Source organism: Anguilla rostrata, unplaced genomic scaffold, assembly GCF_018555375.3.
Source record: "Anguilla rostrata isolate EN2019 unplaced genomic scaffold, ASM1855537v3 scaf1092, whole genome shotgun sequence".
In the NCBI taxonomy this organism is placed as follows: domain Eukaryota; kingdom Metazoa; phylum Chordata; class Actinopteri; order Anguilliformes; family Anguillidae; genus Anguilla; species Anguilla rostrata.
Genome location: NW_026986431.1, coordinates 1 through 51,902, shown reverse-complemented (window position 1 = coordinate 51,902; position 51,902 = coordinate 1). Strand labels below are relative to the sequence as shown.

Sequence of the window (51,902 nt, the reverse complement as noted above, 5' to 3'; positions counted from 1 at the left end):
GTCTCTTTGCACCCGTAGGCCCCCTCTTCAGCTCTTTGTGTTTGTGCAGATGCAGGGCCCAGCATCTTTTGGTCCACTCTGTTATTCCACTGAGCTATGGCTGCTGTAAGCCATTGGGAAAATGACCTCCCTGCTCCGTTTGATACAGTTGATCCTGGATGGTTACCCTGCTCACAAACCAGTATCTTGGGAATTCCAAAGGGATGTACTTTTCCTAACTTATCTGCTTGCATCAGTAACATGGCAGGGTTGTATCATGAAACCCACTGCCTTAGCACTTAGTACAGACTTCCCAGGGCTCCATCTCAGAGTCCCACTTTTGTAAGTCCCTCTGGATGTTTGCTAAATGTAAATGTATTATTATTATTTTATTCTTATTATTATTTTTATTATTATTGTTGTTATTAATATTATTATTGAAGTATTCCTGCCTGATTATTACCTGCTCTGCTCTATTTCTCCTAAATTAGTCCCTCCTTCTCTCTTAGCCCCTCCTCTCTCTACTGGAGCAGTGGCTGGGATAGTGCTGGGAGTGCTGGTGGTGGTGCTGCTGGTGTTGGGGCCCTTTGCTTTCTGGAAGTACCGCAAAGAACAAAAGCGAGCAGAGCCTGTAGTTCGTACCAAGCAGTCGGTGCTGAAGATCAGAACATATCCAGCAGCAGAGCAGCAGACCCTTCTCCCCCCAAATCCCCATCTCCTCGTGTCCGAATCGGATCCTTCTCCCACCAATCCCCAACTCCTCATGTCCGAATCGGATCCTTCTGCCAATGAACAGAGTGGTCAGACCTGATTGAAATGCATGAGAAAAAGTCTTAGAGTGTGGAACTGCTATGACAATGTGCTGTACCTGTAGGGGAATCTGCTGGTATGAATTTTATTGGATCTGACCAAACACGGAGAGGACAGAGTGGAAGGGACAGACGCCCTTCACCAAAATTTCTATTGGTATTGAGTTTGTAGTGAGCATACACAATACCTCAGACACACAGACACAGGCCCCTCAGTACTGTGGTGGAAATTTCCTTCATTTCCCCGGTTGGTAAGAAGAGTCCAACAGACGTACACACAATATTCAGTTCAGATACCTTTATTCGGGCGAATAGGAGAATCCACACAGCGCCACAACACGTCTGTATGAAAGCTCTCAGAACAGGTGAAAGCCATTCATTTTATACAATTAAAGTAGGTGAAAGGCGGGTTCTGGAATTTCGCAAAACCTGTCTGTCTCAAACTGTTTTGCAGCTTGTCTATGATTGGTTAAAAACATTGGATTTCTGAGATACAGACTTGTTTAGACATTCTGACTTCTTCAAGGCTATCATGTCACAGTGACTAAAACAATGGAGAAATACAGAGACAGTTTTTTGGGGAAAATAGGAACACGCACGGAGGGGGTATGCATTCCCAACAATTCTCAGTTAGACAGAAAATAAATTTAAAATGATTTCTTAAGGTTATATAAAAGCGAGTAAATATGTAACAGTAATTTCTTATTTTTCCCTTACAGTACGCTCACTAAATTCACAGACCTCCCATTTTTAATTGTGTTCCTCCACTTTAGCCTATCTAGACAAAAAAAGCAAAAAAGATACCTCGTACCAAAATAGAAATCCCAGGTGTAAAAGCCAAACTCTCCCTCTGACACACCTCCTCCAATAAACAAAAAACCAACCTGGCACAGGTTTGAGAGGAGGAGAAGGAAATTTCTAGTTCATTTTAAATATGCTTTATTTAATTGACATGATTCTCAATAAATACATGCGAAGAGTATTTCTGGAAAAAATACAACAAACTGATATAAAAATGCAATATTTTTTATATAATATATATAAAAACAAAATTAATCTCAAAACAGTGCCAAAGATCCAGTTGCCAAAGATCCATCAGAACTGCACTGTTGGGTCAATCAGTTGCCACTTTGACAAATTAGACTTTTTGTAACCAGCTCTAAACTTTAAAGTTGTTTTGAGCTTCAATCAGCACGTTTTAGTTTTCCAACCCCTTAAATAATGCTTTAGGTCTTCTTCAATCAACATGACAGTGAAGGATGGTCTCCACCATTCCACAAAAAGGACAATGACCAAAACCTTTTGGATTAATCACAGAATTAAATATTAACAGCAATAGTACCATGTAGGATTCTCCACTGGAGATCACCTGATGTTCTTCAGAGGGGCTTTATAAAAAAAACACCAAGGAACCATAAGCCAGTCATATTTCAAATTAAAATGTAAATCGGAAATTGCATTTCATTTTCATTTGATGTGCACAAAAATCAAGACATCATTCAAATTCAAATGCAACAGCCCAGTTTGCATTTTCTCTGTTAATTTAATGTAGGGATTATGCTTCCATACCACACTGATTTAACAGCACTATCTGGATATAGGTTTTCCTCTCAGTGTCACTTCAATTTAATTAACTGTTTGAAGCCTTTACACAACATCTGTACAGTGCCTTACTGTTCAGTATGTACAGTTCTGGATTTTTGACACTCTTACTTTTGAGCGCAGGTCCGTTAGACCATCTAAGTCCGAAGTAAAACCAGGTTCAGGAAAGGGCTCATCCTTAATAGTTCCTGCAGTTCAGTTCTCATCAAACGTCCTGGTTTTCGTTCCAAGGCCTCACTGAATTAAAGTGAAATTAAGAAACCTTCCAGTTTAAGCAAATGCAGTGTTACGTCTCGCTTGGTCCGGCTCGTTTATAATAAACGCTCGAACCAAACACAAAGAGAAGCAACATACAAAGTCCGAAATCCAGTATTTTAATAAACAGTAAGAAAACTGAATTTACATGACAAGAAAAAGAATGAAAAGTGGCTAAAACATTTGCCCCGGCTGGACGGAGCACGCCCAGCAGCCCCTTCACTCACCTGCAGGCCTGACCTTCTTACCTGCTTACTGAATGGGGAAAAGCCAAGGGGAGTGAGTCTTATGGGACACTAGCTCACCTGCAGGCCTGACCTTCTTACCTGCTTACTGAATGGGGAAAAGCCAAGGGGAGTGAGTCTTATGGGACACTAGCTCACCTGTGCTTATCTTCGTGTAACTAAAAAAAAGTGCTCTCGAAACGGAACAAAAGGCCATCTGCCAGATAACAATTTATACTGAAAACGATGACTGTTCCATTCCCTTGGTCTGTGGAGTCTGCGCGCATCTTAATCCTGTAGGTGGAGCTGATTGGGGCTTGATTGCTTGACGATGCGCACCTGTGTCCATCTGACAGTCAACTTGATAAAGCCTGAAGACACCTCAGGCTTTTTTTTTTTTTGAGAGAGAGAGAGATTTTGAAATTTTTCTCCAACCACATTTTGTTTTCTGTATGTTTTGGTGTCTTTTCTGTTGTATGTTGCAGGTGGTCAGGCAGTTTCCTAGTGTTAACACGTTTTTAGATGGTTAGTCCAGAGCAGGAAAAAGTTTGCCCGAAGACGCTCCTTTTACTTTGCCCCGGTAGTGAGGTTTAGATCTGTGCTTTCTTTATTTGAGGAGTAGCCTAGCACTGGTCTGTTTTCTGCCTGAACCATCCTGTTAGCCTACACATGGTAATGCGTTCTGTTTTTTGTCTTTTGTTTGTAATCTTATATTTTTGTTATTGTATGTAGATTTTGACTCCTTGTTTTGTTTGTGGCATTTGTTATGTTACTGTCCGTTGTTGTCCCTGGTTATTGGAACTCGGGTTGGCTTTTGGGACATAACGACAAACAGGAAGGCTAGCGCTGACGGGCTGATGACTGTGGGGGAAAAACACACACGCCAGAGATGCTTATCTGGGCTAGTCTGGTCTCTGTCATCTTCGCTAATTACCTACGTCATTTGGAAAAGATAGGAGAGCGCAGACATAAGAACATAGCTGCCGTCTTTCGGATGAGACTTTAAACTGAGGTCCTGACTCAATGTGGTAATTACCGCATGACACTTGTTGCAAAGAGTAGGGGGTTTCCCGGTGTCCTGGCTAAATTCCAAACCTGGCTCTCTCAAACTTTTCTGTATGTTTTGGTACTTTTCTGTTGTATGTTGCAGGTGGTCAGGCAGTTTCCTAGTTTTAACACGTTTTTAGATGGTTAGACCAGAGCAGGAAAAAGTTTGCCCGAAGACGCTCCTTTTACTTTGCCCAGGTAGTGAGGTTTAGATCTGTGTTTTCTTTTATTTGAGGAGTAGCCTAGCACTGGTCTGTTTTCTGCCTGAACCATCCTGTTAGCCTACACATGGTAATGCGTTCTGTTTTTTGTCTTATTGTTTGTAATCTTATATTTTTGTTATTGTATGTAGATTTTGACTCCTTGTTATGTTACTGTCCGTTGTTGTCCCTGGTTATTGGAACTCGGGTTGGCTTTTGGGACATAACGACAAACAGGAAGGCTAGCGCTGACGGGCTGATGACTGTGGGGGAAAAACACACACGCCAGAGATCCTTATCTGGGCTAGTCTGGTCTCTGTCATCTTCGCTAATTACCTACGTCATTTGGAAAAGATAGGAGAGCGCAGACATAAGAACATAGCTGCCGTCTTTCGGATGAGACTTTAAACTGAGGTCCTGACTCAATGTGGTAATTACCACATGACACTTGTTGCAAAGAGTAGGGGGCAAATGCCAGTCTGCAGGGATTGCAGTACCAGGAGCAGACAGGGCAGCTGCCAGTCTGCAGGGATGGCAGTACCAGGAGCAGACAGGGCAAATGCCAGTCTGCAGGGATGGCAGTACCAGGAGCAGACAGGGCAGCTACCAGTCTGCAGGGATTGCAGTACCAGGAGCAGACAGGGCAGCTGCCAGTCTGTCTTTTAAATAGTCTCCTGGCAGCTAGTCGTCGGGTTGGTAGAGATGGCTCTCATCCTCCCCCTCCTGGTCGAGCCCCTCCACATCTGACTCCACCATGTCCCCATTGCTGCTGATGCAGAGGTTGTGGAGGAAGGCACATGTGGACACGACCACCAGCACAGAGGTAGACTTCCCCTGGAATCTCAGTACAGTTTTACTTAACTGTGTGATTTAAAATTATTTTAATCCTTGTTAGTTTGAATGGTACTGTACTTTTAAATTTCGTGAATTGCTCATCTACGAATCAAGTACTGCATCTATGCATTGTGCTGTCTGTCGGCTTCACACTGGTGAAAAACATAAACATAACTGCGTATGCGCTTTCTGTAAACTATCATAAGCCTTATTTTGCAATGCTGTTTGAACAAAAAAAAAAAAAACAATTCAGGGGTGGCTGGTAGAATTTGGTTTAAAAATTTTAAATACATTTTGAAAGTTAATTTTTCACCCTGATTTAGAGGTTAGCTTCAGTAATATACCCAAGCACACCTTTATAATTCATGGATTCACTAATAATTAACTTAATGGTGATCTTTTTGTGTTTTTCATCATCTGTCATGAAGCCTATCATGTAAATAACTGAGATATGTATTGAACATTTGTAATTAAACTATCAATTGTTTCTTCAAGAACATCTCATTATTCATTAATTTTCACATATATTATCACCTCATTACAAAACTGACAATATAATAGCTTATATGAAATACCTTGAAATATAACTTGCTAACTGACTGTGTATTTACATTGTATTCATGTTCACACATCATTGCCAAGATGTTTTTTTCACGTAGCAGCCTCTTTCCTCCATGCCCCATCATATGCCCTTACCACTGAAATATAAGAAATAATAAAATTAAAATAAACATAACAAAGATGGTAGCTAACTGTGGACAATCGTCATGCTGTGGCAGTGGACATTCTGTCCTGTAATACAACATCAGATTCTCCTCTTACCAACCGCAGTAGTCCCACAGCTAATGACAAGGATAATGTGTTCGTCTCTACTGGATTCACAAACTGGAAAATGGCACTCAAACGCGACAGGGGTCTACAAAAGCATCAAGTCAGGGTCATTTGCAAGCTACTTCTGCAAGCTACTACTAGACAGCAGAGCATGATATCTGTTATGGTATCAGAAAGCAATTGGAACTTAATTAAATGTAATTTGCCTATGTACTGCATGTTCAAACTCCAGCCACATTTTCTATGACGCTTATTTGATATAAGTGACACCATATCTGAAGAGTGGAGGGTCCAAGGTATTCAAAACATCCCCATATCATTGAGACATGTCCAGGGGAGGTAGCAGAGCCTGATGTACACAATCCATTGACCTATACTAGCAGTACAGAGGAATACACTGTTTAGTTGAACCACAACATTTTCTATCAAATTTTATATCATGTTTACTTTATATCTTTATCATCATATCAATTTAGTGAAGGGCTGTATGCAGTAAATGTCCATTGTTAATTCAAGTCTTAACAGATAACTTTTGGTCTGACTCTGGAATGTGGGTCCAAACAACAAACCCATGCCACATAGCTTACTGTCATGGTCCTGTTTTCCTGTCTGTGTTTCCCCTGTTGGGCCGCCAGATGGCGGCACTTCTGTTTTGTGTCCTGCTCCCCCCCTGTTAATTGTATGATTGTTTCATTGTCTCGTTATCCCATCATTGTTCCCACCTGTGTCTTATCCCCTCCTTCTGGTTTGATTGTTTTTTGAGTTCACCTGTGTCTTGTTACCCCTGTCTATTTAAGTTCTCTGTTCCCTTGACTCGGGTGCTGGTTCCTTGTGTTTGTTCTGACTTATGTGTTTGTTCTGACTTATGTGTTTGTTTCCTGACTTTCATGTACCTGCCTTCTTGTGTTTGTTCCTGAATTCTGTTTGAAAACCGTATGTACCTGCCTGTATTTTGTTCCTGATTTGTGTTTTGTTTGACCTGCCCTTGTCCTCTACCTGCCTGTGTTCTGCCCTGCCCATGTTTGTGAGTTCCTCTTGTTTTCTGTTTTATTTAGATATTTTTTGAGTTTGTGTTTTTGCCCTTCGTGTCCTTTCTGTTCCCTGTTTGTTTGCCTTCCTTTCTGTAAGTAAAGTCTTTGTTAATTTTCTCCCTTTTGAGTTTCGTGTTTTTTTTTTTTTCCACTCTGCGCCTGGGTCCCAGCACCCGTACCGTGACAGCTTACTGGCTAATTGTTATAGGATAAACTATCATCTAGAGTTGTTAGAACACCTCAGTGGTAACATGACCTATTAATTATGAAAAATATGCTGGAATCAGTTTTATATTCTCCTAAAAAAAAAGCAAGATCATGGTATTTCATATTTAGACTTACTGCACTTCCAAGAATCAACATGGCAGAAATATTTTTTAAAAAGTTTTATAAAAATACACTGCCTTTTTAATTGGCATTATAATTATAACGAATGAGTATTTTTACACGTCAAAACGTCGCAAGTTTAGAAAATAAACTTTGAGATGCGCGTGTCTCGCTTTCGCGCAGGCAGACTTTTATTTTGAACGATTTCCTACGAATCCGAGAATCTGCCGTCTTACTGGCACTCACGAGCCACGGCTAAGAAAAGACGTCTGATTTACTGGAGACTGAGTTTCAGTCTCAGTAGCGATTCCCAGCCGTTAATAAGATTTGCAAGTTTTTGGGTCCTTTTGGGTGAGTAAGATACACATGTGCATGTGCACACGTCACACTGCTCGGGAAAGTCCTTACTGTCGCTAGCTTCACACTGCTATAATCTCTAATTCAATTTAGCTTTCAGTTTTGGGGATAGCTTCGCACTGGTGAACGCACAGCGAAGAAAATGCGTCTGATTTACTGGAGAGAGTTTAAATTAAGGAATTTTTATGTAATACTATTACTAATAGTTTTTAGTCGGATATCTCAGTAGCGATTCCCAGCCGGTAATGAGATTTGCAAGTTTTTGCGTCCTGTTGGGTAAGCTACATCTCATAAAAAAACACGTTTTCAACGTACAAAAATGCCAAGTTACTCAAAAGTATTGATATCAAAATGACGCCAAGTTACGGTACTACAAACAATATAGGCTATCTTGCCTCGCCGAAATTAAGATGTATTTCAAAGCAATGCTACCCAATATTTCGTCAATTCTTTCAAGTCACTTGGCCCTGTGTGTATATAAGCGTGCAGTACATGGACAGGCCAAACATATGTGTGGATGGCTTTCTCACAGTCAAGATTGATTGAATAGGCGTCTATATGTCCAATTTGTATTGGTATGTATGTATTTTGGTGTCAGCCTTTCTGTTGCGTGAATGATTGTATGTTTCTTGGTATAAATGTCGTAAATGTGAATATAACATGCTGCGAGGGAAATGTCCCCATGGGGATAAAGAAGTTCTCTATGTATGTATGTACAATATGTATTTTACATGTATTTATTGTACGTTGCAAATATACAATCACTTTACATTTACTCAAATTCAGTTCAGAAGCAAGTATAAACATATGTTTTCTGGAGAAATATGCTTCCTGTAGTGACTGACCAGCAGTTTTCTACATGAATTTCAATGTGTTCCATGAGGCAATATGAAATATTTGACACTTTGATCTGACACAAAATTTGCATGACATGTAATATGGTAAGATTACAAAACACAGGGCCAAGTGATTTGAAAGAATTGAGGAAATATTGGGTAGCATTGCTTTGAAATACATCTTATGTCATTTCGGTGAGGCAAGATAGCCTATATTGTTTGTAGTACCGTAACTTGGCGTCATTTTGATATCAATACTTTTGAGTAACTTGGCATATCATTTCTTTTTGCAAAGCGTTTTATTACAAGAGTGAGAAATGCGAAGTGACCCTGTAAGAAACGGTTGTGGATTATGGCTATCCTTGTGTGAATTTGTACAGTCTGATGAGCGTGTACCGTTTAGCAGGTTTTGGTTTGCTATAGCCTATATGTAAAACAGTGGCTGTGACAAAGGGTGCGGTGGCGTAAATGTAAACGCATCAGAAAAGGTGAAATATGGCCAGTGTATGTAGGCTACTCACGGATTTGACGGGCATCCAACGAGCCTTGATTGACAAAAGAATCAGCAAGCTCGTAGAATTAGAGCTGCCTAGGTCGCAACTTGTGTACCCTTCTGTCCTGCTCCGTTGTCTGTTATTTCGTGAAGATGCGCTTTTAAGTGTTTGTAAGGTTTATAAGGCATTTTGATAGGCTTATCTGCAGGTAGGAATCCTCTTTGCTGTTTTATTAAGCTAGAACCGGAGAAGTTGATAGTGGAGAATAGGAGCAGACACATATGTCCCCAGCAGGCTTTGCATATGAGAAAATAACAACAGTGTGAGATAAATTAGGCGAACTGATGAAATTGCGTAGTTGAAACAATATGTTTTTAGCAGAATGGGCATGTAGGTGAAGGTTGACATGATCACAGACTATAGTGCGAAGCAAATGAAGTGACCATGAGCGAGCTTAGTTTCCTTATCGAACAGTATATATAACAGTCTGTATAAAGTATTAGTTGTTAAAGTGGAGGGTTAAGTAACGTGTGAAGTCTATTGCATTGATGTGCTTTTCTCATGTTCAGTGCTAGTTGTTATAATTACATGAATGTAGAAACGTGGCGTTTGCTGATAAGAAGGTTTTGCACGGTAGCCAAGTGAAGAAATATAGTTAGTAGAAATGGCACAGTGGTGAACTGGTGTAACTTTTAATAAAAGGAATACATTTGCCGTCATGAAATGCATATGGGTGGCCGTGAGTGAGTTTTGGTAAAGCAAATATAAGCGTAAGAAAACGTTAGTCTAAAAGAGGAAATGATCTGCCTGAGGGTGAGGCGGGATTCAAGCCTTAAACCGGAGGTTTGCCAGTCTGTGACTTCGTTAGTGCAGCACCATGCCATAGCTATGCAATGCGTGAAATATCATTAGCAAACCTGCCGGTGTTTTTAAAGAAGAACACAGGCCAGTAAGCACAGAAGAGCTCCCGTTGAATCCATATGGCTTAGCAATATTGTAGCCGGTTAATAACTGAACATACAAATGGTACGTCATAATGCAGTGTATACGTTCGGTGAACGGCGGGTAGATATGGTGCAAAAGCAATAATTGATAAGTAGTAGACAATTATTAGTGAGGGTCGAAGCCAAGCGGAAAAAAACCAGACTTCCTTTTTGAAGCTCATTTCCTGGTCTTGTTGTTCCTGGTTGCTCACTAGCGCCACTATGGGTGGCTCCAGTATAGGTGTTTTCATATCCGGTTTCCATGTAAGTCTACGGTACAAATGCGGTCAAAATACAAAGTCAGTATTTTTTTCTCATGAGAACAAATAGTCACAATATGTGTATTTTATTTGTCTTATGACTGTCCATGGGTCGATTTCATGATTTATTGTGTCATTTGGGCACTGTTATAATATTTGTTGTGGACCAATGAGGTACAGTTTGCGTCACTTCCTGATTACTGTGGAGGACTAAGCTACAGTAAGGGCTTACAGTCTATGGTCACTGGGGTGGGAGGTTGCGCCTCAGTCTTGGCCTTGACATTGCGGCTCTGACCACGGTCCACCAGGGCGAAGTCAGAAAATGCAGGCATCCCATTTCGTAGTGATTTCATTATGGCGTGTGCTATTTACAGCTGCACTAGACGACCATAAAATAATCCTCCTCTTAAGTTTTTCAGTAGCTGAGTCATTTTTACTATTTCCTTTAGCCTACTTAACCAAATAATTAGTTGGCAGAAAGCGTAATCAGCTTGCTATATTTGGTAGTCCAGTAGCCTATGCTAAAACAGTTCGCAACTTTGGCTACCAAGCCATTTGAGCTAGCTAACCCTAAACTGCAAATATTCAATCTGTCAAACGTGTTTGACGGCTTGTCAGTCATGTACATTCCGTAAATGTCTACCTGGGCCATGCTTCACGCATGTGACAAAGCTACTGTAATCCCGATTTTGGGATAAACACTGCAAAATTTTCAGTTTCACGAAGCGAATTAAGGTTTATTTGCTGAATAGCATAAAACACACAATGGAATCACACACACAGAATTTAACTAAATTAACCATCTTTGTAAGACTGGCATTTAGAAAGGAACATGTTTTTAGCATTTAAGAGACCGACAAGATCGACAGTGGTTCTCAGAATCGGTCCTGGGGGCTCCTTGCGTATATTGGCTTTTCTCCATTGATTTTGATGATTTACAAGAAAAAAATAATAGTCTAATAATAATTAGAAATTCAATGTACATTATTTTTGTCTTCATGCACCAGGTGGAAAACTTGCTGTACAAAATGCGTTGTCATATTTACACGTCTGCAGATCGGTTATTAAAATACTTGGTAGTTAATCACCGCTGACAGTGTTAATTTTTATTCGGTAGAAAGTGACTTGCGAACGATTGGACAGTAGCTAGCGTCACCCAGCAAGTGAACACCACAAATGACGATGGAGTAGCTAGTAGCAGTTACTGGTTCATTAACTGACTGTGGCGAAAACCTACTGCGATAACTTGCTCGGTTAACAGCAGGTGTACCAGACAGTTATACAAAAATGAGCCTAGTCAAATCACCAGTAGCCTACACATCTCAGATTGATTGACCATCAGTGTAGTCGATGTTCTTCCCCTGTGGTTCATATTGCTAATGTGTGAGCTAACCACGGATAGCCTACCTAGCTCACTGGCAAGCTGATATGCTAGCTAAGCATATTCGTTTTGCTGAGAAACATAAATTGAAGATAACTGAACATAATTGTATTATTAATGCCATACATATAACGTGATTACATGACACAGTACAGTCACGGATGAAAATTAAACTCCATAAATATTTGATAATATATTTCAAAACATAATGGCAGAGAGTCAGCTAGCTTCAAATTCGTTCTGCAATCGTTCGTTCAGGTTGATGGGCTTTTCCGCACCGGACTGTCAATCAAAGACCGCATAACTCTATGGTTTTGGCTCCAAATCGACAACATAGCCGCGCCCGCCATTGAGCTTCAAAACGTGTTTTAGAGACCCACGGAGAGTCAATGGGTGACGTCACAGTAGCTTTGTCCATATTTTTACAGTCTCTGGTCGAAGCAGGTTAAAGAAACGTATTCCTAGCTGGGCTTGAACCTACGATCCCATGTTCCCAAGACTGTAACCTTACCACTAGCCACAGGCGGACTAGCTGTTTAAACTGGAAATGTTTCAGAGTAAAAAGGTATGGGTATTTTGCGTGTGTATGCGCGTTTTTGATTGGGTCGTGTAGGTGAAGATTTGGCTGGTGTCAGTGAAATGTCCAATGGGGAGACATGTTGTTAGTGGGATAGGCGGCAGGAAAAATAAGAATGAGAAGAATGAGAAGAAGAAGAAGGAGAAGAAGAAGGAGAAAAGGCAAAATCCCCTTAGTTTGGGGCTTTATTGTGTGGACATGTGAAGTTGTTTATGAATTCTGTCTGTTGAAATGAGGTGAGAATGTACAGAATTTCATGTTTTTAAGGGCTGAGTGTCTGTGGCTGTTGTGGTTATTTCTGTGGGGGAACCTGAAAAGTGCCAAACTCACGATGCTGTTGTAGGAAAATTTTGAGGCTCCCCATGATTGAGATGACATCACATGTTAAAGTTAGGGTATTCCCATCAATGTTGATCAGACTGTTTCCTCCAAACTCTCGATGCTTCATGATAAAAATATATCACATGTATAACAAAATAATAAATTATTTAAACTAAAATTATTCATTCTTTTGCGTGAATGGCCCAGTCCTGTGAGATTTCCCTCTTATGCATGAAAGGCCCAGCCCTGAGAGATTTCCCTCTCATGCATGAAAAGTCCAGCCCTGTGAGATTTCCCTCTTATGCTGACTGAACATCCAACTTCCCTCTCCTAGCCCAGCTGGCAGTATCTCCAGTCTACTCTGTCCGCATCTTTGTGAGCTTTGGCCATTCCCTCACTCTTCCCTGCCATGGAGCCCCCAGCAGGGATGTGGAGTGGCGGTTTCAGCAGTATGAGTTTCCTGACTGGCTGCATGTGGCCGAACTCTACACCGGAGCCTTTTTTTCTGGAGACGGCTTCCGGGGACGGGTGGAATCCTTCTACCTAACAGAGCCGGGAAACTACAGCCTCACCCTCAGTCCCGTGGTGTACAGTGACCTCGGCATTTACAAATGCCAGTACAAGGATGAGGCTGAGATCCCTCTCTCAGATGTGAAACTAGAAATTAGAGGTCAGCACATGTTGCCTTTTTTCCGACAGATTAAGTGAATGTTTTTAGTGCTTGTGGTTTTGATAGCCCTAAAAGCTGTTTTTTGACAAAGGATATTACTATTATTATTCTTACAATTGTTTTTTGGGGGACAGGATCATTCTAGTCTATATAAAAGCCTTGGGTGGTATGCAGTGGACAGCATATGCTGCACCAGGGCCTTCATCTACACCATCTACCCCAAGCAACTCTCTCTTTTTCTGTCTCTCTCTCTCAGTCCCATCAAATGTTTCCATAGCGATGGGAATGCCCGCCAGTCTTCCTTGCTTTGGGAAAATTAACACACAAGCACGTGCTGATGATCTGGATATCCTCTGGATGAGAGGCGGAGAGAACGTTTACCAGCTCCATAAAAACACCATCACATATGGGCCCAGGTTCGAGAACAGAACTTCACTTTCCCCAGAACAAGCCCTCTATGGAAACATGTCTTTAACCATCAGACAGGCATGGTTTTCAGATGAAGGCGACTACCATTGCTTCTACAGTAGTCCAAAAGAGAGTGGGAATCCAGATTCTGCCAGTCTCTTTGTTACAGGTAAAATTAAATCTTCAGTTTTGTAGCGAGGCCAAGCAGCTCTGGTGTGTTTATTTTTTCTTATATTACTTTTAATCAGTGCAAACATAAAAATATTTCATACAGAAATATTGCGTAATGTACCTCGGATTTGCTGAGAAATGACGCCAGTAATTTGTAGGATGCCATAATTTGCCCTGTATTGTTTTTACCTTTTTACATGATCAAGCTGACTGCTGTTGATAATGTGTTCATATCCCCTGCATGAAAATGTGAAATATGCAAATATGTAAATGAATTCCCTGTCCTCACAGGCCACCCAACCCAGAACCTTACAGTGAAGGCCGGTGGTTTGCTCTCCATACCGCTCTATGCCGCAGACCCAGTGAGGGTAACATTCAGTGCAGGCCTTGGTTCAGATGAGGTGCTGATATTCAATGCAAATAAAGGCCCAGCCAGGTATGGGGAGCGTTGTGCTCAGAGATGTGAGCTTCTGGCCCAGAACTACACCCTTTTGCTGAGGAGTGTGACACTGGAGGATGCCGGAGTCTACAAGGTGACCGATCCCGAGACTAAGAAGACTATTGGCTCAGTCTCTCTGCACGTCTCAGGTACGGTCCTCCTCTTCAGCTCTTTGTGTTTGTGCAGATGCAGGGCTCAGCATCTTATTGGTCCACTCTGTTATTCCACTGAGCTATGGCTGCTGTAAGCCATTGGGAAAATGACCTCCCTGCTCCGTTTGACACAGTTGATCCTGATGGTAACCCTGGCCCACAAACCAGTATCTCAGGAATTCCAAAGGGATGTACTTTTCCTAACTTGTCTGCTTGCATCAGGTAACATGGCAGGGTTGTATCATAGAAACCTACTGCCTTAGTGCTTAGCGCAGGAGTTCCCCAGAGCTCTATCTCAGAGTCCCAAAGCCTTAGCACTTAGTACAGGACTTCCCCAGGGGTCCATCTCAGAGTCCCACTGCCGTAGCGCTTAGCACAGGAGTTCCCCAGGGCTCCATCTCAGAGTCCCACTTTTGTAAGTCCCTCTAGATGTTTGCTAAATGTAAATGTATTATTATTATTATTGTTATTTTTATTCTTATTATTATTTTTATTATTATAGTTATTAATATTATTATTGAAGTCTTCTTGCCTAATTATTACCTGCTCTGCTCCATTTCTCCTAAATGAGTTCCTCTTTCTCTCTTAGCCCCTCCTCTCTCTACTGGAGCAGTGGCTGGGATAGTTCTGGGAGTGCTGGTGGTGGTGCTGCTGGCGTTGGGGCCTTTGCTTTCTGGAAGTACCGCAAAGAACAAAAGCGAGCAGAGCCTGTAGTCCGTTACCAAGCAGCCAGTGCTGAAGATCAGAACATATCCAGCAGCAGAGCAGCAGACCCAGCCCGAGACCCAGACCGTGGAACTGCTATGACAATGTGCTGTACCTGCAGGGGAATCCCTGGTGTAAAAGCCAAACTCTCCCTCTGACACACCTCCTCCAATAAACAAAAAACCAACCTGGCACAGTTTGAGAGGAGGAGAATGAAATTTACTAGTTCATTTTAAATATGCTTTATTGAATTGACATGATTCTCAATAAATACATACAAAGAGTGTTTCTGGAAAAAATACAATAAACTGATATAAAAATGCAATATTTCCATGTGAACAAACAAGGCTTGATTAAAGTTGATTCAAGTTTTCACCATCGTGTGCATAGTTCCAGTTTTAGTGTGTAAACATTTGAGAAAAACTGTAATCCTGCAGGTGGAACTGATTGGGGCTTGATTGCTTGACGATGCGCACCTGTGTCCATCTAACAGTCAACTGGATAAAGCCTGAAGACACCTCAGGGTTTTTTTTTTTGAGAGAGAGAGATTTTGAAAATTTTCTCTTACCACATTTTGTTTTCTGTATGTTTTGGTGTCTTTTCTGTTGTATGTTGCAGGTGGTCAGGCAGTTTCCTAGTTTTAACACGTTTTTAGATGGTTAGACCAGAGCAGGAAAAAGTTTGCCCGAAGACGCTCCTTTTACTTTGCCCCGGTAGTGAGGTTTAGATCTGTGCTTTCTTTTATTTGAGGAGTAGCCTAGCACTGGTCTGTTTTCTGCCTGAACCACCCTGTTAGCCTACACATGGTAATGCGTTCTGTTTTTTGTCTTATTGTTTGTAATCTTATATTTTTGTTATTGTATGTAGATTTTGACTCCATGTTTGGTTTGTGGCATTTGTGATGTTACTGTCCGTTGGTTGTCCCTGGTTATTGGAACTCGGGTTGGCTTTTGGGACGTAACAACAACAAACAGGAAGGCTAGTGCTGACGGGCAGATGACCGTGGGAAAAACAGCTCCCTTTTTCCCACACGCCAGAGATCATCTGGGCTAGTCTGGTCTCTGTCGTCTTCGCTAATTACCTACGTCATTTGTAAAAGATAGGAGAACGCAGTTTCAGCATAAGGACATAAGAACATAGCTGCCATCTTTCGGATGAGACGTTAAACCGAAGTCCTGACTCAATGTGGTAATTAAAAACCCCATGAAGTGTCATGGGGTTTTTAATTACCACATTGAGTCAGGACTTCCAAGAGTCCAAGAGGAGGTTGCCAAGAGTAGGGGGTTTCCCGGTGTCCTGGATAAATTCCAAACCTGACTCTCTCAAACTTGCCAACTAAACATCCCCTGATTGAATTGGCAAAAAATGTTCTCTCCCTCTCCACCTTAGCTAATGTGTGGTGAGCGTTCTGGTGCAAAATGGCTGCCGTGCATCACCCAGGTGGGAGCTACACATAGGCGGTGGGTGAGGTGAGTTCCCATTCATCACTGTAAAGCACTTCAGAAAAGTGCTATATAAACACAATGATTCATTCATTCATAAGAAGAAGTGATGATGAGAACAGCCCATTCAGCCCAACTCAGCTTGTCTTTTAAATTTTTTTTTTTTACAATAAATGTTAAGAGAAACTGGCTATATAAAAACCATAAAGAAACAAAAATTATCAAAAATAAAAACCACCAAACAATAAAAAATAAAACCATTAAAAGCAATAAAACTCATGGCAACTGTAAAATCAGTCAAAAAAGGACATAAAACTACAGCATATCCAGTGCTTTGTCAAGCATGGCCTTGAATACCAATCAGACTCATTGCCATTTAAATTATAGTAAATAGTTACTGTCATCATTATTTCTGTTTTTGATAGAGGGAGCAGCAGGTGGAAGGATGGAGTGGAGAGGATTGTTGGAAAGGAGAGAAATGAAAATAGGGAGAGGGAGAAGAGGACAGAGGGATTTGATGGAACTTTTAGATTTTAAATAGGTCCTTTTTTATTATTGTTTTTTGTAAATAATTTGTGTATCTGGCGTCTGTTTTTTCATTTACATTCAGCATTTGTAATGGGTAGTATCAAGTGATCGTGTGTTATCATGACCTAATTTGCTTATAATTAATTTGGGACAGTTAATTATGCCATACTTTAAAGTTTAAACTGTCTGATCAGTGACGTGGGATATGTAGTGTTTAGATTTTGGCCTTAGAGAGGGAAACAAGAAAATAAGAATGTGGCCTGGCCTCCCCATCACAAGCATCAAAGCAAAATGTGATTGGGACAATTTGAAATTCCGCTGATACCCTAATCTAGGCTGACAATCTATGGGTCTCACCTCCTCAGAAGAGACAAACCATATGACACAGGACACCATAACAGGGGTTGGAGACCCTGCATGCCTAACATTTCCCATTACTTTGAATGTAATGTTTGAATGTAATCTTTAGGTAGGCCAGTCCTTGCCATGAAGTAGTCCTACCCGCCTTCCCTTCTCTCCTTAACCTAGCATCACCCAATCAGGGCAAACATCCTCAAGCCATGCTGGGTAAGGTATTTAAGATTGCCACAGGAAAAAGTTGGTGTGTTGCGTTTGGTTTTGGAGCCTGGAAGAAGAAGAGTTTTCATCTTTTTATTTTGGTGGTGGTTCCTTGGTTGCGTGTTTTTAGCTGATTTGCTTGTGGCGCTTATACTGGAAGTGGGTGATACTTTGGCAAGGTCTGGCCGATCCGTTTCTCTCTCTCTCTCTCTCTCTCTTATCCGTCTCTCTCTCTATTTCCTGGTATTTCTAGATTAGTTGTTTAATGTTTTGCTGTATGTCTTCTGTTGTGTAATGTAGAAGTAATGTGCCTGCATTCAATAAAGAATGTATGTTTTCAATTCATGAATATAATTGGCTACTTCTTATTGAATTCAATTATTTAATCTGAAAACCTGATATACAGCGTGTTTTGACTTGTTGGTTGATTCCACCAGTTTTCTGCAGACTGACCCATCAAAGAATTTGGCGATTTAATTGATAATTCTAATTTTAAACAAAATTATTAAATTAAATCTAATAAAATATATTTTACATGTAGGTTAAGTGAGGGGTTCTAGCATGCAATATCACTTGGTGCTGAACATTTTAACAAGGACATTGACTGTTGGAACCGCTGGATTCAGAAAATAAACATATTTTAATTAATCCTTGTTGTCCGACAGACATTAGGCCTAATTACTGATTATGTAATGAAGTTGCTGAAGCAGCTGGACTGTAACTCTGAATGTGCTTCAGTGGATGCGTTAACACTTGATTTTGCATCTTTATACAGCCAAAGAGCAGGGCAACAAAAAAAAAAGTGTTTTAATAAGGCAGATATTCCCATTTTCAGATTACAACACAAACCCTAACCCTAACCCAAATCTCAACAAAATAATTTCTCCTGGTTCTGTGAGCCCAACAGCTTTTGATGTCTGGTATTTGTGTTGTTTATGAATCATAACTACACAGCCATTTCGTAGCATTGCGAGATTTTTAAAAAAGTGTTCAATTTGGACGAAAAGCTGAAGAAGAGATGTCTGCTCCAGCTAGTTAGTTAGAGTTAGTTTGTGAATTGTTACATTACATTACATTCATTTGGCAGACACTTTTATCCAAAGCGACGTACAAAAAGTGCATTTCATGGTCATAGACAACTGCTAAACACAGGTTCAGTAAGGTACAATGCTTATTTTGTACAGCTATTTCTAGCCAAGAACACAGTTCACACAGTGAGCACTATTCTGACCTAACCTCTACAAAACAAACTAGGCAGAAGAATAAGCTACAGTATTAGGACAAATACAAATTACGAAAAAGTTCTGGGATGGGGCAACATGTAACAAGTGACATGAAGGGGGGGGGGTTATTTTTTATTTTTTAAAGAGTGAAATATACAGCGTGGTGGTTAGTCTAGGTATAGTCTGAAGAGATGAGTCTTCAGGCCACAGCGGAAGATGGGTAGTGAGGGGGAGGTTCGGAGAAGGACGGGGAGTTCGTTCCACCACTGGGGAGCTAGGGTGGAGAAGCTCTGTGATCCCTTTGGTCGGGTGGGAGGGGTTACAAGGCGCCCTGCTGCCGCAGAGCGGAGTGGTCGAGCAGGCACATAGAATTGAGTCATGTCCTGCAAGTAGATGGGGGCTGTCCTGTTGGCAGCAGTGTAGGCAAGGGTCAGGGCTTTGAACAGGATCCTGGCGGCTACCGGTAGCAAGTGGAGTGATCGCAGCAGAGGAGTGACGTGGGAGAATTTGGGGAGGTTGTAGATGACCTTGAGGTTGTTGTTACCTCCTCTGCAATAAAGCCAGTCTGCAGGGATGGCAGTACCAGGAGCAGACAGGGCAACTGCCAGTCTGCAGGGATTGCAGTACCAGGAGCAGACAGGGCAGCTGTCAGTTTGCAGAGTTGGTAGTACCAGGAGCAGACAGGGCAGCTGCCAGTTTGCGGAGTTGGCAGTACCAGAAGCAGATAGGGCAGCTCCAGTCTGCAGGGATGGCAGTACCAGAAGCAGACAGGGCAGCTGCCAGTCTGCAGGGATGGCAGTACCAGAAGCAGACAGGGCAGCTACCAGTCTGCAGGGATGGCAGTACCAGGAGCAGACAGGGCAGCTGCCAGTCTGCAGGGATTGCAGTACCAGGAGCAGACAGGGCAAATGCCAGTCTGCAGGGATTGCAGTACCAGCTGCCAGTCTGTCTTTTAAATAGTCTCCTGGCAGCTGGTCGTCGGGTCAGCAGAGATGGCTCTCATCCTCCCCCTCCTGGTCGAGCCCCTCCACATCTGGCTCCACCATGTCCCCATTGCTGCTGATGCAGAGGTTGTGGAGGAAGGCACATGTGGACACGACCACCGGCAGAGAGGTAGACTTCCCCTGGAATCTCAGTACAGTTTTACTTAACTGTGTGATTTAAAATTATTTTGCATTGTGCTGTCTGTTGGCTTCACACCGGTGAAAAACATAAACATAATTGCGTATGCGCTTTATGTAAATCACAATCCTTATTTTGCAATGCTGTTTGAAAAAAAAAAAACAATTCTGGGGTGGCTGGTAGAATTTGGTTTAAAAAATTTTTATTCAATTTTGAAAAAGTTAATTTTTCACCCTGATTTAGAGGTTAGCTTCAGTAATATACCCAAGCACACATTTATAATTTATGGATTCACTAATAATGAACTTTTTGTGTTTTTCATCATCTGTCATGAAGCCTATAATGTAAATGACTGATATATCTCAATGTATTGAACATTTGTAATTAAACTATCAATTGTTTCTCCAAGAACATCTCATTATTCTTGAATTTTCACATATATTTTCACCTCATTACAAAACTGACGATATAGTTTCTATGAAGTACCTTGAAATATAACCTGCTAACTGACTGTGTATTTACATTGGATTCATATTCACACATCATTGCCAAGATGTTTTTTTCACGTAGCAGCCTCTCTCTCCTCCATGCCTCATCATGTGCCCTTACCGCTGAAATGTAAGAAATAATAAAATTAAAATAAATATAACAAAGATGGTAGCTAACTATGGACAATCGTCATGCTGTGGCAGTGGACATTCTGTCCTGTAATACATCATCAGAAGCTCCTCTTACCAACCGCAACACAGAGGACAAGAGGAAGGCAGGAGCTGACTATCTGGTTAGCCTAGAGAATCTGTGCTTTTGTGCCTTTTTGTGACTTTTAAATTTTTTAAAGTTTTTAACTTTTTAACTGTTTTTTGCTGTTTTTGTCAGTGCTGCATTTACCCTTGCAAATTTATACTGAACAAAAATATAAACGCAACACTTATTTTTGCAGCCATTTTTAATGCATTTAAATAATACCTCAAAGATTTGTTTTTATGTGCACAAAGATTTTATTTCTCTCAGATTCTTGTTGTTCAACACCATGTCACAGATGCCTCAGGAGTTAAGAGATCATGCAATTGGCATGGTGACTGCAGCAATGTCCTGTAGAGCTGTTGCCAGAGTAATGGGTGTTCATTTCTCCACTATAAGCCCAGCGTCATTTCAGAGATTTTGGAAGTTCGTCCAACAGGCCTCACAACCGCAGACCACGTGTAACCACGCCAGCCCAGGACCGCCACATCCGACTTCTTCACCTGCGGGATCATCTGAGGCCAGCGACAGGGACAAGCCGATGAAACAGTTTTACACAATCATAGAATTTCTGCACAAACTGTCAGAAATCGCCTCAGGGAAGCTTATCTGCGTGCACAACGTCCTCACCGGGGTCTTGATTTGTCTGCAGTTCAGCATCACAATCCACGTGAGTGGGCAAGAGCTCACCTTCGATGGCTACTGGCACGCTGGAGAATGGTCCTCATCACTGATGAATCACGGTTTCAGCTGTACAGGGCAGATGGCAGGCAGCATCATGTATGGCGTCGGGTGGGTGAGCGGTTTGCTGATGTCAACGTTGTGAACAGAGTGGCCCGTGGTGGTGGTGGGGTGTTGGTATGGGCAGGCATATCCTATGGGCAGAGAACTAAAGTGCATTTTATCCATGGCAATTTGAATGCACAGAGATATTGTAATGAGATCCTGAGGCCCATTGCTGTGCCATTCATCCACCGCCATCATCTCATGTTTCAGCATGACAATGCACAGCCCCATGCTGCAAGGATCTGTACACAATTCCTCAAAGCTGAAAATGTCCCAGTCCTTCCATGGCCTGCATACTCATCACAGATGTCACCCATTGAGCATGTTTGGGATGCTCTGGACTGGCGCATACGACAGTGTGTTCCAGTTTCCACCAATATTCAACAACTTCGTACAGCTATTGAAGAGGAGTGGGACAATATTCCACAGGCTACAATCAACAATTTGATCAATTCAATGCGAAGGAGATGTATTGCGTTGCATGAGGCAAATGGTGGTGACACAAGATACTAATCAGTATTCTGTTCAATTTCATGGTATCTTCTTTTTTGGGGAATCTGTGCCTAACAAATGCATATCTGTATCCCCAATCACATGAAATCAATAGATAAGTGCTTAATGCATCTATTTCAGTTGACTGGTTTATGTTCATTACCATTGAACTCAATAAAATCTTCGAAATTGATTAGCGCTGCATTTATATTTTTGTTCAGTGTGCATTCCCTGCAGTGACTCTGTCAAAGCAGCAGTACAGATCCAAGCCTTCCGCTGTTCAGCACTGTAGGGTACTGACGTGAGCAAATGTATATTAGCTACTCTGTTCTTCATGTACTTGCTGTTATTATGAGTCTGGATGTATTTTATTGTGTTATTACTTAGGAATTATTAGCTAATGAATAAACTTTTTTGTATTTTAAATAGCCGTTGAATCATTTTTGTATTTTCAATAGCCATTTAGTAATTTTTGTATTTTAAATGGCCATTCGATCATTTTTGTTTCAAGATCTAACTCAACAGGGGTGAACTACGAACCGAGATTACAGGGCTAGCAAGCTAACTTAAGCTAAAACTACTCATTGAAGCTAAAAAAATTGATATTCATAAAAATGAATGAATGAGATGATAAGGTCAAGTGCGGTGAAGGTCAAGGTCAAGCCTGATGCAAGCGAAGGAGCAGGTCTGAGGTGGTGTGCAAAAATAATTCTGATGCAGTGCTTGGAGCATGGTAGGGGCTGGCATGCAAGTTGCGGATGGGTAGGTGATTCCCAGGCAGGGGAAATCCGGCTGGCTGGGAGTGTGTACAGCCCTACAGTCATACTGCCTGTTGTTCCCCAATGATTATTGGATCAACCTGTGGTCATGCAACTCATGGAGAGGGTGAATGAGGGCAGAGAGAGTGGTGCCCTGGCGGATGAGGTGATGTCACACGTTAATGCTCAAGATAACGTTCCTTCTCATCTACACAGAGGGCTCTAAGGACCCCCTGTCCGGGCGTGCAGGGACTGCCTTTTGCATTCTCGAATTTAAGGTGGGAAAGTGTAGACGGGTGACGGACCATGCGGCAGTGTTTACAGTGGAGTTGGTGGCGATTCTACTGGCCTTGCATTGGGTGTAGGGTGTGCAGCCGGATAGGGTGGTCATATGCTCAGATTTTAGTTCAGCGCTGATGTCTCTGCATACTTTCCGTTCAAACAGCAGAGAGGATGTGGTATATTAGGTACTGCCCACCCTTCAGCAGGTTGGGATGGGGTATGAGTAAAGTTTCTCTAGGGTGTTGGCTCATGTAGGGGTCAAGGGGCATGAGGGGGCTAACCATCTAGCTAAACGGGCACTAGGGAGGGCAGTGCCAAATCTGGAGGTCCCACAAGGGACGGCAGTGTAGTATAATGGGTAAGGAGTTGCTATTGTAACCTAAAGGTCGCAGGTTCGATTTCCCGGTAGGACACTGCCGTTGTACCCTTGAGCAAGGTACTTAACCTGCATTGCTCCAGTATATATCCAGCTGTTTAATTGGATACAGTGTAAGTCGCTCTGGATAAGAGCGCCTGCTAAATGCCTGTAGTGAGTAGGGAGGAAGCTGAAGGGATAATTAAAGCTGCAGTAAGGAGGAGGGGGCAGGAAAAGTGAGACGGGGAGAGCAGGGGTCGACACGGAGGATGTCTGGAAGGGATAGGAAGGAGGAATCCATGATATCCAGGATGAGGTTGGGGCGTACGGGACTGAATGGGACACTGAAAATTATGGGTAAGCAGGCTGTGTGATCACTGCCAGGTGTAGGAATCAGTGACCCACCTTTCGGAGGAATGTGATAAGTATGTACGGGAGAGGCTATGTAATGCCCTGAGGGAACATGGCATTCAAAATTTCAAACTGGGAGCACTGTTGAAGATGCCATCGGGAAATGTGGTGTACAGACATCTGTTTCGCTTCCTTAGGGAAATGGGATTAGTTAGGAGGGTGTAGAATCAGTTATTTATGTTATAGTGTAGTTGCTTTTCTGTTAAGATACTGATTGCAAGTCTAGTTAAGTTTAGGTATATTTATTCTATTTGTTTATTATTTTTTTTCTTTGAGTAGGATATGGTGTCATTTTGGGGATAGAATATTTATTTATATATTGTTATCAATAATATAACAACCTTGCTGGAGTGTGACCCAAAGAGAGCTGTGACCTGGTTGTAACTACTTCCTCCCTGAAAAATGTATTATTATTATTATTATTATTATTATTATTATTATTATTCATAATAATAATAATAATAATAATAATAGCAACAACAACAACAACAGCAATAATAATAACGATAATAATACTTCTAATAATAATAACAATAATAATAAACAGAAGTTTAAAAAAATGATAATAGCATATAAATAAATCAACTATCTCCAAAACGACATTATATACTACTCAAAGAAAGAAAAGAAATAAACAAATAGAATAAATAAACCCAAACTCAACTTGACCAACAATCAGTATCAGCAACCAAACTATAAAATAAATACCTAATTCTACAGTCTCCGAAGTAGTCCCGTTTCCCCATGGAAACGAATCAGATGTCAGTTGGCAGGTGGCAGTAAGTCGTTGGTTTTACAACCGCAAAAACTGCATAAAAATTTAATGATTAAATGATAAAAATCATAATGAAACCGGAATCCGGTAAGGATACTCTCAATCTCAATTTAGCTTTCAGTTTTGGGGACAGCTTCGCACTGCTGAATGTGCAGCGTGGTTCTGTGCTAGCCAGCGGAGCCACGGCGAAGAAAAGACGTCTAATTTACTGGAGAGAGTTTAAATTAAGGAATTTTAATATAATACTATTACTAATAGTTTTTAGTGGAATGTCTAGCGATTCCCAGACGGTAATGCGATTTGCAGGTGTTTGCGTCCTGTTGGGTGAGTAAGCTACACACGTGCATTTGGCACTAATGAAAGTGTTTGGTTTCAGAAGGTTTAAAGGAGGGTAAACGTCCCTATTATGCCCACGTACCATATAAACCCACATGCAACTTCTGAGTCAAATAAAAATAAAAAATAAAAACTACATCATTTTTTGCTGTGTGATGTTTCTTCAAACGAAGCTGCTTGTTACATAAATGACCATTTTTATTGTAAGTCAATCAGATTTGTCGACATGTATAGTTTACAGTTTTGTATGCAGTTTATATTATACTGTTAAATAGACAATAAATGTGTGTGTTCATCTTTATTTTTTAATTAACATTTTTGCCTAGTGGGCTTAAAGGGGACTCTTAGTCTAGCAAAAAAATCACACTGTCTGGGGTGGATGTAAATGAGTATAGCTACTTACTTCTCTGCATGATCAATTTATACTTTTCAGGTTATGTTAGTGCACTATATATAGATTTATTTCATATAGTTGTTTTTCTTAATGTGATGTGAGTAGAATAAAATATTCTGTCTTTTAACCATAAATTCACTGATGTTCCCTTAATGCCCACCTGCTCCCATTAAGCCCACTTTACTGTGTTTCAATGGGGATTTTCTCCCTTTTGAATCAGTTATTTATGTTATAGTGTAGTTGCTTTTCTGTTAAGATACTGATTGCAAGTCTAGTTAAGTTTAGGTATATTTATTCTATTTGTTTATTTTTTTTTTTTCTTTGAGTAGGATATGGTGTCATTTTGGGGATAGAATATTTATTTATATATTGTTATCAATAATATAACAACCTTGCTGGAGTGTGACCCAAAGAGAGCTGTGACCTGGTTGTAACTACTTCCTCCCTGAAAAATGTATTATTATTATTATTATTATTATTATTATTATTATTATTATTCATAATAATAATAATAATAATAATAATAATAATAATAGCAACAACAACAACAACAGCAATAATAATAACGATAATAATACTTCTAATAATAATAACAATAATAATAAACAGAAGTTTAAAAAAATGATAATAGCATATAAATAAATCAACTATCTCCAAAACGACATTATATACTACTCAAAGAAAGAAAAGAAATAAACAAATAGAATAAATAAACCCAAACTCAACTTGACCAACAATCAGTATCAGCAACCAAACTATAAAATAAATACCTAATTCTACAGTCTCCGAAGTAGTCCCGTTTCCCCATGGAAACGAATCAGATGTCAGTTGGCAGGTGGCAGTAAGTCGTTGGTTTTACAACCGCAAAAACTGCATAAAAATTTAATGATTAAATGATAAAAATCATAATGAAACCGGAATCCGGTAAGGATAATCTCAATCTCAATTTAGCTTTTAGTTTTGGGGACAGCTTCGCACTGCTGAATGTGCAGCGTGGTTCTGTGCTAGCCAGCGGAGCCACGGCGAAGAAAAGACGTCTAATTTACTGGAGAGAGTTTAAATTAAGGAATTTTAATATAATACTATTACTAATAGTTTTTAGTGGAATGTTCAGAAGGTTTAAAGGAGGGTAAACGTCCCTATTATGCCCACGTACCATATAAGCCCACTTGCAACTTCTGAGTCATTTTTTTTTTTTTTTTAATTACATCATTTTTTGCTGTGTGATGTTTCTTCAAATGAAGCTGCTTGTTACATAAATGACACTTTTTATTGTCAAAGTCAGATTTGTCGATATTGAGTTATCGAAGCACATGTGTGACATGTGCCTGCTGATCCTAGAAGTTGCAAGAAAAGATTTAGGTACCCTCCGAAAATAACATTTTTTGTATATTTCTACTCCTGTTTTTGAATGAGACATATGTTAGAATTAGAATTACTTGAATTAGAAATATTGTTTCTTATGAAATCAAAATATGAGTTTTAGCACGCTAGCAAACAGACCACATGCTGCATCAATACAGTAGCTACATAGTATGGTTCATTGCAATGACAAAGCATGATAAGCATGTGTAGTTTACAGTTTTGTATGCAGTTTATATTATACTGTTAAATAGAGAAATGTGTATGTTTATCTTTATTTTTTAATTAACATTTTTACCTAGTGGGCTTAAAGGGGACTCTTAGTCTAGCAAAAAACCACACTGTCTGGGGTGGATGTAAATGAGTATAGCTTATTACTTCTCTGCATGATCAATTTATACTTTTCAGGTTATGTTAGTGCACTATATATAGATTTATTTCATAGAGTTGTTTTTTTTTAATGTGATGTGAGTAGAATAAAATATTCTGTCTTTTAACCATAAATTCACTGATGTTCCCTTAAAGCCCACCTGCTCCCATTAAGCCCACTTTACTGTGTTTCAATGGGGATTTTCTCCCTTTTGACTTTTGAACCATTTTCCTCCCTAATGTTGACCTCACCCGATGAATCAGCTCCATAATTCAGATAATTAATACCCATATTTAAATATCAGTGATATTGTATAGATCAATTCATTCTGGATAGGCCAATGTTGTCAGGGTTTTGACGGGTTGGACCCAAGCACAGAGTAAGAAAAAAGGAGACTCAAATGTAAATGAAACAAAGACTTATTACAACAAAACAAAAAAAAGGGGAACAAACAAAAGGCCACGAGGGGCAATAACAAATGAAAACTCAAAAAATAAAAAATAAAAACTGAGGAAACACCCAAAGGAACTCAAAAAACTCAAAGGGTACCAGACACAGGGAACAGAAACAGGGCAGAACACAAGCAGGTTTAAAAGCAGGCAGGAACACAGTCAGAAACAAAAAAATGATGCATACAAATCAGGAACAAACACAAGAAGCCAGCACCTGAGTCAAGGGGACAAAGAACTTAAATAGACTGAAAACCAACAAGACACAGGAGGGCACAATTAACAATCAAACCAGGAAAGGGTGGGAACAATGAGACACAATCAGAAACAATAATAAAATAATTGAAAGCAATAATACAATTAACAGGGGAACAAGCAGGACACAAAACAGAAGTGCTGCCATCTGGCGGCCCAACAAGGAAAAACAGAGACAGAAATACAGAACCATAACATATGTTCTGTCTTAACATTAGCAATAATTTTTTAATCTTTACTTTTCAGATGAGTTTTAGTTTGAGATGACTAAAACATGAAAGAACTACAGTTCATGTCCATGCATGATAGAAGTGCAAGTTCATCCTCTGCAAAGCAGGGCTGTAGGGACCTGGACCATTCTATTTGCGCAATCATGAGGTCATTGAAAATCTGTATAAAAACAAGATGAAAGCCATGAAAGACTTGTTAGCGTAAGACTGGCAAACAAAGACAACCACAACGTGGACAAAAGATTGAAACAAACAAACAAAATAAAGCTTAGACCACCCTATAACGTTATGTTACACTACTAACTAAGGCTACATGGAGCAAATGATAGCCTTACTAAAACGATACAATCACCTCAAAGAGCATAGGCCTACGTTTAGTCTAGGAGAAAGCAGAAATTGCAGAAATGTTGACATCTTTCTTGTTTATTTTGTTTAAGTTATAGGCTAATGATACAAGAGCTTCAAGATGTTATGACAGATGTCTCCTCATAATGAACTGTATGTTTTAATGTTACTCCACAATGAACTGAATGGTTTTAAAATGTGTTTTTACAATGTTTTCAAACTACTAGCCTAAATGTGATTAACATTTGAAAATAAATTAAAGTAATTGTTTAATTGTAAATCCTGAAATTGACTCATTTACTATCCTTATAATATTAGTATTGAACCTGCAAATTGTTTTTCTTTCAGTCAGTCGGTCTTCAGAAATCTTAAAAACACCTGCACTTTCAACCAGCTGGCTGGACCAGAAATTTTGGGCAATTTCAAATGCCAACAGCACACCGTAGGATAGAGATACAGACAAAATGACAACACATATTGAAAGATGAAGTATTGAAAAGTAATTTCCACTATATTTGATTTGTAGTTTTTTGGCTACATTCCAAAGAAGACGTATTGTAAGTTTAGCTTTTTCTGCGTTGACAGCACAGCAAAAAGGCTGGTCACGCCTATTTCAAATGCCGTTTACAGGCCATAGGATAAGAGTAGAGACAAAATGAAAATAGCAATTGAGAGCTAAGAGATTACAGATTTGAATAGATTTTTAAAATATATATTTATTTATCAACAAATCATGACGTGGGTTTATTTGGAACACCCAGGGGCTTAAAGGGTACTTTAGGTACCCATTAAGCCCATGCCAGACTTTTGACATATTTTGACAAATTAAACAATAAAAACATTAGAAATTGGTATAAATTAATTATTGACACTTCAATTGAGAGATTAGACTTTCATTTTAACTAAAATGTTCTCACTTAAATTGGGGCAGTATATATTAAAAATGTCTGAAAAGCGGATTTGGTGGGCTTAATAGGGACGTTTACCCTAAAGGTCGTTTAAGTAGATAAGTGAAATTTCAAAAGTGGCTATAGAAAATGGGCAGGATGCGAATTGACTTGAGAAAGGGGGATTTGAAAAACTTGCAGGTCTCTGCAGGTTCTGGATCGAGGATACATCGCATTAAAAGATGATGTCCGTACATTGCTCAATGTTCCCAAGAAAACGTGTCATCCCAGCCAGGGATGCTACTTCAACTTTTTGGAGTTCTCTGCATTATTAATACATGTGCAGAGTCTCTGCACATGTATTACTAATGCATGAAGTCAGTGAGTCATTTATTATATGTATGCACATAGCCTACCGCCAGAAAAAACATTAAATTTGTCACCCTTACCCACGTAAACCTATTTACAATGTTAGTGATAACGTATAAGTTGCCCAGCTTGTCTGTTTATTCATACCGCATTTTGTAGAAGGCTTAATGTTTTTAGCAATAGGTAGCGTTTAGCCTAGTAGCCTAACTTGACTAGTTACACGAAGTGCTGTCATTGTGCCGAGCGGGAGTGAATTTGACGGGGAACGTGCATTTTTATCTTCAATCTCTACCTTCAAAAAAAAAAACTATTTGCTTTACCCCAGATATAATGGGACACGTGTCATCCAACAAGTTCCAATTTGACTCTTCTGTCCATAGAACATTATCCCAAAATGCCTGGGGACCATGCAGGTTCTTTCTTTTGCAAATATGAGATAAGCAATGATATTTCTCTTGGTTAGCAGTGGTTTCCACCTTGCTACTTCCCCATGAATTCCACTTTTACCGAGTCTCTTTCTTATTGTGGAGTCGTGAACACTGATCGAAGCTGAGGGGAGGTTCTTCTGGGATCTTTTCTGACTTTCTGGATGATTTTTCCTTGGAGAAATTTTGGCAGACCAGCCACTCATGGGAAGATTCACCACTGCCCCAAGTGTTCCCCATTTGGTGATAGTGACTTACCAGACTGATGCAGGCTATTTCAACAACTTTTTTTCTAACCTCTTTTGGAATTTCCTTTGATTATGGCATAATGTGCTTATAAAACTTTGTGACAACTTCACTCTGATGGTAAGGTTCAGTATCAGTGAGATTTAGTTTCAACAGGGCTGGGTGCAATTAAGCCTGGCTGTGTTCAGTCCGCTGAATCTAATTATCAATTAAATTTGGTTAAATTCTTGAAATTCTTGATTAAGTAACTTAGGGGGCAATTACTGTTATATGGGTGTTTGATAACTTTTTTCATTAAATGAAATTATTTATATATATATATATATATATATATATATATATATATATATATATATGTGTGTGTGTGTGTGTGTGTGTTTAGTGTTTACTCTTAGTTCCTTTGTCTAATATTATATTTTGTCTCATAATCTGAAACCATTCAGTGTGACAAATATTCAGTAATAAAAGAAATCAGGAAGGGGGCAAAACACTTTTTTACAGCATTGTATATGCTTGTGTGTGTATGTATGAATAAATAAATAAATAATAAAAACTGGCATATTGGTGGACAAAAATTTAAATTTAAATGATTTAAACTATAAATTATTTATTCTTATGTGAGCATGGCCCAGCCCTGTGAGATTTTTTTTTATGCTGACTGAACATCCAACTTCCCTCTCCTAGCCCAGCTGGCAGTATCTCCAGTCTACTCTGTCCGCATGTTTGTGATCTTCGGCCATTCCCTCACTCTTCCCTGCCATGGAGCCCCCAGCAGGGATGTGGATTGGTTGTTTCAGCAGTATGAGCTTCCTGACTGGCTGCATGTGGCCGTACTCTACACCGGAGCCTTTTCTTCTGGAAACGGCTTCCAGGGACGGGTGGAATCCTTCCACCTAACAGAGCCGGGAAACTACAGCCTCACCCTTAGTCCTGTGGTGTACAGTGACCTCGGCATTTACACATGCCAGTATAAGGATGAGACTGAGATCCCTCTTTCAGATGTGAAACTAGAAATTAGAGGTCAGTGCATGTGTCCTTTTTTCCAACAGATTGAGTGAATGTTTTTAGTGCTTGTGGATTTGATAGCCCTAAAAGCTGTTTTTTGACAAAGGATATTAATATTATTATTCTTACAATTGTTTTTGGGGGGACAGGATCATTCTAGTCTGTATAAAAGCCTTGGGTGGTATGCAGTGGACAGCATATGTTGCATCAGGGCCTTCATCTACCCCAAGCAACATGGTTGTGCTGTTTAATTCCTGTATGCCAGGAGTGCTTTGTAAATCTCTGTCTGTCTGTCTCTCTCTTTCCCTCTCTCTTTTTCTGTCTCTCTCTCTCAGTCCAATCAAAAGTTTCTGTAGCGATCGGAATGTCCACCAGCCTTCCTTGCTTTGGGAAAATTAATACACGAGCACGTGCTGATGATCTGGATATCCTCTGGATGAGAGGCGGAGAGAACGTTTACCAGCTCCATAAGAACACCATCACATATGGACCCAGGTTCGAGAACAGAACTTCACTTTCCCCAGAACAAGCCCTCTATGGAAACATGTCTTTAACCATCAGACAGGCACGGTTTTCAGATGAAGGCGACTACCAGTGCTTCTACAGCAGTCCAAAAGAGAGTGGGAATCCAGATTCTGCCAGTCTCTTTGTTACAGGTAAAATTAAATCTTCAGTTTTGTAGCGAGGCCAAGCAGCTCTGGTGTGTTTATTTTTTCTTATATTACTTTTAATCAGTGCAAACATAAAAATATTTCATACAGAAATATTGCGTAATGTACCTCGGATTTGCTGAGAAATTACACCAGTAATTTGTAGGATGCCATAATTTGCCCTGTATTGTTTTTACCTTTTTACATGATCAAGCTGACTGCTGTTGATAATGTGTTCATATCCCCTGCATGAAAATGTGAAATATGCAAATATGTAAATGAATTCCCTGTCCTCACAGGCCACCCAACCCAGAACCTTACTGTGAAGGCCGGTGGTTTGCTCTCCATACCGCTCTATGCCGCAGACCCAGTGAGGGTAACATTCAGTGCAGGCCTTGATTCAGATGAGGTGCTGATATTCAATGCAAATAAAGGCCCAGCCAGGTATGGGGAGCGTTGTGCTCAGAGATGTGAGCTTCTGGCCCAGAACTACACCCTTTTGCTGAGGAGTGTGACACTGGAGGATGCCGGAGTCTACAAGGTGACCGATCCCGAGACTAAGAAGACTATCGGCTCAGTCTCTCTGCACGTCTCAGGTACGGTCCTCCTCTTCAGCTCTTTGTGTTTGTGCAGATGCAGGGCTCAGCATCTTATTGGTCCACTCTGTTATTCCACTGAGCTATGGCTGTTGTAAGCCATTGGGAAAATGACCTCCCTGCTCCGTTTGATACAGTTGATCCTGATGGTAACCCTGGCTTTTCCTAACTTATCTGCTTGCATCAGGTAACATGGCAGGGCTGTATCATAGAAACCCACTGCCTTAGTGCTTAGCGCAGGAGTTCCCCAGGGCTCCATCTCAGAGTCCCACTGCCTTAGCACTTAGTACAGGACTTCCCCAGGGCTCCATCTCAGAATCCCACTTTTGTTAGTCCCTCTGGATGTTTGCTAAATGTAAATGTATTGTTATTATTATTGTTATTTTTATTCTTATTATTATTTTTATTATTATTGTTATTAATATTATTATTGAAGTCTTCCTGCCTGATTATTACCTGCTCTGCTCCATTTCTCCTAAATGAGTCCCTCTTTTTCTCTTAGCCCCTCCTCTCTCTGCTGGAGCAGTGGCTGGGATAGTGCTGGGAGTGCTGGTGGTGGTGCTGCTGGTGTTGGGGGCCTTTGCTTTCTGGAAGTACCGCAAAGAACAAAAGCGAGCAGAGCCTGTAGTCCGTTACCAAGCAGCCGGTGCTGAAGATCAGAACATATCCAGCAGCAGAGCAGCAGACCCAGCCCGAGACCCAGACCACTCTCCCTGAACTCCATCTCCCCTTCTGCCAATGAACAGAGTGGTCAGACCTGATTGAAATGCAGGAGAAAAAGTCTTAGAGTGTGGAACTGCTATGACAATGTGCTGTACCTGCAGGGGAATCTGCTGGTATGAATTTTATTGGATCTGACCAAACACGGAGAGGGACAGAGTGGAAGGGACAGACTTTTGACGCCCCTTCACCAAAATGTCTATTGGTATTGAGTTTGTAGTGAGCATACACACATACCTCAGACACACAGACACAGGCCCCCCTCAGTACTGTGGTGGAAATTGCCTTCATTTCCCCCGGTTGGTAAGAAGAGTCCAACAGACGTACACACAATATTCAGTTCAGAACAGGTGAAAAGCCATTAATTTGGCTCTCAGAACAGGTGAAAAGCCATTCATTTTATACAATTAAAAGTAGGTGAAAGGCGGGTTCTGGAATTTTCTGTCTGTCTCAAACTGTTTTGCAGCTTGTCTCTGATTGGTTAAAAACATTGGATTTCTGAGATACAGACTTGTTTAGACGTTCTGACTTCTTCAAGGCTATCATGTCACAGTGGCTTAAAACAATGAAGAAATACAGAGACATTTTCTGGGGAAAATAGGAACATGCACGGGAGGGGCTATGCATTCCCAATAATTCTCAGTTAGACAGAAAAGAAATTGAAAATGATTTCTTAAGGTTATATAAAAGCAAGTAAATATGTAAACAGTAATTTCTTATTTTTCCCTTACAGTACGCTCACTAAATTCACAGACCTCCCATTTTTGTGTTCCTCCACTTTAGCCTATCTAGACAAAAAATGCAAAAAAAGATACCTCGGTACCAAAATAGAAATCCCAGGTGTAAAAGCCAAACTCTCCCTCTGACACCAATAAACACCTCCTCCAATAAACCAAAAACCAACCTGGCACAGTTTGAGAGGAGGAGAATGAAATTTACTAGTTCATTTTAAATATGCTTTGAATTGACATGATTCTCAATAAATACATTGAAAGAGTATTTCTGGAAAAAATACAATAAACTGATATAAAAATGCAATATTTTTAATATAATACATATAAAAACAAAATTAATCTCAAAACAGTGCCAAAGATCCAGTTGCCAAAGATCCATCAGAATTGCACTGTTGGGTCAATCAGTTGCCACTTTGACAAATTAGACTTTTTGTAACCAGCTCTAAACTTTAAAGTTGTTTTGAGTTTCAATCAGCACGTTTCATGGAAGCTACTAAGCTAGTTTTCCAACCCCTTAAATAATGCTTTAGGTCTTCTGCAATCAACATGACAGTGAAGGATGGTCTCCACCATTCCACAAAAAGGACAATGACCAAAACCTTTTGGATTAATCACAGAATTAAAACATTAACAGCAATAGTACCATGTAGGATTCTCCACTGGAGATCACCTGATGTTCTTCTGACGGGCTTTATAAAAAAAATAAACACTAAAAAAAACATAAGCCAGTCATATTTCAAATTAAAATGCAAATCTGAAATTGCATTTCATTTTCATTTGATGTGCACAAAAAAAATCAAGACATCGTTAAAATACAAATGCAACAGCCTAGTTTGCGTTTTCACTGTTAACTTAATGTAGGGATTATGCTTCCATACCACACTGGTTTAACATTACCTGGATGTAGGTTTTCCTCTCAGTGTCTCTTCTTCAATTTAATTAACCGTTTGAAGCCTTTACACAACATCTTTTCAGTGCCTTACTGTTCAGTATGTACAGATCTGGATTTTTTACACTCTTACATTCGAGTGCAGGTCCCGCTAGACCATCTAAGTCTGAAGTAAAACCAGGTTCAGGAAAGGGCTCATCCTTAATAGTTCCTGCAGTTCAGTTCTCATCAAACGTCCTGGTTTTTGGTCCAAGGCCTCACTGAATTAAAGTGAAATTAAGAAACCTTCCAGTTTAAGCAAATGCAGTGTTACGTCTCGCTTTGTCCGGCTCGTTTATAATAAACGCTCGAACCAAACACAAAGAGAAGCAACCTCCTCACCTCCTCAGGAGAGACAAACCATATGACACAGGACACCATATCGGGGGCTGGAGACCCTGCATGCCTAACATTTCACTTTACTTTTAGTTTGAATGCAATCTTCAGGTAGGTCAGTCCTTGCCATAAATTAGTCTTACCCCATTTCCCTTCTCTCCTAAACCTTAACCCAGCATCACCCAATCAGGGCAAACATCCTCAAGCCATGCTGGGTTAGGTATTTTAGGAAAAAGTTGGTGTGTTGCGTTTGGTTTCGGAGCCTGAAAGAAGAAGAGTTTTCCTCTTTTTATTTTGGTGGTGGTTCCTTGGTTGCGTGTTTTTAGTTGGTTTCCTTGTAGCGCTTATACTGGAAGTGGGTGATACTTTGGCAAGGTCTGACAATCCGTTTCTCTCTCTCTCTCTCTCTTTCTCTCTCTCTCTCTATTTCCTGGTATTTCTAGATTAGTTGTTTAATGTTTTGCTGTATGTCTTCTGTTGTGTAATTTAGAAGTGGTGAGCCTGCATTCAATAAATGTATGTTTTCAATTCATTAATATAATTGACTGCTTCTTATTGAATTCAATTATTTAATCTGAAAACCTGATATACAGCTTGTTTTGACTTGGTTGATTCCACCAGTTTTCTGTAGACTGACCTATCAAAGAATTAGGCGATTTAATTGATCATTCTAATTTTAAACATAATTTTTAAATTAAATCTAATAAAATATATTTTACATGTAGGTTAAGTGAGGGGTTCTAGCATGCAATATCACTTGGTTCAGTATTCAGAGTGCTGAACATTTTAACAAGGACATTGACTGTTGGAACCGCTGGATTCAAGAAATAAACATATTTTTAATTAATCCTTGTTGTCGGACAGACATTAGGCCTAATTACTGATTATGTGGTGAAGTTGCTGAAACAGCTGGACTGTAGCTCTGAATGTGCTTCAGTGGATGCGTTAACACTTGATTTTGCATCTTTATACGGCCAAAGAACAGGGCAAAAGTACATTGTGTTTTATAAAGGCAGATATTCCCATTTTCAGATTACAACCCTAACCCTAACCCAGATCTCAACAAAATAATTTCTCCTGGTTCTGTGAGCCCAACAGCTTTCGATGTCTGATATTTGTGTTGTTTATGAATCATAACTACACAGCCATTTCGTAGCATTGCGAGATTCAAGAAAAAGCGTTCAATTTGAACGAAAAGCTGAAGAAGAGATGTCTGCTCCAGCTAGCTTGGCAGGCGTGTAGCCACATGTTGGCATCGGCCTGTCCCGATCACAGGTCTCCCCAATCAAATGGCAGAAAAAAAATGTTATATTGTATTTTGGTCAATTAAAACTCTGGAACATCAAAAAAAAAAAAGTTACTGCGCGCCAGTAAGTTTGTAATCTAAATAAGTAATCTAAATGAAGAAGCACATTCCGAGTTAGTTTGTGAATTGTTACATTACATCACATTACATTCATTTGGCAGACACTTTTATCCAAAGCGATGTACAAAAAGTGCATTTCATGGTCATAGACAACTGCTAAACACAGGTTCAGTAAGGTACAATACTTATTTTGTACAGCTATTTCTAGCCAAGAACACAGTTCACACAGTGAACACTATTCTGACCTAACCTCTACAAAACAAACTAGGCAGAAGAATAAGCTACAGTATTAGGACAAATACAAATTACGAAAAAGTGCTGGGATGGGGCAACATGTAACAAGTGACATGAAGGGGAGGGGGGGGGGGTTATTTTTTATTTTTTAAAGAGTGAAATATACAGCGTGGTGGTTAGTCTAGGTATAGTCTGAAGAGATGAGTCTTCAGGCCACAGCGGAAGATGGGTAGTGAGGGGGAGGTTCGGAGAGGGACGGGGAGTTCGTTCCACCACTGGGGAGCTAGGGTGGAGAAGCTCTGTGATCCCTTTGGTCGGGTGGGAGGGGTTACAAGGCGCCCTGCTGCCGCAGAGCGGAGTGGTTGAGCAGGCACATAGAATTGAGTCATGTCCTGCAAGTAGATGGGGGATGTCCTGTTGGCAGCAGTGTAGGCAAGGGTCAGGGCTTTGAACCGGATCCTGGCGGCTACCGGTAGCCAGTGGAGTGATCGCAGCAGAGGAGTGACGTGGGAGAATTTGGGGAGGTTGTAGATGACCTTGAGGTTGTTGTTACCTCCTCTGCAATAAAGCCAGTCTGCAGGGATGGCAGTACCAGGAGCAGACAGGGCAACTGCCAGTCTGCAGGGATTGCAGTACCAGGAGCAGACAGGGCAGCTGCCAGTTTGCAGAGTTGGCAGTACCAGGAGCAGACAGGGCAGCTGCCAGTCTGCAGGGATTGCAGTACCAGAAGCAGACAGGGCAGCTGCCAGTCTGCAGGGATGGCAGTACCAGAAGCAGACAGGGCAGCTGCCAGTCTGCAGAGATGGCAGTACCAGGAGCAGACAGGGCAGCTGCCAGTCTGCAGGGATGGCAGTACCAGGAGCAGACAGGGCAGATGCCAGTCTGTCTTTTAAATAGTCTCCTGGCAGCTGGTCGTCGGTTCAGCTCTCATCCTCCCCCTCCTGGTCGAGCCCCACCACATCTGGTTCCACCATGTCCCCATTGCTGCTGATGCAGAGGTTGTGGAGGAAGGCACATGTGGACACGACCACCGGCACAAAGATAGACTTCCCCTGGGATCTCAGTACAATTTTATTTAACTGTGTGATTTAAAATCATTTTAATCCTTCTTAGTTTGAATGTTACTGTACTTTTAAGTTTCGTGAATTGCTTGTTTACGAATCAAGTGCTGCATCTATACATTGTGCTGTCTGTCGGCTTCACACCGGTGAAAAACATAAACATAACTGCGTATGCGCTTTATGTGAACTATCATAAGCCTTATTTTGCAATGCTGTTTGAACACAAAAAAAACAATTCAGGGCTGGTAGAATTTGGTTTGGTTTAATTTGGTTTAAAAAAATTTAACTAGATTTTTAAAAAGTTAATTTTCCACCCTGATTTAGAGGTTAGCTTCAGTAATATACCCAAGCACACATTTATAATTTGTGGATTCACTAATAATTAACTTCATGATGATCTTTTTGTGTTTTTCATCATCTGTCATGAAGCCTATCATGTAAATGAGATATCTCAATGTATTGAACATTTGTAATTAAACTATCAATTGTATCGACAAGAACATCTCATTATTCATGAATTTTCACATATATGTATTCCTCATTACAAAACTGACGATATAATAGCTTCCATGAAATACCCTGAAATATAACTTGCTAACTGACTGTGTATTTACATTGGATTCATATTCACACATCATTGCCAAGATGGTTTTTTTTCACGTAACAGCCTCTCTCCTCCATGCCTCATCATGTGCCACTGAAATATAAGAAATAATAAAATCAAATAAACATAACAAAGATGGATGGTAGCTAACTATGGACAATTGCCATGCTGTGGCAGTGGACATTCTGCCCTGTAATACATCATCAGAAGCTTCCTCTTACCAACCGCAACACAGAGTACAAGAGGAAGGCAGGAGCTGACTATCTGGTTAGCCTAGAGAATCTGTGATGTTCTGCCTTTTTGTGACTTTTACATTTTTTAAACTGTTTTTTGCTGTTTTTGCGAGTGCTGCATTTACCCTTGCAAATTTATACTGAACAAAAATATAAACGCAACACTTTTATTTTTGCAGCCATTTTTAATGCATTTAAATAATAGCTCAAAGATTTGTTCTATGTGCACAAAGATTTTATTTCTCTCAAATTTTGCCCACAAATTTGTTTATTTCACTGTTACTTAGCATTTCTCCTTTGTCAAGCTAATCCATCTTCTGCACAGGTGTGGTATCAAGATTCTGATTAAAAGCCATGATCACTACACAGGTGTTCCATATAATGGCCACCCTAAAATGTTGAATTTTTTGTTGTTCAACACCATGTCACAGATGCCTCAAGAGTTAAGAGATCATGCAATTGGAATTTCCCCATGGAACAGATGTCAGTTGGCAGTCGGTAGTTGGCAGTAAAACCGCAACAACTGCAAGGAAGATAAAAAATGGTAAGGAGAACCGGAATCTCAACTTAGCATTCAGTTTTGGGGATAGCTTCGCACTGCTGAATGTGCAGCGTGATTCTGTGCTAGCAAGTGGAGCCACGGCGAAGAAAAGACGTCTGATTTACTGGAGACAGTTTAAATTAAGGAATTTTCATGTAATACTTTTACTAATAGTTTTTAGTCGTATGTCTCAGTAGCGATTCCCAGCCGGTAATGAGATTTGCACGTTTCAGTAGCGATTCCCAGCCGGTAATGAGATTTGCAAGTTTTTGCGTCCTGTTGGGTGAGTAATGGTTATGGTTATACACTTTGTTGTAGGTCGCTCTGGATAAGAGCGTCTGCCAAATGCCTGTAATGTAATGTAAAGTAACACAGCTACACATGTGCATTTGGCACTAATGGAAGTGTTTGGATTCAAAAGGTTTAAAGGAGGGTAAACGTCCCTATTATGCCCACGTACCATTTAAGCCCACTTGCAACTTCTGAGTCAAATTTAAAAAAAAAAACAAAAAACTACATTTTTTGCTGTGTGATGTTTCTTCAAATGAAGCTGCTTGTTACATAAATGACACTTTTTATTGTAAGTCAATCAGATTTGTCGACATTGAGTTATCGAAGCACGTGTGCCATGTGCCTGCTGATCCTAGAAGAAGTTGCAAAAAAACTTAGATGATTTTGGTACCCTCCGAAAATAAAGTTTTTTGTATATTTCTACTCCTGTTTTTGGTAAGTACTCATTTGTTATCAAAATTTAAGTGATTAGTGTTTTGAATGATGCTACATCAATACAGTAGCTACATAGTATGGTTCATTGCAATGACAAAGCATGATAAGTATGTATAGTTTACAGTTTTGTATGCAGTTTATATTATACTGTTAAATAGACAATAAATGTGTGTGTTCATCTTTATTTATTTTTTAATTAACATTTTTGCCTAGTGGGCTTAAAGGGGACTCTTAGTCTAGCAAATAAATCCACCCCAGACAGTGTGATGTAAATGAGTATAGCTAATTACTTCTCTGCATGATCAATTCATACTTTTCAGGTTATGTTAGTGCACTATATATAGATTTATTTCATATGGTTGTTTTTCTTAATGTGGTGTGAGTAGAATAGAATGAAACACGATATTAAACCCGGTCAACATTTAACGAACACAACTGTCTGTCAAAAATAGGTGACACGCCCACAAACAGCCGACTGTGGGGACGCGGGTCGCGCCCGTCGCCGCGTAGTGTGGCTTTACCGTAACTTTAACATGTGACGTCATAGCAAACAGACCACATGCTACATCAATACAGTAGCTACATAGTATGGTTCATTGCAATGACAAAGCATAAGCATGTATAGTTTAGTTTTGTATGCAGTTTATATTATACTGTTAAATAGACAATAAATGTGTGTGTTCATCTTTATTTTTTAATTAACATTTTTGCCTATTGGGCTTAAAGGGGACTCTTGGTCTAGCAAAAAAATCCACCCCAGACAGTGTGATGTAAAGGAGTATAGCTAATTACTTCTCTGCATGATCAATTCATACTTTTCAGGTTATGTTAGTGCACTATATATAGATTTATTTCATATGGTTGTTTTTCTTAATGTGATGCGAGTAGAATAAAATATACTGTCTTTTAACCATACATTCCCTTAAAGCCCACCTGCTCCCACTTTAATGTGTTTCAATGGGGATTTTCTCCCTTTTGACCTTTGAACCATTTTCCTCCCTCATTTTGACCTTACCCGATGAATCAGCTCCATAATTCAGGTAATTAATACCCATATTTAAATATCAGTGATATTGTATAGATCAATTCATTCTGGATAGGCCTATGTTGTCAGGGTTGACGGGTTGGACCCAAGCACATAGTAAAAAAAAAAAAAAAAAAAGTGACTCAAAGGTAAATGAAAGACTTTGTTTTTTTTTTGTAATAAGTAAATGGGAACAAACAAAATACATAACAAATGAAAACTCAAAAAAAAAAAAAAAAAAACAGGAAACACGTAAAGGAACTCAAAAAACTCAAAGGGTACCAGACACAGGGACCACAAACAGGGCAGAACACAAGCAGGTTCAAAAGCAGGCAGGAACACAGTCAGAAACAAAAAATGATACATACAAATCAGGAACAAACACAAGGAACCAGCACCTGAGTCAAGGGGACAAAGAACTTAAATAGACTGAAAACCAACAAGACACAGGAGGGCACAATTAACAATCAAACCAGGACAGGGTGGGAACAACGAGACACAATAATAAAATAATTGAAAGCAATAATACAATTAACAGGGGAACAAGCAGGACACAAAACAGAAGTGCCGCCATCTGGCGGCCCAACAAGGAAAAACAGAGACAGAAACACAGAACCATGACATATGTTCTGTCTTAACATTAGCAATAATTTTTTAATCTTTACTTTTCAGATGAGTTTTCGTTTGAGATGACTAAAACTCGAAAGAACTACAGTTCATGTCCACGCATGATAGAAGCGCAAGTTTATCCTCTGCAAAGCAGGGCTGTAGGGACCTGGACCATTCTATTTGCGCAATCATGAGGTCATTGAAAATCTGTATAAAAACAAGATGAAAGCCATGAAAGACTTGTTAGCGTAAGACTGGCAAGCAAAGACTACCACAACGTGGACAAAAGATTGAAACAAACAAATAAAATAAAGCTTAGACCACCCTATAACGTTATGTTACACTACTAAGATAGGCTACATGGAGCAAATGATAGCCTTACTAAAACGATACAATCACCTCAAAGAGCATAGGCCTACGTTTAGTCTAGGAGGAAGTAGAAATTGCATAAATGTTGACATCTTTCTTGTTTATTTTGTTTAAGCTATAGGCTAATGATACAAGAGCTTCAAGATGTTATGACTGATGTCTCCTCATAATGAACTGTATGTTTTAATGTTACTCCACAATGAACTGAATGGTTTTAAAATGTGTTTTTACAATGTTTTCAAACTACTAGCCTAAATGTGATCCTGAAATTGACTCATTCACTATCCTTAGAACATTAGTATTGAACCTGCAAATTGTTTTTCTTTCAGTCAGTCAGTCTTCAGAAATCTTAAAAACACCTGCACTTTCAACCAGCTGGCTGGACCAGAAATTTTGGGCAATTTCAAATGCCAACAGCACACCATAGGATAGAGATACAGACAAAATGACAACACATATTGAAGGATGAAGTATTGAAAAGTAATTTCCACTATAGTTTTGATTTTGTTTGTAAATAGTTTTTTGGCTACATTCCAAAGAAGACATATTGTAAGTTTAGCTTTTTCAGTGTTGACAGCACAGCAAAAAGGCTGGTCACGCCTATTTCAAATGCCATTTACAGGCCATAGGATAAGAGTGGAGACAAAATGAAAATAGCTATTGAGAGCTAAGAGATTACAGATTTGAATAGATTTTTTAAAAATATATTTATTTATCAACAAATCATGAAATGGGTTTATTTGGAACACCCAGGGGATGAAAGGGTACTTTAGGTACCCATTAAGCCCATGCCAGACTTTTGACATATTTTGACAAATTAAACAATAAAAACATTATAAATTAATTGACACTTCAAATGAAAGATTAGACTTTCACTTTAACTAAAATGTTCTCACTTAAATTGGGGCAGTATATATAAAAAATGTCTGAAAAGCGGATTTGGTGGGCTTAATAGGGATGTTTACCCTAAAGGTCGTTTAAGTGAAATTTCAAAAGTGGCTATAGAAAATGGGCAGGATGCGAATTGACTTGAGAAAGGGGGATTTGAAAAACTTGCAGGTCTCTGCAGGTTCTGGATCGAGGATACATTAAATGCATTAAAAGCTGATGTCCGCACATTGCTCAATGCTCCCAAGAAAATGTCTCATCCCAGCCAGGGATGCTACTTCAACTTTTTGGAGTTCTCTGCATTATTAATACATGTGCGGAGTCTCTACACATGTATTACTAATGCATGAAGTCAGTGAGTCATTTATTATATGTATACACATAGCCTACCACCAGAAAAAACATTGAATTTGTCACCCTTACCCACGTAAACCTATTTACAATGTTAGTGATAACGTATAAGTTGCCCAGCTTGTCTGTTTATTCATACCACATTTTGTAGAAGGCCTAATGTTTTTAGCAATAGGTAGCATTTAGCCTAGTAGCCTAACTTGACTAGGTATACGAAGTGCTGGAGTGAATTTGACGGGGAACGTGCATTTTTATCTTCAATCTCTACCTTCAAAAAAAAAAAAACTATTTGCTTTACCCCAGATATAATGGGACACGTGTCATCCAACAAGTTCCAATTTGACTCATCTGTCCATAGTACATTATCCCAAAATGCCTGGGGACCATGCAGGTTCTTTCTTTTTCAAATATGAGATACGCATTGATATTTCTCTTGGTTAGCAGTGGTTTCCACCTTGTTGCTTTTTCATGAATTCCACTTTTACCGAGTCTCTTTCTTATTGTGGAGTCTTGAACACGGATTGACGCTGAGGGGTGTTCTTTGGTGTTCGTCTGAGATCTTTTCTAACTTCCTGGGTGAGTTTTCTTGGGAGAAATTTTGGCAGACTGGCCACTCATGTGAAGGGCAAACACTTTTTTACGGCATTGTATATGCTTATGATTGTATGTATAAAAAAAAAATAATAATAATAAAAACTGCCATATTGGTGGACAAAAATTTGATTTAAATGATTTAAACTATAAATTATTCATTCTTATGCATGAATGGCCCAGTCCTGTGAGATTTCCCTCTTATGCATGAAAGGCCCAGCCCTGAGAGATGTCTCTCTTATGCATGAAATGTCCAGCCCTGTGAGATTTCTCTCTTATGCATGAAAAGTCCAGCCCTGTGAGATTTCCCTCTTATGCATGAAAGGCCCAGCCCTGTGAGATTTCCCTCTTATGCTGACTGAACATCCAACTTCCCTCTCCTAGCCCAGCTGGCAGTATCTCCAGTCTACTCTGTCCGCATGTTTGTGAGCTTCGGCCATTCCCTCACTCTTCCCTGCCATGGAGCCCCCAGCAGGGATGTGGAGTGGTTGTTTCAGCAGTATGAGTTTTCTGACTGGCTGCATGTGGCCGAACTCTACACCGGAGCCTTTTCTTCTGGAGACGGCTTCCGGGGACGGGTGGAATCCTTCTACCTAACAGAGCCGGGAAACTACAACCTCACCCTTAGTCCCGTGGTGTACAGTGACCTCGGCATTTACAAATGCCAGTACAAGGATGAGGCTGAGATCCCTCTCTCAGATGTGAAACTAGAAATTAGAGGTCAGTGCATGTTGCCTTTTTTCCGACAGATTAAGTGAATGTTTTTAGTGCTTGTGGATTTGATAGGCCTAAAAGCTGTTTTTTGACAAAGGATATTACTATTATTATTCTTACAATTGTTTTTGGGGGGACAGGATCATTCTAGTCTGTATAAAAGCCTTTCGGTGGTATGCAGTGGACAGCATATGCTGCATCAGGGCCTTCATCTACCCCAAGCAACTCTCTCTTTTTCTGTCTCTCTCTCTCTCTCTCTCTCTCTCTCTCTTTCAGTCCCATCACATGTTTCCATAGCGATGGGAATGTCCGCCAGTCTTCCTTGCTTTGGGCAAATTAACACACGTGCTGATGATCTGGATATCCTCTGGATGAGAGGCAGAGAGAAAGTTTACCAGCTCCATAAGAACGCCATCACATATGGGCCCGGGTTCGAGAACAGAACTTCACTTTCCCCAGAACAAGCCCTCTATGGAAACATGTCTTTAACCATCAGACAGGCACGGTTTTCAGATGAAGGCGACTACCAGTGCTTCTACAATAGTCCAAATGAGAGTGGGAATCCAGATTCTGCCAGTCTCTTTGTTACAGGTAAAATTAAATCTTCAGTTTTGTAGCGAGGCCAAGCAGGTCTGGTGTGTTTATTTTTTCTTATATTACTTTTAATCAGTGCAAACATAAAAATATTTCATACAGAAATATTGCGTAATGTACCTTGGATTTGCTGAGAAATGACACCAGTAATTTGTAGGATGCCATAATTTGCCCTGTATTGTTTTTACCTTTTTACATGATCAAGCTGACTGCTGTTGATAATGTGTTCATATCCCCTGCATGAAAATGTGAAATATGCAAATATGTAAATGAATTCCCTGTCCTCACAGGCCACCCAACCCAGAACCTTACTGTGAAGGCCGGTGGTTTGCTCTCCATACTGCTCTATGCCGCAGACCCAGTGAGGGTAACATTCAGTGCAGGCCTTGGTTCAGATGAGGTGCTGATATTCAATGCAAATAAAGGCCCAGCCAGGTATGGGGAGCGTTGTGCTCAGAGATGTGAGCTTCTGGCCCAGAACTACACCCTTTTGCTGAGGAGTGTGACACTGGAGGATGCCGGAGTCTACAACGTGACCGATCCTGAGACTAAGAAGACTATCGGCTCAGTCTCTCTGCATGTCTCAGGTACGGTCCTCCTCTTCAGCTCTTTGTGTTTGTGCAGATGCAGGGCTCAGCATCTTATTGGTCCACTCTGTTATTCCACTGAGCTATGGCTGCTGTAAGCCATTGGGAAAATGACCTCCCTGCTCCGTTTGACACAGTTGATCCTGATGGTAACCCTGGCCCACAAACCAGTATCTCGGGAATTCCAAAGGGATGTACTTTTCCTAACTTATCTGCTTGCATCAGGTAACATGGCAGGGTTGTATCATAGAAACCCACTGCCTTAGTGCTTAGTACAGGAGTTCCCCAGAGCTCCATCTCAGAGTCCCACTGCCTTAGTGCTTAGCACAGGACTTCCCCAGGGCTCCATCTCAGAGTCCCACTTTTGTAAGTCCCTCTGGATGTTTGCTAAATGTAAATGTATTATTATTATTATTGTTATTTTTATTATTGTTATTAATATTATTATTGAAGTGTTCCTGCCTGATTATTACCTGCTCTGCTCCATTTCTCCTAAATGAGTCCCTCTTTCTCTCTTAGCCCCTCCTCTCTCTGCTGGAGCAGTGGCTGGGATAGTGCTGGGAGTGCTGGTGGTGGTGCTGCTGGTGTTGGGGGCCTTTGCTTTCTGGAAGTACTGCAAATAACAAAAGCGAGCAGAGCCTGTAGTCCGTTACCAAGCAGCCAGTGCTGAAGATCAGAACATATCCAGCAGCAGAGCAGCAGACCCAGCCCGAGACCCAGACCGCTCTCCCTGAACTCCGTCTCCCCGTGTCCGAATCGGATCCTTCTCCCACCAGTCCCCATCTCCTCGTGTTCGAATCGGATCCTTCTCCCACCAATCCCCATCTCCTCATGTCCGAATCGGATCCTTCTGCCAATGAACAGAGTGGTCAGACCTGATTGAAATGCAGGAGAAAAAGTCTTAGAGTGTGGAACTGCTATGACAATGTGCTGTACCTGCAGGGGAATCTGCTGGTATGAATTTTATTGGATCTGACCAAACACGGAGAGGGACAGAGTGGAAGGGACAGACTTTTGACCCCCCTTCACCAAAATTTCTATTGGTATTGAGTTTGTAGTGAGCATACACACACACCTCAGACACACAGACACAGGCCCCCCTCAGTACTGTGGTGGAAATTACCTTCATTTCCCCTGGTTGGTAAGAAGAGTCAAACAGACGTACACACAATATTCAGTTCAGATACCTTTATTCGGCCGAATAGGAGAATCCACACAGCGCCACAACACGTCTGTATGAAAGCTCTCAGAACAGGTGAAAAGCCATTCATTTTATACAATTAAAAGTAGGTGAAAGGCGGGTTCTGGAATTTTCGCAAAACCTGTCTGTCTCAAACTGTTTGGCAGCTTGTCTCTGATTGGTTTAAAACATCGGATTTCTGAGATGCAGACTTGTTTAGATGTTCTGACTTCTTCAAGGCTAGCATGTCACAGTGACTAAAAACAATGAAGAAATACAGAGACAGTTTTCTGGGGAAAATAGAAACACGCACAGGAGGGGCTATGCATTCCCAATAATTCTCAGTTAGAAAAGAAATTTAAAATGATTTCTTAAGGTTATATAAAAGCGAGTAAATATGTAAACAGTAATTTCTCATTTTTCCATCTGACAGTCAACTTGATAAAGCCTGAAGACACCTCAGGCTTTTTTTTTTTTTTGAGAGAGAGATTTTGACATTTTTCTCCAACCACATTTTGTTTTCTGTATGTTTTGGTACTTTTCTGTTGTATGTTGCAGGTGGTCAGGCAGTTTCCTAGTTTTAACACGTTTTTAGATGGTTAGACCAGAGCAGGAAAAAGTTTGCCCGAAGACGCTCCTTTTACTTTGCCCCGGTAGTGAGGTTTAGATCTGTGCTTTCTTTTATTTGAGGAGTAGCCTAGCACTGGTCTGTTTTTTGCCTGAACCATCCTGTTAGCCTACACATGGCAATGCGTTCTGTTTTGTCTTATTGTTTGTAATGTTATATTTTTGTTATTGTATGTAGATTTTGACTCCTTGTTTTGTTTGTGGCATTTGTGATGTTACTGTCCGTTGTTGTCCCTGGTTATTGGAACTCGGGTTGGCTTTTGGGACAACGACAAACAGGAAGGCTAGCGTTGACGGGCGGATGACCATGGGAAAAACAGCCGCCTTTTTCCCACACGCCAGAGATCATTATCTGAGCTAGTCTGGTCTCTGTCGTCTTCGCTAATTACCTACGTCATTTGTAAAAGATAGGAGAGCGCAGTTTCAGCATAAGGACATAAGAACATAGCTGCCGTCTTTCGGATGAGACGTTAAACCGAAGTCCTGACTCAATGTGGTAATTAAAAACCCCATGAAGTGTCATGGGGTTTTTAATTACCACATTGAGTCAGGACTTCCAAGAGTCCAAGAGGAGGTTGCCAAGAGTAGGGGGTTTCCCGGTGTCTTGGATAAATTCCAAACCTGACTCTCTCAAACTTGCCAACTAAACATCCCCTGATTGAATTGGCAAAAAATTTTCTCTCCCTCTCCACCTTAGCTAATGTGTGGTGAGCGTTCTGGTGCAAAATGGCTGCTGTGCATCACCCAGGTGGGAGCTACACATAGGCGGTGGGTGAGGTGAGTTCCCACTCATCACTGTAAAGCACTTCATAAAAGTGCCATATAAACACAATGATTCATTCATTCATTCATTCATAAGAAAAAGTGATGATGAGAACAGCCCATTCAGCCCAACTCAGCTTGTCTTCTAAATTTTTTTTTTTTACAATAAATGTTAAGAGAAACTGGCTATATAAAAACCATAAAGAAACAAAAATTATCAAAAATAAAAACCACCAAACAATAAAAAATAAAACCATTAAAAGCAATAAAACTCATGGCAACTGTAAAATCAGTCAAAAAAGGACATAAAACTACAGCATATCCAGTGCTTTGTCAAGCATGGCCTTGAATACCATCAGACTCATTGCCATCTAAGTAATAGTAAATAGTTACTGTCATCATTATTTCTGTTTTTGATGGGAGCAGCAGGCGGAAGGATATAGTGGAGAGAATTGTTGGAGAGGAGAGAAATGAAAATAAGGAGAGGGAGAAGAGGAGAGCGGGGTTTGATGGAACTTTCAGATAAGTTTTTAAATAGGTCCTTTTTTGTTGTTTTTTGTAAATAATTTGTGTATCTGGCATCTGTTTTTTTAGTTACAGTCAGCATTTGTAATTGGTAGTATCAAGTGACAATGTGTTATCATGACCTAATTTGCTTATAACTAATTTGGGACAGTTAATTATGCCATACTTTAAACTGTCTGATCAGTGACATATAGGATATGTAGTGTTTAGATTTTGGCCTTAGAGAGGGAAACAGTAAATAAGAATGTGGCCTGGCCTCCCCATCACAAGCATCAAAGCAAATGTGATTGGGGCAATTTGAAATTCCGCTGATACCCTAATCTAGGCTGACAATCAATGGGTCTCACCTCCTCAGAAGAGACAAAGCATATGACACAGGACACCATATCGGGGGTTAGAGACCCTGCATGCCTAAAATTTTCCATTACTTTTAGTTTGAATGTAATCTTTAGGTAGGCCAGTCCTTGCCATGAAGTAGTCTTACCCCCCTTCCCTTCTCTCCTAAACCTTAACCTAGCATCACCCAATTAGGGCAACATCCTCAAGCCATGCTGGGTAAGGTATTTAAGATTGCCACAGGAAAAAGTTGGACTGTTGCGTTTGGTTTCGGAGTCTGGAAGAAGAAGAGTTTTCCTCTTTTTATTTTGGTGGTGGTTCCTTGGTTGCGTGTTTTTAGCTGGTTTGCTTGTGGCGCTTATACTGGAAGTGGGTGATACTTTGGCAAGGTCTGGAGGATCCGTTTCTCTCTATCTTATCACTCTCTCTCTCTGTTTCCTGGTATTTCTAGATTAGTTGTTTAATGTTTTGCTGTATGTCTTCTGTTGTGTAATTTAGAAGTAGTGTGCCTGCATTCAATAAAGAATGTATGTTTTCAATTCATGAATATAATTGACTGCTTCTTATTGAATTCAATTATTTAATCTGAAAACCTGATATACAGCGTGTTTTGACTTGTTGGTTGATTCCACCAGTTTTCTGCAGACTGACCCATCAAAGAATTTGGCGATTTAATTGATAATTCTAATTTTAAACATAATTATTAAATTAAATCTAATAAAATATGTATAGGTTATATGTACATGTAGGTTAGGTGAGGGGTTCTAGCATGCAATATCACTTGGTGCTGACAAGGCAGCTGCCAGTTTGAAGAGTTGGCAGTACCGGGAGCAGACAGGGCAGCTGCCAGTCTGCAGGGATGGCAGTACCAGGAGCAGACAGGGCAGCTGCCAATCTGCAGGGATGGCAGTACCAGGAGCAGACAGGGCAGCTGCCAGTCTGCAGGGATGGCAGTACCAGGAGCAGACAGGGCAGCTACCAGTCTGCAGGGATTGCAGTACCAGGAGCAGACAGGGCAGCTGCCAGTCTGTCTTTTAAATAGTCTCCTGGCAGCTAGTCGTCGGGTTGGTAGAGATGGCTCTCATCCTCCCCCTCCTGGTCGAGCCCCTCCACATCCACCATGTCCCCATTGCTGCTGATGCAGAGGTTGTGGAGGAAGGCACATGTGGACACGATCACAGGCACAGAGGTAGACTTCCCCTGGAATCTCAGTACAGTTTTACTTAACTGTGTGATTTAAAATTATTTTAATCCTTGTTAGTTTGAATGGTACTGTACTTTTAAGTTTCGTGAATTGCTCATCTACGAATCAAGTACTGCATCTATGCATTGTGCTGTCTGTCGGCTTCACATCGGTGAAAAACATAAACATAACTGCGTATGCGCTTTCTGTAAACTATCATAAGCCTTATTTTGCAATGCTGTTTGAACAAAAACAAAAAAAAATTCAGGGTTGGCTGAAAAAATTTGGTTTAAAAAATTTTAAATACATTTTGAAAGTTAATTTTTCACCCTGATTTAGAGGTTAGCTTCAGTAATATACCCAAGCACACCTTTATAATCTATGGATTCACTAATAATTAACCTAATGGTGATCCTTTTGTGTTTTTCATCATCCGTCATGAAGCCTATCATGTAAATGACTGAGATATCTCAATGTATTGAACATTTGTAATTAAACTATCAATTGTTTCTTCAAGAACATCTCATTATTCATGAATTTTCACATATATTATCACCTCATTACAAAACTGACAATATAATAGCTTCTATGAAATACCTTGAAATATAACCTGCTAACTGACTGTGTATTTACATTGGATTCATGTTCACACATCATTGCCAAGATGGTTTTTTTCACGTAGCAGCCTCTCTCTCCTCCATGCCCCATCATGTGCCCTTACCACTGAAATATAAGAATTAATAAAATTAAAATAAACATAACAAAGATGGTAGCTAACTATGGACAATCGCCATGCTGTGGCAGTGGACATTCTGTCCTGTAATACATCATCAGAAGCTTCCTCTTACCAACCGCAACACAGAGGACAAGAGGAAGGCAGGAACTAACTATCTGGTTAGCCTAGCGATTCTGTGCATTTGTGCCCTTTTGTGACTTTTAAATTTTTTAAACTGTTTTTTGCTGTTTTTGTCAGTGCTGCATTTACCCCTGCAAATTTATACTGAAGAAAAATATAAACGCAACACTTTTATTTTTGCAGCCATTTTTAATGCATTTAAATAATAGAACAAAGATTTGTTCTATGTGCACAAAGATTTTATTTCTCTCAAATTTTGCCCACAAATTTGTTTATTTCACTGTTACTTATCATTTCTCCTTTGACTTTCGCGCGGGTCTGAAAATTTCAAAATAAATGTCCGACGATAAAACCACTGTTACGTTCAGCAAAATGAAATTAAGGACTGCAGTTGTCCTAAAATATGAACTATTCGGTTTCTATTTGTACAATATTAAAACAACTTCCATATTAAACACAAACATTGTAAAACTATTCACAACACAAATATTAATTACAAACAAATGTCTTCATTTTTTCTATTTTATTCCCTACATTTTTAACAATGACTATGCAAAAATAGAGAATTAAAGATAAAATACACCCATTACTTTTCATTATTATTGCAATATCCAATATAACATTACATCAGTACATGAGTTTAACTGAATGTTAAGGGAAGAATTAGAGTAATTTAAAATGCATTACTTCAACATTCTGTGCTACCTTGTAACATCAACTATGCGCTGCTGCCTCCCCTAGACATGTTGTCTCAATGATATGGGGGTGTTTTGAAAACCTTGGACCCTCCACTCTTCAGATATGGTGGAGGGTAAAAAGCGTCATAGAAAATGTGGCTGGGGTTTGAACATGCAGTACATAGGCGAATATCATTCAATTAAGTTCCAATTGCTTTCTGATACTATAACAGATAACATGCTCTGCTGCCTCCCCTGGAC

The 51,902-nt window shown here is 40.2% G+C and overlaps 2 protein-coding genes and 1 long non-coding RNA gene across 4 annotated transcripts; 2 read left to right on the top strand and 1 right to left on the bottom strand.

The window, feature by feature from the left end:
- Positions 1-2,514: 2,514 nt before the first annotated feature.
- On the bottom strand, positions 2,515-3,347 carry LOC135247152 (uncharacterized). The gene is made up of 2 exons (XR_010328096.1): positions 3,029-3,347; positions 2,515-2,950 (listed from the first exon to the last, which is right to left on the bottom strand). It is a non-coding gene; the product is annotated as an uncharacterized LOC135247152 (long non-coding RNA).
- A 4,241-nt stretch (positions 3,348-7,588) lies between these two features.
- LOC135247150 (uncharacterized) lies at positions 7,589-46,831 on the top strand. 2 transcript variants are annotated; one of them, XM_064320433.1, is made up of 9 exons: positions 7,589-7,754; positions 24,673-24,690; positions 30,719-31,054; positions 31,375-31,695; positions 43,985-44,320; positions 44,591-44,905; positions 45,199-45,495; positions 45,633-45,720; positions 46,015-46,831. In XM_064320433.1, the coding sequence occupies exons 1-9, from the start codon at positions 7,742-7,744 to the stop codon at positions 46,163-46,165; spliced, it is 1,875 nt and encodes a 624-aa protein (XP_064176503.1). In that variant the 5' UTR covers positions 7,589-7,741; the 3' UTR covers positions 46,166-46,831. The 2 variants fall into 2 exon arrangements, with proteins under 2 accessions (XP_064176503.1, XP_064176504.1); XM_064320434.1 differs by lacking the exons at positions 24,673-24,690; positions 45,633-45,720 and having other exon boundaries at positions 7,592-7,772.
- LOC135247151 (uncharacterized) lies at positions 12,663-37,851 on the top strand. The gene is made up of 5 exons (XM_064320435.1): positions 12,663-13,018; positions 13,275-13,595; positions 13,889-14,185; positions 14,778-14,920; positions 33,789-37,851. The coding sequence occupies exons 2-4, from the start codon at positions 13,298-13,300 to the stop codon at positions 14,900-14,902; spliced, it is 720 nt and encodes a 239-aa protein (XP_064176505.1). The 5' UTR covers positions 12,663-13,018; positions 13,275-13,297; the 3' UTR covers positions 14,903-14,920; positions 33,789-37,851.
- Positions 46,832-51,902: the final 5,071 nt, after the last annotated feature.

Excerpts from the sequence above, each read along its gene's own strand:
- LOC135247151 (XM_064320435.1), top strand. The coding sequence starts at position 13,298 with ATGGGAATGCCCGCCAGTCTTCCTTGCTTTGGGAAAATTAACACACAA. Across the intron at positions 13,596-13,888 it reads TGCCAGTCTCTTTGTTACAG|GCCACCCAACCCAGAACCTT; the intron begins GTAAAATTAAAT and ends CTGTCCTCACAG. Across the intron at positions 14,186-14,777 it reads AGTCTCTCTGCACGTCTCAG|CCCCTCCTCTCTCTACTGGA; the intron begins GTACGGTCCTCC and ends TTTCTCTCTTAG.
- LOC135247150 (XM_064320433.1), top strand. Across the intron at positions 31,055-31,374 it reads TGTGAAACTAGAAATTAGAG|TCCAATCAAAAGTTTCTGTA; the intron begins GTCAGTGCATGT and ends TCTCTCTCTCAG. Across the intron at positions 44,906-45,198 it reads TGCCAGTCTCTTTGTTACAG|GCCACCCAACCCAGAACCTT; the intron begins GTAAAATTAAAT and ends CTGTCCTCACAG.